Source organism: Hyaena hyaena, unplaced genomic scaffold (genome assembly GCF_003009895.1).
Source record: "Hyaena hyaena isolate Hyena2069 unplaced genomic scaffold, ASM300989v1 scaffold_551, whole genome shotgun sequence".
NCBI lineage: Eukaryota > Metazoa > Chordata > Mammalia > Carnivora > Hyaenidae > Hyaena > Hyaena hyaena.
The window spans coordinates 28,508-100,149 of record NW_024081183.1 but is presented as its reverse complement, the minus strand read 5'-3'; the positions used below and the strand labels follow the sequence as shown (position 1 = coordinate 100,149).

The window sequence follows — 71,642 nt, the reverse complement described above, 5'->3', positions numbered from 1 at the left end:
GAGGGCTGAATTTGAACTTTAGAAGGTTTGAAATCCCAACTCCACCACTTGTTCTGTGACTTCTAGCTTTACCTTTCTGACCCCTAGTTTCCTTTTCTGTAAAATGGGGATAAATGCCCCTGCCCAGGGGGCTGACAGATATTAATGAAGTAGTAGACTTTAAACCCTTTTCTTAAAAAAAATTTTTTTTTACATTTATTTATTTTTGAGAGACAGAGCACAAGTCGGAAAGGGGCAGAGAGAGGAGGAGACACAGAATCTAAAGCAGGCTCCAGGCTCCGAGCTGTCAGCACAGAACCTGATGCGGGGCTTGAACCCACAAACATGAGATCATGCCCTGAGCTGAAGTCAGATGCTTAACCAACTGAGCCACCCAGGCGCCCCTAAACCCTTTTCTTAAGTGTGAAGCCTTATATTATTTAGGGTGGTACCGGGTTCTTACCTTGGTGGTATGATGACCATGCAGGATATCTTAAAACTTCTCTAAGATTTTGTGATGTGATACAACTTTTTTTCTTTCTCCCTCAATTAATGAAAGCAAATGAAGGCTCCTCTTCCCTCCCATAGTCTTTCTAAACTTGCCCTACGTGCAGAAGGGGAGAATTGAATAACAGCTGTTCCTGATAGAACACTGCCTATGTCAAAGCACTCTGCCCCCTCTTTCATGTTACACCACGACCAACTGTGCGCCAGGGCTATGAAAGAGGAAACTGAGGTTCTTTTTTGTTCCCTTAATAAATAGTTATTCATTTTTGAGAGCTACAGTGTAAACAAGGGAGGGGCGAGGCAGAGCTGGGGGGGCGGGGGGGACAGAGGACCCGAAGCAGGCTCTGTGCTGATGGCAGCCAGTGTGATAACAGGGCTCGAACTCATGAACCATGAGACCATGACCTGAGCCAAAGTCAGACATTCAACCGACCGAGCCATCCTGAGGTTCTAAGAGCAAAACAAAACAGCCCAAAGTTACTCAGTTACTCGGCCAGGAAGTCTGTGCGTTGTGATCTAAGCTCGCTTTTGCCCATCTCCACAGCCAGAGGTCTCAGCCACTACATCATAAGGACAGCTGGTTTTGTTAGCATGGCGTGTGTGGAGGAGGTAAGCATGGAATTCCATCACTTAACTGCTTGTTGGAATTGTCTCTCCGTGAGGCCATTGCGCCTGCCACTTATTGGGACGGAGTGGAGCAAATGTTCCGTGACCAGTCACTCGGCCGCATTTGTGGGCTGGGGGGGGGCGGGGGGAGGGTTAGTCTTGCCCCAAAGAGGCCCCTTCTGGGACTGTGAAGGGCAAACAGTTGCTGTTCAGAAAGGCCGTATCATGGTAGAAGAAGGCCACTTTGCCTCGGCTAATCCTTTACAGCTGAGAGCTGGCTGCTATTGCCCGCCTGCTCTCCCTCTCTCCTTTGGAGCCTGAGTAGAGTCCAAAAATTCCTATAAATTCCTCACATTTACAAAGTGACCCTCAACACAAGTACGCAGCCTCTGCCACATAGTACTGGAGCCCAGGGCGGTTTCTTGCTCAAGGTCACATAACAAAATCAGAATCCCAAACCCAATCTCCTGTCAGGTAAACTTTCCACTCAACCCCCACTGCCTCTAAACTACAGAACCTAGTTTGTATGTAGCAGTGTGATAAACATAGACTTGCATTGTCGGGACTCTTTTCTTAAAACTTCACTTTTTGTCTCTTTCAGTTCTTGTCACTCTGCTCCCAGTATATTCATCCTTCTTTTTTGATGCCATTTGTCAAGAGACTAATTTGTAGGATTTCTCTCCCTTTCCTAGGCCTTGAAAGAATTCATGGGCCCACTATAAAACAGCAGGGACCCCTAGGTCCAGGTACTAATGCTTGCTGTTTTACATATCTTAATTCTCACAATAACTGGGAGAACAGGGTGGCGTCAGTTCCATTTCACAGATGAACAAACTGAAGGTTCAAGACATTGAAATCATTTGTCTGAGCCCACACAGCTAGCGCCAGCTGCCTGACTCCAAACTTCAGCTCTTTTGAGTCTAACTCTGCTGAGAAAGGAGTGGGAATAAAGCCATCTCCTGGGGGGAAGGGAGGGTGTTTCTGGAATGTGAAGTATTTTAAGCTCCTTCCTAGCTCATTTCTACAGACTCCTACCTCTATCTTTGTCTGAAAATAGCTGGGAGTTTATTCCTGGATTTTGGAGAACAATTTCTACAAATTAGGTTTGCCTCTGAATAGCATACCTAAGGGACTCTGCACATAGACCATAAGGGGCAGCTGAGAAGCCGCACTTAGTATGAAAAAGAAAGGCCATCTTCTGTGTTAGACAATAAAAAGGCTAAAGTGTGTGCTAATTCCTGCCTCTGTTGACAGGGAATATTCTGGGGGGAATGAGACGGGCTGAACTATCTTAGATGTGCTGAATTTGCCTAAGGTGCTCCCAGAGTTAGGATATTCCAGAATATTCACTTTCGAAGGAGAAGGAGAGGAGGGGGATGGCTTTGTTGATCTAGAAGGTGATAGGAGGGAGTGAGAAAGAGACTTCTTTCTAAGGAGAAGATAACCCGTTGGCAGATGATTGATGAGTGGGTGACCAGGCAGGGGTGAATGGGAGGTGTCTAAATGTGTCAGCTAAAGTTCCGTTGGGGTGTGAGCATTTCTACTTTAAGCCCAGTGGGCAGCTCTTATTAATATCTTTATTTGGAACTGCTGCCAAAGGGATCAACTGTATTAATGTTACCTATTCTTTGGGCCAGGAAATGTAAATTCGTTCTTAAAGTCTGTAATCAGGTGAGTTATTAAATAATTACACTCTGTGCCAGGGGCCTAGTAGGTGCCTAGGAAGTGTCGGATTGCCTTTAAACTTGTGGGAAGCAGTACGTTTAAGTGGTATTCCCCACCCAACAGATCTTAGTTTCAAGTCTGGCTCTGCATTTTCCAGCTGCACCCTTGCTATCACCTTGGGCAAATCATTCCCTTCTCTCAGCCCCAGTTTCCTCCTCTGTGAAACAGGTATAAATAATAGCACCCACTTCATTGAGTTGTTGTGACCAATAGTAAGTGCTCAGTAAATGATAAGCGTTATTCAAACCATTTAGCAAGCCACATCTAGAATGCAGATTAGTCATATTTCAAAAGTGATAGAAGAGATTCGTACATGATACCTCAAGAGGCAATAAGTCATCAAGGAAAGAGTAGCCAGGGTTTGGGGAGACTGAGCTAGGCAAAGGAGAAACGGCAGGCACAGGTCTGAGCTTCTGTTTGGTCCACAGCATCCCATGACCCATGGCAGACGGGAGCTGTCAGCCTCTGATGCAGTTGCACATATGGGCCCTCCATTTGTCCTTACTGGGCACTGACTGTGGTGCCTTCAAACTGAGCAGGAGTCGATGGACTCCATTTAGACAGTTAAACCCTCAAATGCCTATTTTGCTCAGGCAGTGACTCTCAAACTGGAGTCTGTGTTAAGAATCCACCCATCCCACCTGATGCAGTAGGTCAGACCAGGAATCTACACTGCTGACCAACAAGCAGGAAGGTAGAATCCTGAAGTCACACTTAGAAGAATGTTGGAATAAGGAGTTGGAGCCAGATCCTATGGAAATTTAAAGAAAAAAAATCACTGAAGGTGGTATATAGATGGCATAGTATAATGGTTTAAGAACAGGGATTTGGAGTCACTACCTGTGTGATGTTGGGCAACTCACTTAATCTCCCTGAGTCCTAGAAGTTTCCTTCTTCTCTAAAATGTATATAACATTAATATCTATCTCATAGGACTGTGGTCAAGATTAAACAAGTTATTATATGTACAACGCTGAGGATAGTGTCTGAGGATAGTGTCTGAACAATGATATATGAAGCTATGGTTCCTGGGGGAAGTTTATGAGCGTGCAAACACCGTCACAAAATAAGGCAGTGTGTGTCTCAGTCAAGGGCTACAAGTCTCAGAAGGGGAAGAGAGCACTTTGGAGTCATCAGGAAAGTTCTCGTTGGGGATACGGTGACTATAACTGGAACCAGAAGTCCCAGAAGCATTTGGCTAAGTGATGAAGAGGAAGGTGTTCTAGGCCGAGGGACTAGTTCTGGGGAAGAGGGGATTGTGGGAAGGCTGTATGGAATCTGGGGAATGGGGAACAATCTGGTCTGATGTGCTGGCTGGGCAGTCTCATTCTTACCAAACAAGAGGGGTTGCACTGGATTTCTAAGAGGATGCTTCCAATAGCAAACATCCTCCGTGATTCTTTCAAATAGGGAAGTCAGGGAAAGAAACTGATTGTGGTTTCATGAGATTTGAGGTGATGGAGTCATACAAGATAGAGCACCCAACAGGAAGTTGAGGATGTGATACTAAAGCTTCAGGAAGGGGTTTGAAATGAAGGTACAGATTTGAGACTCAGGATATAAAGATGATGAAGGCCCAACATGTCAAGCCTTGAGAAAGAGAAGGGGCCAGAGACACAGAGGAGAGGGCTTGCAAGAGCCATGAGATTAGGATTGGAAAGAACCTCTTACAGCTCTGTATGTTTTTCCTTTTTGCACTTCCCCCATTCTGATTTTGCAGCCTTCAGGGATCTGCTGTGGGTGTGCAGGCCCTCTTAGAGAGCTGAGAAGACTGGAAGCGAGCCCCTTTGGAGAACATTCTGGTGTGCCCTGGAGAGAAAACCCTGTAACTCAACCTCAGCTGGAACATAAACCATATGACATGGTGAACTCTACTCTCCTGTGAGGGGAACCTGAATTGTTTTGAGCAAATCTGGGCTCCCCAATCTGAATCAGCCAGTCGCTAATGGAAACAGCAACTAATGGAAAATATTGTGATTACTCAGGCCCTGTACTGTGTTTTGTCCCTCACCAAATACACATCTGTCCAGAACCCAAGAATCTGACCTGAAATAGGCTATTTGCAGATGTCATCAAGTTGAGATGATGCCATACTGGATTGAGGTGGGGTCTAATCCAATGACTGGGGTCCTAGGGAGGGAAAAACTTGGACAAACACACATGCAGAGAAGATGGTCATGGGGAGGCAGCGGCAGGATTGGAGTCATGCTGCTACAAACCAAAGAATGTCAGCAACCACTAGAATCTAGAAGAGGCAAAGAAGGATTCTTCCCTAGAGGGAAGCTTGGGAAGATGGCCCTGATGACACCTTGATTTTGGGCTTTTGGGGTCCAGAACTGTGAGAGAATAAATTTCTGTTTGTTTAAGCAACACAGTTTGGGGGGCGCCCGGATGGCTCAGTCAGTTGAGCATTCAACTTTGGCTCAGGTCATTATCTCACGGTTCGTGGGTTCAAGCCCCTCATCGGGCTCTGTGCTGACAGCTAGCTCAGAACCTGGAGCCTGCTTCAGATTCTGTGTGTGTCTCTCTCTCTGATCCTCCCCTGCTCACGCTGTCTCCCTCCCTCTCTCTCTCTTTCTCAGAAATAAATAAAACATTAAAAAAAAAAGAAAAAAAAAGTGACACTGTTTGGGTAATTTGTTATGGCAGCCCTAGGAAACTGACACAGGCACCAAATTTATCATGAAACAATCCCACAGGAAATATTTTTTTTAATTTTTTAATACTAATTAGTATGGCTGCACATCAAAAGAAACAACCCACAAAACTAATAGGCAACCAACGGAATGGGAAAAGATAGTTGCAAATGACATATCAGATAAAGGGTTAATATCCAAAATCTATAAGGAACTCACCAAACTCCACACCCAAAAAACAAACAACACAGTGAAGAAATGGGCAGAAGATATGAACAGACACTTCTCCAAAGAGGACATCCAGATGGCCAACAGACACATGAAACGATGCTCAGCATCCCTCCTCATCAGGGAAATACAAATCAAAACCACACTGAGATACCACCTCACGCCAGTCAGAGTGGCTAAAATGAGCAAATCAGAGAACTCTAGATGCTGGCGAGGATGTGGAGAAACGGGCACCCTCCTACACTGTTGGTGGGAATGCAAACTGGTGCAGCCCCTCTGGAAAACAGTGTGGAGGTTCCTCAGGAAAACAACAATAGAACTCCCCTATGACCCAGCAATAGCACTGCTAGGAATTTACCCAAGGGATACAGGAGTGCTGATGCATAGGGGCACATGTACCCCAATGTTCATAGCAGCACTCTCCACAATAGCTAAAACATGGAAAGAGCCTAAGTGTTCATCAACGGACGAATGGCTCAAGAAGATGTGGTTTATCTATACCATGGAATACTACATGGCAATGAGAAACAATGAAATCTGGCCATTGTGTAGCAACATGGATGGACCTTGAGGGTGTTATGCTGAGCGAAATAAGTCAGGCAGAGAAGGACAAATATCATATATTTGCACGTATAGGAGGATTAGGAGGAACTTAACTGAGGACCATGGGGGAGAAGAAGGGGGGAAATGGTGGGGGAAAGGGAGAGAGGCAAACCATGAGAGACTCTTGAATGCTGAGAAACAAACTGAGGACTGATGGATGTGGGGGGGAGGGGGGAGATGGGCATGGAGGAGGGCACTTGTGGGGATGAGCACTGGGTGTTATATGGAAACCAATTTGATAATAAACTATTTGTAAAAAAAAAAAATACTAATTAGTATGGGGGTCAGGCTGCAAGGGCTCCTTGGGTTGTATAAAAAGCTAGTGTTTTCTTTTTTTTTTTTTATTTTAACATTAATTCATTTTTGAGAGACGGAGAGAGACATAGCATAGGTGAGGAGGGGCGGAGAGAGAGACACAGCCTGAGCGGGGTTCAAACTCACGGGCCGCAAGATGATGACCTTAGCCGAAGTCAGAGGTTCAACCGACTGAGCCACCCAAGCGCCCCTAAAAGCTAGTGTTTTCAACTTGACTTTCTTCTCTTACCTTGGAAACAGATGTTTCAGGCCTCCCATGGCATGTTCCTCCTTCTGTCCCATCACAGCATCCCTAGATTTCTATGTTGAACATTTGAACTTTCTAGATGCTTCACTTCAAATGGCTTCACCTTTAGTCTTCTCCCTATGCTTCTTATTTGTTCTAAAAAAAAATGTTTTTAAGGGGCGCCTGAGTGGGTCAGTCAATTAAGCACCAACTTTGGTTCAGGTCATGATCTCACGGTCTGTGAGTTTGAGCCCTGCATCAGACTCTGTGCTGACAGCTCAGAGCCTGGAGCCTGCTTTGGATTCTGTGTCTCAATCTCTCTCTGACTCTCCCCCACACATTCTCTCTCTCTCTCTCTCAAAAATAAACATTAAAAAAATTTTTTTTAATGTTTTTAAGAAGGGCTTTTAAAAAATTTATTTTCATTTATTTTGAGAGAGAAATAGAGAGTGAGCAGGGAAGAGGAGGAGGAGACAGGAAGAGACAGAATCCCAAGCAGGCTTCACATTGTCAGCATGGAGCCTGATGTGGGGCTCAAACTCATGAACTGGGAGATCATGACCTGAGCTGAAGTCAAGAGTCAGATGTTTAACTGACTGAGCCACCCAGGAGCCCTTCTAAAATTTTTTTCAAAATAAATTATTTAAAATATACAAAGGGCAGGAAATAATATGATGAACACTAATGAGTTACCACCCAGATGTCCCCTCTACCTCTCTGCACTTCTCCCATTCTCCTTTTTTGCCTCTCATGCCTATCCCACCCCACACTCTCGATTTCCTAAAGAAGGTGAGGCAGGTTCATAGGTTGCCCAGCCTGACTATACATGGGTCCGACAGACGCTGTACAACACGTACATGCTGAGATAATGATTAGGTGGCTGGTTGTGGACTTTCAGAAGAGGAGGCAAAGAATTATTACCTTCCAAGTAATTTGAGTATCTCTAGTTCCTTATTCTTAAATATTACATGTGTTTTTCTGGACTGAACCTATCCGAGCATTATTGCCTTTTCAACCAGAAATTCTTTATCCCTAATAATCTGTAAGCAGTGGGGTATGTTGGAAACGGGCTTCTGCCTCCCCCACCTCTGGTTATACACATATACCTTAAATGAAAGACCCTCTTACCTCTTGAGTTATCTTTCAGAATAGATGGAACTACTTTCCATCTGGCCTCACCGAAGGCAGAGAGGGGGTCAGGGCTAATACCTGGGCATGACTACAAATAGCTTTCTTGACCTCTCTTGTACCTTTTGTCTCTTTATTACTCTGCAAAGCTTCCCATTAGAAGATTATATGTGTGTGTGTGTGTGTGTGTATATATATATATATGTATATATATATAAAATATTTAGAAATTCTTATTAACTCTTGGTCATAGACTTCAATTTCCTAATTTCCCCCTGAACTTTAACTCTCCAGTTACGATTTCAAGTTACAGATATCTTGAAGGAACTATTCTTAATGTAATTTAGAGTTCAGAAGATCATTGGGGAGACAAATAGAGGTACAAATGGAATAGCCTAAAGGCATTTAAAAAATATGTTCCTATTCTCTTTTGGTAGGACTGATAAAATTAAAACAAATTGAATTGGTATGATGTTTTTCTCACTTCTCCTGATTTGTTTTGAACCATGGGCTCCATTCTGATTTAGGAGTCTTTCCTGCTCAGCACTTCAGTGATAATTCTCCCCATGGTCTATAGGATCCCTGTTCTCTTTGTTTCTATAGCAACAGTCCCGTGTTGCTTGGCTAGAAGCAATTTTCTGCTGCTGTGGTGAAGCCCCATTTTTTCATTCCTTTCTCCTCAGTTGTCTTGGTAACCAGCCTCTCCCTCTTTGGGTCTCTCAGTGGTAAATTCCACTTCCCTCTTTTTTCTCTCTCTAGTAACAGTCACCTGGTCATGACTTGGACAGTGCTTTCCCATCTGTGAGTGAGCACACTCTGTCATGGTCAGATTGTTGTCATGAAATTAGCCTCTCCTTTGCTTTATTTGCAGCATTTCTCCTGCCTGCCATCTTTCTAGTGGTTGTCATGGTAACCGTACCCTCTGAAAGTCTCCAGGCAAAGGCTCTACAGTTAACAACCATCATGTGAGAGTGTCTGCCAATATATGGCCACACATCTTGATTTTAAAACCAGCCCCAGGCGGGTACCACAAATTGGAAAGAACAGGCTTTTGATCAAAGCAGACTGGACAGAGAAAAAGAGGAATAAGGGACCCTGGGTTCTGATGTTCTCCAAACAATATGTGTGGCTACAAGGTTTAGGCTGGGTCTGCAAGAGTACCCATTATGCCAGCAGTGATCCAAGTGATTGAGAAATGTATTGGCAGTTATTCCAGGCAGGCCTATCATACGATCTAAATTTCCATGGGTAATTCCTCTGGCCCAAGGGATCCTAGTGATATGACCTGAGAGCTAGGCAGAGCCAAGTAATAATCTCATCGAGAAAAAAATTAACCCTTAAATTGGCTAACAAGGGATTAGTAAAATAGATATTTAGGTATTTTTACACAGTACTGAGAATTTCTCTGCCCTTGGGCTTCTGCTCTTACCTCTTTAGTGTAGCAGATGGGGTGTTACAATTAAAATAACACCAAGTGTTCAGCAATAGTTGTTATGTGTGAGGGTATTGTGGTACACACTTTTTGGATATAACTCCATTTTATCCTTATGACAATCCTGAGAGGTATTTAATGATAAGAAGACTGAGGCTAAGGGGCGCCTGGGTGGCTCAGTTGGTTAAGCATCCGACTCTTGATTTTGACCTGGGTCATGATCTCACGATTTGTGAGTTTGAGTCTTGCGTCAGGCTCTGTGCTGACAGTGCAGAACCTGCTTGGGATTCTGTCTGTCTGTCTCTCTCTCTACCCCACCCCTGCTCATGTATGCTCTCTCTCTAAAAATAAATAAATAAACAAATATAACTGGCACCCGGGTGGCTCAGTCAGTTAAGGGTTCGATCTCACAGATCTGTGAGTTTGAGCCCCACATCGGGCTCTGTGCTGAGAGTGTGGAGCCTGCTGGGGATCCTGTCTCCCTCTCTCTTTGCCCCTTCCCTGCTCTCTGTCTCTCAAAAATAAATAAATAAACTTTAAGAAAGAAATAAACAGGGACGCCTGGGTGGCTCAGTCGGTTAAGCAGCCGACTTCAGCTCCGATCTCACAGTTCATGGGTTTGGGCTCTGCGACAGGCTCTGTGCTGACAGCTCAGAGCCTGGAGCCTGCTTCGGATTCTGTGTCTCCGTCTCTCTGATCCTCCCCCACTCATACTCTGCCTCTCTCTCTCAAAAAATAAATAAACATTAAAAAAATTTTTTTAAATAGAAATAAACATTAAAAAAAGAAAGTGAGGCTAAGAGGCAAAGTGAGGTCATGCAGCAGCTGGTAAGTAGCAGAGTTGGGATTTCAACCCAGGTCTATCACAAAGCCCTTTCTTAAAGGTTGTGGTTCTTGAATTTCGGTCTTCTGGTCTCCACTTTTTTTTTTTAAATGTTTATTCATTTTTGAGAGAGAGAGAGAGAGAGCGCGCGAGCAGGGGAGGGTCAGAGAGAAGGAAAGAGAGAATCTGAAGCAGGCTCCAGGCTCCCAGCTGTTAGCACAGACAGCCCTAACATGGGGCCTGAACCCATGAACCGCGAGATCATGACCTGAGCTGAAGTCAGACACTGAATACCCAGGCACCCCTGGTCCTCACTTTCATCTGAGGGTTACAACTCCTTTATCCCTTCTGCCTTCCTTATTCTTCCTCTTCACATTTTGTGGTTTACTTGCTTTTCTCTGTTCTCAATCCATCTTTTGCATCCTTTTGCCAAAGAGATGGAAAATTTTGTCCTTCCTTCTGTGTCTGGGTTTGTTTTGTGGGATAAAAACATTTAGAGCAGCTGCCCTTGCCTGAGAACTAGGCAGATCTGATCCTGGAAAACACCACACTTCTAGTTCAGTGGCTCCAGCACTAGAGAGGCAAACCATTCTCTTCTCCATTTAACACTGCCTGTTTCACATCAGGCACTGTGCTAGGCACTGGAGATATTAGCAGGGACCTAGACCTAGGCAGAATCTGTTCCTTGCCTTTTTTGGAACTAACAGCCTGGAATGGAAGTCAGACAATATTCAGGAGTCAGTATATCATTTTATATTGTAATTAGCGGCATAAAGAAAAGATCTAGGTGCCGTGAAAGAAACAAATAACAGGGATAGATTTGAGATAGGATTGCCATCTCCCATTTAAGAGAGGAGATAGTTTAAACAAATCGTTTTAATAAATTGATTATCGGCTGCTAAAAAAACAAAAAGGAGAGAGGCGAGAGTTGAGGCTCTGGTACCAGCTATTTGAGGGCAGTCAGGTCGAGAGCCTCTCAAGCCTGGAAGCCCCGGTCCCGCCGCTCCCACCTCTCCACTCATCCTCCTAACCCGAGAGGGGTCGGGGAGGTCCTAGGTCTGCGCAGGCGCACTAGCGGTTGCCATGGGGACAGCTGCTCCCGCACAAGCGCAGATATCTTCAAGATGGCGGCGGTGGCGGCTGCCCGAGCAGTGTCTGTGGGCTCCGGGCTCCGGGGTCTGCAACGAACACTGCCTCTTGTAGTGATTCTTGGGGCGACGGGCACCGGCAAATCCACTCTGGCGTTGCAGCTAGGCCAACGGCTCGGTGGCGAAATCGTCAGCGCTGACTCCATGCAGGTATGACAGTGCGGCCGGCCACGGGCCTGGGAACCCCAGAGGCCGCGTGAGGGCCTCTGGCCGAGTGGATACCCTGTCGCATGGGTGTAGTGGGTGAACCGGGGGCTGGTGGGGCCGAGTGGGCAGATGCAGGGAACCCGTAAGTACTAGATGCCCACCCACCGTGTGCTTGCCGTAGTGCCTGGCGATTGATTGGCTTTCCTCATCTCATTTACTTCTCACGACGTTGCTGTGGGTAGGTACTGTCATCTCCATTTGCGCATGAAAAAATTCACCCAGGGAGATGAAACGGCTCTCCCTGTGTCACACAGCGAATAAGTGGAGGAGGTAGCATTTGAACCTAGAAGCTTGACAGGCGTCCAGTAAATATCTTTTGAATGAAAATTCTTGCAGAGCCTTTGCTACCTAAGAGTATTCAGCGACACCGGTATACGTTGATTATTCTCTCTGAGTGCCCCCTGAGGGTATGGAACAGGGTGGATATTCATCGAGACCTGGATTCTAGTTCCAGATCTGCCCTCGGCCACGTGAGCTTGATGTATCTGTAAAGTGGAAAAAAATGCCACCTGCTCACAGGGCTGTGGTGCTTAATAATTGAGGTTATGAATTTTAGAATGAAGAGCAAGGTCGTCAAGAAGGCCAGGGCCTTGCACTTGGTAAATGTTTAAGTTGAGGTTAGAGGTTTTTAAGCTACTGGCTGATGGGAGTCGGGAGGCTTTGTTCTCGTCCCTGAGTTGGAGGAAAGCCCAGAAGGAGTGTAGTACCACACAGCACCTGGGTGCATTTGGGCTCGGGTTGAGAGTGGGTGACATTTTGGGTAAATCTGTGATGGAGGAATTACCAACGCTGTGTATCGAAGATAATTTTCAATTAATGAGTTTCAGAGTAAATGAGGTGCTTGACTGTGAAGTTGCCTGGCACTGAGTCTAGCCCCTCAGTGACGGGTACTCAGCAAGGAAGGGCAGTACTTCCCAGAGTCTGCACCCTATAAACGCCTGGGCATGGTTTCTTTTGGAGTGACTTGGCCATCAACACACATGAATGATTAGGATAATTCAACAAATATTTGTTTGCGGCCTCTACTCTGTGTCAGCTTTAAGAGACAGACTTTACCTCAAATCCCAGCCCTGCCTTTTCTAAGATATGTGACTTCAGCCTGAACTCTTTTTGTGCCTTTGTTTCTTCTGTAAAATAGGGAGAAGAATGTCAATAACGTAACGCAACTGTGATGATTAACGTGATAAAGTAAAGCATTTAATGCAGTGTACGAGGGGAGCGCTAAAAATACCATAGGTGCTCTTTTCCGCAAGGCTCTTTTAGAGAGAGAAAACCGTAATCCCTCTCCTCAAAGAGTTTTAGTCCGGCTAAACATGAAACAAAGCAGAATTAGTGTTTGAACTGTGATATTAATGGTGCTTTGCAAGGTGGATGGGGCAGGGCGGAGAGAGACTGCAAGTGCTAGATTTTATACCTAACCCTACAATTTCTGAGAAGGGAGAAATCAGTGAAAGCTGGCGTGGCTAGTCATGGAAAGCTCTCTTTTAAGGGACTTAAAAGGTGAAGTTTGGAGAGATACGAAAGAAGAAAAGGCGGGGCGCCTGGGTGGCTCAGTTGTTTAAGCGTCCGACTTCGGCTCAGGTCATGATCTCACGGTGGTTCGTGGGTTCGAGCCCTGCGTCAGGCTCTGTGCTGACTGCCAGCTCAGAACCTGGAGCCTGTTTTGGATTCTGTGTGTGTGTCTCTCTCTCTGACCCTCCCCTGCTCACTGTCTCTCTCTGAGAGTCGCTGTCTCTCTCTCTCTCAGAAATAAACAAAACATTAAAAAAAAAAAAGAAAAGAAAAGGCATGTCAAAGGAGAGAACATGAAGGAAGATTCAGAAAGTGAAATGGGCACGTGTGCCTGGAGGATGGTGAAAGGCAGTTCATTGGGTGTTGCAGCTACCGTGGAATGGGGCGGGAGCCACAGGATGAAGGAAGACAGTGTGTAAGGAGCATTCATTTGTCAATAGTGTGCATGATGAGTTGGATTTGGGGGTGGGTGTAGGGAATGCAGGGGAAAAGAAAGATGTAATCATGTTAAAGTGAGTTGGTTACTGATTGCTGAAAGAATAACGCACACCGGGTGATTCGGGATTCAGGTCTGTGGGCCTGGGAGAGCATGGTGAGCAGGGCAGGAGGTCAGGAAGATTTGGCAGGGCACAGCAGGTGTGGCAACGGGACATCCAAGGGGGAAGTATCTTGGGTGGGGGGAGAGCGCAACAGGTATGATCCATGTCAGGACTCTTGCACTTACTGCCTCTGCCTGGTGGAACTTCTCTGTCTGTTGAACCCTGTGGCTTGCTTATTTTACTCAGATGTTGCCTTATGAGGCCTTTGCTGATCCTCCTATTTATTTGTTTGTTTATTTAATTTTTTAACGTTTATTTATTTTTGAGACAGAGAGAGACAGAGTGTGAGCTGGGGAGGGGCAGAGAGAGAGGGAGATACAGAATCCGAAACAGGCTCCAGGCTCTGAGCTGGCTGTCAGCACAGAGCCCGACGCGGAGCTCGAACCCATGAACCGTGAGATCATGACCTGAGCCGAAGTCGGACGCTTAACCTGCTGAACCACCCAGGCGCCCCATGATCCTCCTATTTAAAATAACACACCACATGGGGCACCTGGGTGACTCAGTCCGTTAAGCATCTGACTTCTGCTCAGGTCGTGATCTCACGGTTTGTGGGTTCGAGCCCCACGTCGGGCTCTGTGCTGACAGCTAGCTCAGAGCCTGGAGGCTGCTTTGGAGTCTGTGTCTCCCTCTCTCTGACCCTCCCCTGCTCATGCTGTCTCTCTCTCAGAAATAAATAAAACATTAAAATAAATAAATAAATAAAATAAAATAACACACCACTGCTCCTTGTTCCCTCTCTTTCCCATACATCACACATAGCCATGCCAGGGAAGTGTTCTCAGGAAGTCATCTTAGTTTTACATTTATTTAAAATAATTTTTAAATAATGTTTGTTTATTTTTGAGAGAGAGAGAGAAAGAATGCCTGCTGGGGAGGGGCAGAGAGAGAGGGAGACAGAATCTGAAGCAAGCTCCAGCTCTCAGCACAGAGCATGATGTGGGGCTCAAACTCACAAACTACAAGTTATCATGACCTGAGCTGAAGTCAGATGCTTAACTGACTGAGCCATCCAGGTGCCCCTTAATTTTACATTTATTTTTAAGTAAGTTAGTGACTTCTGGCAATGAGTGTATGTATATAGCTCTTTAATAGCTCTTACCCATTTCTCAGAAATGTTTCTTTTTTTTTTAATGTTTTATTTATTTTGAAAGAGAGAGAGAGACAGCGTGAGCAGGGGAGGGTCACAGAGAGGGAGACACAGAATCTGAAACAGGCTCCAGGCTCTGAGCTAGCTGTCAGCACAGAGCCGGATGCGGGGCTCGAACCCACAAACCATGAGATCATGACCTGAGCCGAAGTCGGACGCTTAACCAACTGAGCCACCCAGGCACCCAGGTGCCCCAAGAAATGTTTATTTCTGAACAAGAACAAGGTTGAGGTCTTGTTGACCGTAAAATAAGTCATGTCTGTGGGGCAACGTGCCTCATATCGTGCTGATGATATAGTGGACCCTTTTTTTTTAAACATTTTTTTTAAAGTTTATTTATTTTTGAGAGACACAGATCATGAGTGAGGAAGGGGCAGAGAGAGGGGGAGACACAGAACCCAAAGCAGGGTCCAGGCTCTGAGCTGTCAGCACAGAGCCTGATGCGGGGCTCGAACTCACAAACTGCAAGATCATGACCTGAGACAGTCAGAAGCTTAACCGACTGAGCCTCCTAGGCACCCCTATAGTGGACCCTTAATATTTGGTGAAATATTTGTTGGTTTGCCTTATTAAAACGGCACATCCTGATCCATTCACCTTTTTCCTGTGGTTCTGTAGATAACTAGAATATGGGAATTAAATTTCTTCTGTCCTAAGGATGCCACAGGATTATTTAATGTATGAAAACACTTTGAAGATTATTGAGCCTCCTGAACTGGCTGTAGGTTGTGTTTAGTTTTGATTATACCATGGATATTTGTAACATTTCCTCTTGATTCCCATTGGAAAACTTTGACCTTTAATTTTACTTTTCAGTCCAAATAATTATATAAAGTATCTCTGCCCCATTTATGTGGTTATACGCAGTTCTTCACTTCTACTTTTGCTTCCCATGCCCCTGTTACTTGCTTCACTGTTTTTTTTTTTTTTTATTTAAAAAAATTTTTTTTAACACGTATTCATTTTAGAGAGAGTGCAAGCAGGGAGGGGCAGAGAGAGGGGGAGACACAGAATCTGAAGCAGGTTCCAGGCTCAGAGCTGTCAGCACAGAGCTCGATGTGGGGCTCAAACTCATGAACTGCAAGATCATGACCCAAGCTGAAGTCAGAAACTTAACCGCTTAACCGACAGAGTCACCCAGGTGCCCTTTCACTTGTTTTTTATCCAGTGGAGGGAGATGGTGCTTTTTAGCGACTTGAGGTTGACTCAGAATTTTTAGTAAGCATGTGAACAAAATGACATTTAAAAAAAGAATTGAAGTATAGCTGACTTGCAATGCTACATTAGTTTCAGGTGTACAAAATGATATTCTTTTTTTTTTAATATTTTTATTTATTTCTAGGAGAGAGAGACAGCGTGAGCAGGGGAGGGTCAGAAAGAGAGGGAGATACAGACTCTGAAATAGGCTCCAGGCTCTGAGCTGGCAGTCAGCACAGAGCCCAACGTGGGGCTCGAACCCACGAACCCCGAGATCATGACCTAGCAAAAGTCGGATGCTTAACCAACTAAGCCACCCAGGCGCCCCCAAAATGATATTCTTAATGTCAGATTACCAGCTCCTTGAAAGAGCATTTTCAATTTCAAATAAATACACAGGCAGGATGATAGTAATAACTTAAATTTGCATAGCAAATTTGTTTATAAAATACTTACATATGCTTTTTATTCTACCTTACCTTGTAAGGTAGAAATCATTGTCATTTCACAGGTGAAGACAACAGGTCTTACAGTAAGATCTGACAGTAAGTAGCAAACCTGGTGTTGAACACAGGTGTTTACTTTCCATGCCCACTGCCTTATCCGCACAAAGCCATCCCCTTTAGATGAGGCAGGAGCTGTGGTGTTCAGTCATTAGAGTATTTCTTAACTTGTATGCCACTCATCTTTCACAGGAGTGTGCTACATTTTGATCAGGATATAAAATGTATTTCAGTATTCATGTTGTGAATCATAGTATGAATTCATAGTGATGTCTGTCAAACGGAGTGTTGGCCACATGAGGCATTGCCTATGGGGATAAAACTTGCTGCAACTAAGAGATTTAATATAATGTCAATAATTTGATAGAGAATGTTTACTAAAACAAAGGGGAAACTTGGCCTTGGGGAGAGCCTAGACGGAGCAGTAAACTTTGTTGTACAGCCACAGACCAAAGGATGACCAAATGGAAAGTGTGATCTTTAGAGAGTTCTTTCAAGCTTCCAAGATGATCTTTTAAATAATAAATATTTGCTTTTGGAATGATGTCCAGAATTTTGTATATCATAAGTATACTTGTAATTCAAAAAGGATTGTAAAACACTGTGTTAAATCTTAAACTGTCTTGCACCTCATACTTGTTTTGTCATCCTTTTGTCCTGCCTTAACCGTAGGGTGGTCCCAGGGCAGTTGGGGCAGTTCCCATCCAGGGAAAGTGATTGTTTTTTTGTGAACATTGAATAAGTATATTGAGGTAGCTTCTTCAAGGGAAAACCACGATGGAATGTTAAGGGTAGTATATCTAGGGTGATAGATAATATTGTTCTGGAGCCCTGTGGATAATGACTTGCTTCTGTAGCCATGTCGCATCTGAAGGTCCTGCGTGGCTTCTTGCTTCCCATTCTCCTGCACTAGATTTGTTGCGTGGGAAGTCAGAAACTCTCTGAGGGACTACTTGCTCAGAGACTCCTGCTGGGCTCCACTTTGGATTTCTCCCTGGCAGGTGTGATTATAGGGAGAAACAACATTTATGCTTAATTTCCTGAGTTTTCCAAATGCCGGTTTCACATATTATAGAAACATAAATGTTGTTAGTCAACAGTGAGAGCCTAAATTTAAGGAGGGTCAGGTAATACAATGCCTGTTTTCCAGGATGGAAAAACTGAGGCACAGACGATTAAAGAGCACACCAGAGATCACACCTGGGAATTGGATCTGGGTCTTCTGACTCCTGTGGAGTGTCTAATATATTGCAGGAAGATGATACTGAAGATCTTCTTTTCAGTCTGAGTCTTTTTCTTGGCATGTAAATTCAAGGTACAATGCATCGCCTTCAGTGACTGGATGAAACATTGTACTGAGAAACATGAAGGCACTTGCCAAAAGATGTACAATGACTGCCTGGAAATACAGACTGCCAACTATATGCCACGAGATAAATAAACAAAGTGTTCTATTTGGGTTTATAGAGAGGAAGTATCCCTAATGCTGTAGTTCTTCAAGTCCTGCGGAGAAGCAGCAGTCATACATAGGCGCACTGTTCCCTTTGTGTTTGTCTAAACCTACAAGAGGAGAAGCAAATGATTTTTGGCAGCCTGACTTGTGAGCAGCCCATGTGTCATCTAATAGATGTGGAGTCTGGGTTCTTTTTGTCTGCTTTGGGACATGATTTAGGAGCAGTATTTTTTTTTTTTTTTTAACCAAAGGACTGTTTGTCTGATAGTGCTCAAGGGAGATCTGGGATGCATGGGGGAGGGATATAAAAGGAGAGGAGGGAGTGAATCACAGAGGCTTAGTAGGACACGGAATAAAAGCCACAAAAACCTGTTAACCAGGAGAGGTGGGGGCTGTCTGGAGGCTGTTTGCCACAACTGAACAGAGGCGCATCCTTTAAAAAAAAAAGACTGAGCCTGGGGGCGCCTGGGTGGCTCAGCTGGTTGAGCGTCAGACTCTTGATTTCAGCTCAGGTCATGATCTCATGGTTTGTGGGATCAAGGCCCATGGAGGGCTCACTGCTGAGCGGGCTTGGGACTCTCTCTCTCCTTCTCCCTCAGCCCCTCCCCCACTCATGCACTCTTTGTCTCTCAAAATAAATAAACATTAAAAAAAAAAAAAAAAAAGAGGGGCGCCTGGGTGGCTTAGTCGGTTAAGCGTCCGACTTTCGCTTAGGTCATGATCTCGTGGTTCGTGGGTTCGAGCCCCGCATCAGGCTCTGTGCTCACTGCCAGCACAGAGCCTGGAGCATGTTTAAAAGACTGAGGCTGACAAGAAGCTAAGAAGGAAATCTCAAAATTTTTGACTCCTCCAAAAAATCTATGAGTTTCTAGATCCCTCGATTCACCTCCATTGTGACTGAATTTAGTTTTCCTTTGGCTACAGTATTCAGCTTGGGTGGGTTGTTCATATACTGTATATTCACTTTTTTGCAGCAATGAGAAGAATTCTGGAATCAGACCTTCGATGTTATGTCACTACTGGCCAAATGAGAACTCATGGGAGAGCACAAATGGGCCTTGCAGGTTCAGATTTGTGAGGATGAGGTGCTGCCCTGATGCTTCAGTGCCTGGGGCAGGGTGTTGAAATAGCTCTTCTTCAAATGGAATATATGTTCCAGGGGTAAAAGTTACTTGGGGTATGTAGGAATTCACATATATAATTTGTATAATGTACTTGTATTTGGCTTAACTAAATTGGTTTTGGTTTCTTGTGTAGTTTGAATTCTTTAGATAAATTTGAATCAGACTGGGGCCCTTTTTGCCTCCTTGCTTACCTTTGGGGCCCTGGTTCAGAGCTAGAGGTTCACCACTGCTGCTTCCTTATTGTGGCATCCAGAGTTCAAGCTCACACCATTACAGCATGAATAATCTTCATAATAATAGCAGCAACACAGAAAGCAACAATAGTATATATGCCAGGTACCATTCTAAAAGTTTGACATGTATTATCTCATTTAGTCTCATCACAGCCTTATGAGGTAGGCAGTATCATTATCTCACCCCTCCAGAAAATTACTTTCTTGAGCCCTATCTCTGTGCCATTCTATGTTTTCTCCTCCATGTCTTCTGACTTATTTATCCATTCATCCTGCATCCCATTCTTTTCCCCTGTACCCACTGTATACATTTTATCAGGCAGCCGAGGAAGACTGTTCCTGACAAAAGAACAGCATGAGCAAAGTAAAGGAAGAATAAAAGTGTATGGTACATTTTCAAGGAATGACTACGAATTATCTGGCATAGAGGATACTTGAGGAACAGTAGTAGGAGGTAAAACTAAAAGTATAGGACCCTGTGAACAAATTGTAGAGGCCCTTGAAAGGAATGCCAGGAGGCGTGGGGTTTTAAATTCACAAGTGATAGTGAATCTGTTACATAGGTTTACTCTGATGACTGGGGTGGAGAGTGGGTTAGAGAGGGATAAACAGCTTAGGATTCGGTTACAATAGCCTGGGTGAGGGGCTGGAGTTGGTCTTTGGCTGGGAAGTAGAGGTAACCATTTTGACATTTTAGAGACAGAATCAATAGGAGTTGGGTTTTGGGGGGAAAAAGTCCAAATAACAGGAAAGTACAAAGGAAATATCACTATAGTCTTAGCATTAGAAGGTAAAACATTTTAACCGTGCTGGTGCATATCCTTTCAGACATTTGTGTATTTATGCACACGTGCTTATGTGTCTCCCCACCCCCACCCCCCCACCCCCGATTTTACACTGGTAAAATACACATAAAATCTACTGCCTTAACCTTTTTTTTTTTTTTAAGTAAAAAAACTCTACAGCCAACATTGGGCTCGAACTCCGGACCCTGAGATCAAAAGTCATATTCTCCACCAACTGACCCAGCCAGAACCTCCATCTTAACCATTTTTAAGTGTACAGCTTAGTGGCATTAAGTAATGCATGAATCTGTGTGACCATTATCACACCATGTATCTCCGTCACACCATGTATCTCCGTAACTCTTTTTGTCTTGTAAAACTGAAACTCTGTACTCTTAAACAGTACCTCCCCATTCCTCTTTCCTCTCAGCCCTTGGTAACCACCGTTCCACCTTCTATGTCTGTGATTTTCACTGCTCTCAGGTACCTTATATAAATGGAATCATACAATATTTGTCTCTTTTGTGACTTTCACTTAGCATAACGTCTTCAGGGTTCATTTATGTGTGTGTGTTTCTACGTATATTGACTCATACATTTGCTGTTCTTCTGTGTCCTGCTCTACCCCCAGTCTTAGCAGTGTGTTATGGATAACTTTATGTGTTAATGTCATGCAGCTGTGCATCATTGGTCTCAGCCTGGGGTCAGTTTTCCCCCTGGGGGACATTTGCAATTTCTGGAGACATTTTTGGTTGTAACAGCTGGGGAGGTTGGTTCCTGACATATACTGGGTAGAGACCAGGAGTGCTGCCAGACATCCTACTATGCATAAAACAGCTCCTCACAACAAAGATTTATTCTGCCCCAAATCGTTGTGTATTGTTCCGAGGTGAGGAAACCCTGTTCTACTTTATTGTTGTCTGTGACATTTTGAAGTAATTACAGATTTATACAAGGGTTTCATAGATAGTAGAGAGAGTTCGTGTATACCCTTCACCCATCTTCTCCTAAAATTAACATCTTACATCATCATGGTACATTTGCCAACACTTAGAAATTGATGTTGGTACAATACTGTTCATTGGTTCTCACTAGTTTTTATACTATCGGCCTTATCCTCTTTAGGATCCCTTCTAGGATCCCACATTGCATTTAGTTAGCTCCTGTCTCTTTAGGCTCCTCCAATCTGTGACAGTTTCCAGTCTATGACTTTGATACTTTTGAAGGGTCCTCATCAGCTATTTTGTAGAATGTTTCTCAATTTGGGTTTTTCATGATTACACTGGCATTACAGATTTTGGGAGAACATACCTTTCTCATTATGTCATATTAGGGTATGATGTCAACATGACTTATTTCTGGTGCTGTTAACATTAACCTTGATTGTTTGGTTTGGGTTGTATCTGCCAGATTTCTCCCACTGTAAAGCCCCTCTCAATACTCTGTTTGTTAGAAATGACTTGCTAAGTCTAGCCCACATTGAAAGGGAGGGGATTTAAGCTCTACCTCCTGAAGGGAGGATTATCCAAGAATGTGTGGGCATATGTTAAAAGCCCCACAATAATTAATTATTTTAGGGGAGATACTTTGAGACGATTCAGATGTCCTATTTTTCCCTAAAGTTTCACTCACTAATTTTAGGATTTATCAGTGGATCATTCCTGCTGCAGTTACTATGATAATTTCCTTCATTCCTTCTACTTTTGTGAATTGTAATTTTTCTGGAATGATTTGTCCTTTCTCCCTATTTATTTACATCATTTACTTATATCAGTATGGATATTTATTTTATTCTTTGGGTTATAATCCAATACTGTGTTACTTATTTTGTTGCTCAGATTATTTAACTTTGGTTATTGAATGTTCTTTCACACTGACTCTGTGTCCTTCGGCATGCCTCCAGGTTTGTTTGCTTAGCACTTCCTTTCTGGCACTACAAGATGCTCCCAGCTTATACTTGTCTTGCCCAAGCTCTAGAATCAGCCATTTCCCCAAGGAGCCCTGCTTCCTTTTATTGGTGAATAGTTTTGTTCTGTTTTGTTTGTTTGTTTGTTTGTTTGTTTTAGTGAATGGTATTTAGAAACCAAAATCTGGGGCTCCTGGCTGGCTCAGTTGGTTAGCCGTCCAACTTCGGCTCAGGTCATGATCTCACAGTTCGTGAGTTCAAGCCTTGAATCAGGCTCTGTGCTGACAGCTCAGAGCCTGGAATTTGCTTCTGAGTCTGTGTGTGTGTGTGTGTGTGTGTGTGTGTCTCTCTGCCCCTCTCCTGCTTTCTCTCTCTCTCTCTTAATAAATAAACATTAAAAAAATTTTGTTGCTACTGGATATCATTGTTTCTTGTCCCTTCAATGGAAGAAGCTAGGAAACATGCTATGTACACTAATCCACGTACACACAAATATCTATGTTTATATCTATGTTATATACTATATACATTATATCTATACATATGAAACTAGACAAGGTTTACACAGATATCTCTGACTTGACTCTGGCACCACAGGATTCATCCCAATGTTCTCTTTGCTTATTAGTGACTTCTTTCTCAGAAAGTAAGAAATTTGGCTTCTTGGGCACCTGGGTGGCTCAGTCGGTTAGGCGTCCAACTTTGACTCAGGTCATGATCTCGCGGTTCATGGGTTCGAGCCCTGTGTTGGGCTCTGTGCTGACAGCTAGCTCAGAGCCTGGAGCCTGTTTCGGTTTCTGTCTCCCTCTCTCTCTGACCCTCCCCTGCTCATGCTGTTTCTCTCTCTCTCAGAAATAAATAAAACATTAAAAATTAAAAAGAAAAGAAATTTGGCTTCTCATTGGCTACAATATATTTATTTATGCAACCTATAAAGTAGTTTCAGTAGTTACTTATGTGAGAAACAAATTTACCAATCAGGTATAATGTTTGTGTACAGTTCTTTTTGTTCATTTTAGCCTTTGGTATCTAGACATAGCAATATTATATACACAGTTATTTAGGTAAGCTCCCTTTTCCCCCCTCCACTGCCCTTCAATGAGGTAATGAGGTTACATTTGTAACACAGGTAGATTCGTTACAGTCTGCATTCTATCCTGGGTTCCCCAGAAATTCTGGGCATTTAAAAAAAATTGCATACAGTAAAGTACATTCTTTGTTGAGTACTGTTTTGTGGGTTTTGGCAAATGCAGAGGCAGGTATCCACCCTGACAGTACTGTACTAAACAGTTCCATCACTCTAAAAATTGCCTTGCATGGCCTCTTCATAGTCAGCTTTTCTACGTACCCCATCTTTCAACAACCACTGCTCTCTGTTTTCCATCCCCATGTTTTTGCCTTTCCCAGAATGTAACTTACATGGAATCCTACAGTATGCAGCCTTTGGGGGCTGACTTTTTCACTTAGCAAAGTACCTTTTAAATTCTTCCAAGTCCATTATTCTTTATTGCTAAATGTCATTCCATTGTATGGATGTACCATAGTATGTCCATTCACCTAGGAGAGGACATCTGGGCTTCCAGTTTTAGCACTTACAAAGAAACCTATTCTAAACATTCGTGTGCCGATGGTTTAACTTTATAGGAAACTCTTAAAGGATTTTCCAAAATGGCTGTGCCATTTTGCATTCCTACTAGCAGTGAATGAGAATTTCTGTTCCTCTGAATCTGTATTCTCTCCAGGATTTGGTATTGTCTTTTTTTTTTTTTTCTTTTAGCAATTCTAATAGGTATGTACTGGTATCTCAGGGTGGTCAATTTACATTTCCCTAAAGGCTAATGATGTTGAGCATCTTTTCATATGCTTATTTGCCATCTGTGTATCTTTGAAGTGTTTGTCAGATCTTTTGGGGGATGTGTTTGTCTTATTCTTGACTTTAAAAAATTTTTTTAATAAAAATAATTTTTAATAAAAATATCTGTTTATATCTATGTTATATACTATATATTATATCTATATATATGAAAATAAACATGGTTTACACAGATTCTTAAATTTCTTTTAAGGTTTATTTATTTTTGAGAGTGAGAGAGAGACAGAGACAGAATGTGAGTGGGAGAGGGGCAGAGAGATAGGGAGATACAGAATCCGAAGCAGGCTCCAGGCTCTGAGCTGTCAGCACAGAGGCCGATGCGGGGCTCGAACCCACGGACTGTGAGATCATGACCTGAGCTGAAGTCGGACGCTTAACCAACTGAGCTACCCAGGCATCCCTGTCACCATTTTTTAAAAAGAAGTTTTATTTAAAGAAAAAATTTTATAGTTTTACATTTTACATGTAGGTCTGTGAGCTGTTCCGAATAATTTTTTGTTTAAGGTGTGATATTATGGACATCCAGTTGTGCCAGCACTGATTTTGAAAGGCTATCCTTTCTCCACTATTTTGCCTTTGTACTTCTGTCAAGGGCTGTGTTCTGTTCCATTCATCTATGTGTCTCTTCTTTTGCCAATATTGCACTGTCTTGATTACTGTGGCTTTATAATAAGTCTTGAACTTGGACAGCGTAAGCCCGCCAGCTTTCTACTTTGTTGTTTTTAGTATATGTGCTGCCGAAGCGAGCATTCTACTTTGTTGTTTTTAGTCTCTGGGTAGTCTATTTTTTTTTTTTAAGTTTATTTATTTATTTTTAGAGGGAGACGGGGAGAGAAAATCCCAGACAGCTCACGCTGTCAGCATGGAGCCTGATGCGGGACTTGATCCCATAAACCATGAGATCATGACCTGAGCCGAAACCAAGAGTCAGATGCTTAACTGACTGAGCCACTTAGGCATCCCATCTATGTAGTCTGTTTCATAGGTGTATCATATAGATGACAATTTGTCCCATCTGTTGATGGGCATTAGTGCCTTAGGCTATTATGAATAGTACTTCTGTGAACATGTATATATACATGTATTTGTTTGATTATCTGTTCTTAGTTATTTTGGGTAATACCTAGGAGTAGAATTCATATGGCCATTCTATGTCTGACTTTTAGAGGAATTGCCAAACTGTTTTACACAATGGCTGTACTATTTTACATTCCCACCAGCAATGTGTAAGCATACCAGTTTCTCTACCTCTTCTCCAATACTTGTTGTTTTCCTTTTAAAAAATTATTTTTAATTTTTATTATTTTTTAAAGTTTATTTATTTTGAGAAAGACAGGGCACAAGCGGGGGAGAGGCAGAGAGACAGAGAATCCCAAGCAGCCTCTGCGCTCCATGCTGAGCCCAACATGGGACTCAGTCTCATGACAGTGACATCATGACCTGAGCTGAAATCAAGAGTTGGACGCTCAAACGACTGAGCCATCCAGGCACCCTTTTCCTTTTTAATAAAATTTTCCTTAGTAAAAAAAATTATAACCATCTTAGTGGTGGTGAGAGTGGTATCGCTTTATAGGTTTGATTTATATTTTCCTAGTGGCCATTTGTATATCTTCTTTGGAAAAATCTATTTATGTCTTGTGTTTAGTTTTAATTTGGGTTGGTTGTCTTTTTGTTGTTGGTTGGCACATGTTACATTTTGATACATACTGTCAGACTACTTTGAAGAAAGTTTGTACCAGTGGTATGTCTGTTTTTGTTCACCCTTGCAATTCTGTGTATTACCTGTCTTTTCATTGTTGTAGTTTGGTAACAAGAGATGAATTTCATTTTGATTTCATTTCTTAGGTTAATTTTCTTTTCAAGGGTGGGTTGGTCATTTGCATATTTCTTTTTTTAATTTCCTGCTCATACCTGTTATGCCCACTTCTATATAATGGTTTTCATTTTTGTGTTTATTGATTTGTAAGAGCTTTTTGTGTATTGTAAATTTTAATCCTTTATGCAATCTCATGTATTGGAAGTATTTTTTCATTTGTCTTTTGACTTGTGTGGTTTTTTTGGTCATATAAATGTTTTAAGTTTGTATATTCTTGTACTTTTTATGAGTACATGTTAGTTTTAACATTCTTTTAAAAAGAGAATGTTATAGGGACACGTGGCTAGTTCAGTTGGACTCTTGCTCTCTGGGTCATGAGTTCAAGCCCCACATTGGGCATAGAGCCTACATTATTATTTTTTTAAATACTTTTAAAAAATTAATATTTATTTATTTTTGAGAGAGAGAGAGAGAGACAGGCAGAGAGGCAGAGTGTGAGCCGGGGTGGGGCAGAGAGAGAGGGAGACACAGAATGTGAAGCAGGCTCCAGGCTCTGAGCTGTCAGCACAGAGCCCTATGCGGGGCTGGAACTCACCGAGCTGTGAGATGGTGACCTGAGTTGAAGCTGGATACTTAACTGATTGAGCCACCCAGGTGCCCCGAATCTACTTAAAAAAAAAGAGAGAGAATATTGTAATAGATATATAACTTACTGAACTGTTGGAACTTAACAGATGTGACTAAAAAGTATTGTTGATCCTCTGGTATAAATGAAGGTAGACTCGGGACCTCCTTGCCCGCACCGTGCCTGTTGCCCTTACCTTGCAGTCCCCTGCATGCATAATTACAGACGGAATATGGGATTTGACATTGTCCAGGTTGGTGCTTTTGGTTAGCTACCTGGCTACCCAGTTTCCTTACTTTCCTTTTTTTAGTTTACATCTTATTAGTGCATGATAACTTGTAACTGGGGTTCTCACTCCCAGGTGCACATTGTAAGCACCTGGAGAGCATTAAAAAACATTGATGCTCGAGCTTACAGTATTCAGTAAGTGTGTATTGATTGGAATTAGATTTAGATGATTTGCCTATTAGGCAAATATCCCAATTTATAGTCTGTCTTTACTCTGATGTCTTCATTTAGCCTTTTTAGCCTAGTAGGCAGTTTTATTTACTGAGAAAACTGGATTTTAGTCTCAGCTTTGCCACCGACTTGCTGTATTTATAACCTGGGACAAGATACTGCCCTCTCTGGGCTTTAGTTTCCTCTTTGGCTATATTGGGGGTGGGGGTAGGGGGGAGGACTGATTAGGTTAGATCAGGGGTGGGCAGACTTTCTGTTAAGGTCCAGATAGTAAATACTTTAGGCTTTGTGGGTCATACAGTGTCTGTCACAGTGTCTATTTTTTGTTTTTTATTTTGAGAGAGAGAGTGGGTGTGCTTCTGTGTGGGAGGGACAGAGAGAGAGAGAGATAAAGAGAGAGGGAAAGACAGAGAGAATCTCAAGCAGGCTTCATGCTGTCAGCACAGCCCCAAACCCCAGCTTGATCCCACGAACCCCAAGATCATGACCTGAGCCGAAATCGAGTTGGAAATTTAACCAGCTGAGCCATACAGGCTCCCCTGTCTGTCACAGTGTCTAAAGCTCCTTTTAGCTCTGGTATTTTATGGTTCTCTTCTTTCAAGCCCTAGCCAAGGGTCTCACCTCGAAGAACCAAGGAAAATCTTGTTTAACCACCACCAATTAAATATAGATAGTACCAAGCACTTCTGTAGTGCTTACCATTTGCCTGCCATTATTCTAAATATTTCATCTATATTAACTCTAATCTTCAGAATAACCTAGTGAGGAGTGTAGGTGCTATTATTCCCATTTTATAGATTAGGACACTTGAGGCAAAAAAAAAAAAAGATACTTAAATATCCTGCGAAATGAAGTTGGGTAGTAGAGTCAGAATTTGAACCCTTGCTTCTGGCTCCATCATACACTGTTGGCTTTCCCTAACCTAGATGTAGATCTCCAAATAATATATATATAAAATATATAATAATAATATATATCCCAGGTATCTTAAAATAAAATCTCACTGAAACCGTCAAAAGTGGGCCAGTCTGGAGGCCATAAAAATGGCCATAAGAAGAGCTTTATTATTAATTTTATTTTGTCAAAAGAGCCCTTTTGTTTCTGTCCCAACATTATAGTCACATGGCATTGTCTTTGTGTGTATTTTCAGCTTTCTATCATATTTACTCTTCAGAACTTTGAAGGGGTTCAGTGCATGGAAGCTGTCTTCTCAGTTTCTGGAATTTAATTTCACCTTAGTAGGAATTCATTACTTCAAGCAAGCAAACACACCAGAGTCAAATGGGGATAAAAACTCTCCTGGTGAGAGGCAGCAGAAACAGCTTGTGTTATAGGCGGAGCATCTAGGCTTTAGTCGTGTCTCTATTGCCAGCCAGTTACATATGCAGGGGAGATCCTTGAGCCTCCATATTCTCATGTATAAAATTTCAGCTGATTGGACCGGGTGGGTGATCTCGGAATTTCCTTATGTCCCTGCTTTGCCAGGGCTTGCAGGTGGATTGTAAGGAGCCGCTGCAGAGGCTCTCCATTGCAGTTTCTCATGCTGTGTGACTTTAAAGTATGTGCCAATTCTACATTCTCTGCCCTGATCTGCCTGCATTTATTTATTTACTTATTTAAAAATTTATTTATTTATTGAGAGAGAGAATGAGTGGGGGAGGGCAGAGTGAGTGAGAGCGAGAGCGAGAGCGAGAGCGAGAGCGAGAGAGAGAGAGAGAGAGAGAGAGAATCCCAAGCAGGCTCCTCACTGTCAGCACAGAGCCCGATGTGGGGCTTGAACTCAGGAACCACGAGATCATGACCTGAGCTGAAATCAAGAGTTGGTTACTCAACCTACTGAAGCCACCCAGGTGCCTCTGTCTGCGTTTATTTGATGTAAAAATGTTTCACATTCTTTTTATCAGTTAGGAAGATCAGTTAGGAAGGTGCTTTAGAAGAATGCATGGTGTACTTATTATGTATGCACTTCTCAGTTTGAGAAGCATGGCCTTGTATTATGATTCTAGTTTCTTTTCCCTTAGAGACAGTCATGGGAGGACTAGAAGCCTTGATCTGCACTACAAATCCAAGCCACTCCTCTCCCCAGACTGAACACATCAGGTACCGGTTCTCCTGCTTTCTGAGCATCTTCGTCTGACTGATTTAGTCAGGTTGTCTGCAGTTGAACTTCTGCCAGGCGCTAAAAGGAGTAGTTAATTGCCTGCCATGAGGTTCCTGCATTAATTCATTCTTTCTTAATGAAGCATAAAAATTTTAAAAGTTATCTTTTATTTAGAAAGAAAAGTTAAGGGGCACCTAGGTGGTTCATTCGGTTAAGCGTCCGACTTCGGCTCGGGTCATGATCTCACGGTTCGTGGGTTTGAGCCCTGTGTCGGGCTCTGTGCTGACAGCCAGCTCAGAGCCTGGAGCCTGCTTCAGATTCTGTGTCTCCCTCTCTCTCTGACCCTCCCCTGCTCACACCGTCTCTCTCTCTCTCTCTCTCTCAGAAGTAAATAAAAACATTAAAAAAATTTTTTAAAAAAAGGAAAATCAACTTTTGATGAATGCCAATATCCTTTAAAAAATAATTTTTCCAAACAATCCTTTTTCCTTTTACCCTCCTCTGCCAAAACTCTTTTTTCTGAAGTTTGGTTTATTAGAAGGGGATATTAGAAATGAGAAACCTCAGGTTCCAGGAGAGAAAGCTGACTCTCCAAAGTCATAGAGCTGATTTGTATAGAACAGAGATTAGCCACATGGTGGGAAAAGAACACCATGAAATCAGAAGACATGGTTCAAAGTTTGCCTCTGCCACTAACTAGCTGTGTGACTTTGGGCAGGTTACCTAACATGTCTGTTTTCATTTATTTGTTGATAAAATGGAAGCAAACATAACCTTCATAGGGTGTGAAATTTTTAACATAGAATTTAGCACTCTGTAATTCAGCCACAGAGTATTCATTGAGTATACTCCATGTATTGTTAGGTACTATGCTAGGTGTTGGGACTAGAGATTAAATACCCAGTCCCTTCCCTTGGAACTTGTAGTCTGATGGGGGAGATAGAACTCACTGTACATGGCTTTAAAATATTTCTGTGATAGAAGTAAATGCAGGGGACTGTGGAGGCACGGAGGACAGCACACATGGGGTAGAACTGAGGAGTGATCTCAAGGCAGGCTTTCCTCAGGAGGTGATGCGGAAGAGTTCGGGGCTGGGTGAGATCAGATTTTCATTTTAGAAAGCTCCCCAGCTGCATTGTGGACTAAGTTGGAGGGGTTACACTGTAAAGGTAGGTAGATCATTGAGGAAGCTAATGGAATGAAGTCTAGTTGGGAAATCATGAAGCCTTCAGTTGGTGTAATGGCTGTGGGAAAGCTGGTGATGGTAAGCTTTGAGATCATTTTAGGAACTAGTATGGATAAAAGTTGAGACGCACTGGAAATAGGGGGAGAGAAACGGATACAGAGAGACTAGGATCACCTCATGGTTTTTGGTTTGATTATTTCGTGGTTCACTCAAGTATGGCTAGGAAGATAAGGAGTTCAGTTTTGGATATATCAGGTTACAGATGTCAGGGGTGATGGTGCTGATGCTGATAATGATGATAGCTAACACTTACTGACTGCTTTCTATAAGGCAGGCCCTATTCCATATGCTTTGCCTGTATTAATTATTTCATTCTTACCATAACCCTTTGAGATTAAATATTATCCTCATGTTATAAATAAGAAATCTGTGGAGCATCTAGGTGGCTCAGTCTATTAAGCGTCTGACTACAGCACAGGTTCTCACAGCTCATGGGTTCGAGCCCTGCCTTGGGCTCTGTGCTGACAGCTCAGAGCCTGGAGCCTGCTTCGGGTTCTGTGTCTCCCTCACTCTCTGCCCCCCCCCCCCCCATGTCTCCCTCTCTCTCAAAAATTAATAAACATTTAACAAACTTAATAAAAAATAAGACTAAATAAATATGAAATCTGAGGCACAGAGGGGCTCCTGTGTGGCTCAGTTGGTTAAGCATTTGACTCGGTGTTGTCTTAGGGCAGGACATCACAGTTTCGTGGGTTCGAGCCCCGCATCAGGCTCTGTGCTGACAGTGCAGAGTCGGCTTGGGATTCTCTCTCTCCCTCTTTCTCTGCCCCTCCCTCACTTGCACTGTCTCTGTCTCTCTCAAAATAAATAAACTTAAAAAAAAGAAGAAATCTGAGGCACAGAGAGGTTACATAGCTAGTAAGTAGTGGGGCTAGGACTTAAAATCCAGGCAACTTGACTCCAGAGTCCTTACTGTTAACAACTTCACTGTATTATATTCTTCTCATTGATGATGAAAATGTCCACTAGGCAGTTAGATATACAGGTCTAGCATTATGAGAGAGAACTAGATTGCAGATGTGCGTTTTGGGAGTTAGCACAAAAATGGTTATAGAAGCCATGTCAGACAGTTCATAGTATAGAAATGACAGGTATGTCCCATAAAGATAGCCATTTCTCAATATTGTTACCATGACAGATATTGCTGATAGATCAGTGATTGGCTTCATTCAGTAGGGAAACTGAGGAAGGGCCAGTGAGATAGGAAGGAAAGTGGGAGAGATTGCTGCCATTGAATGATCTCCAAAGGAAAGAGACTAGTCATATTAGATTGTTGCTTTTTCCATTACTTGTGTTGAAAGTTTATAGAAAGGTGTTATATTTGGCAGTCAGGGTTTCGTAGTGATCTCAGAGAGTGTGATGTGCATGGAGCAGTGGGGGACATTCAGCAGAGAAGGTAGGTAGTGGTTGTATTGATCCATAATCCGAGATTGTGGTCTGCAAGGCAGATGTAATTCATAGAGGCAGGAAAGTGATTGAAGGACTTCAGGATCTAATTTGAAAAAAAATTTTTTTCTTTAACATTTATTTACTTTTGAAAGACAGAGACAGAGTGAGCATGATAACCCTGAAGGTTTGGAGCCTAATATAAGTAGGATCTTCAGCTGTATATTTATAGGTTTTGGGGAGTTTTCTCCAAGGTGAAATTTTTTTGGACCAGGGTTTCTCGACTTCAGGACTGTTGACATTTTGGGTCGGGCTAATTGGTTGTTGTGTGTGTGTGTGAGGAGGTAAGGAGGTGTCCTTGTGTTATAGGATGTTTAGCAGCATCCCTGACCTCTGTCCACTAGATACCACCCCCTGCAGTTATGATAGCCAAAAATGTTTACAGACATTGCCAAATGTCCCCTGGTGGACACATCCACTTCTGGTTGATAACGCGGCTGTAGATTCTGCTGGTTTTCCTCTAGGCCTCTGTTGTAAATTTCACTCACTTTCGTTAGTGCCTCTGGGCACTTTAGCTCTGTTGGTTTGGAGAGTTCAGGTTATTTCAGTTTTGTGGCCTTTTCCCAAAACGTTTCAGTCTAGAAATAAACTCTCAATAGGGGTGAGACAAAGGCATATTACTTTGTAGTATCCAGTGAAATACCTAGAACATTAAATGTTTAGTGGTTATGATATTTAAAGAAGATGGTACAGCCACACTTTAATGTCTCTCAGAAACTTTAAATAACTTATGTCTTTCTAGTACAGTTATTTGTCTCTCTGTTTCTGCTAGCCTGTGCTCCTTGAGGACAGGGACCCTTTCTCAATCTTCTCTGCATGCCTAACGTCTTGCAGATTACCAGGCACATAGTAGACTGTCAGTAAATGTTTGCAGAGATAAGTCAGTTATGTTGATAGTTGGCTAAATAGGTTAAACCTGGGATTTTTCAGAATCTTTCAGTTATCAGACCTCACAAAGAGACCAGAGTCTCTTTAGCATTGACAGAATCTGATTTGCGCAGAGAGAAGCACTTTATCCAGTCATTTCTGTGTACACAGATCACAGGTATCTTCTGGGAGAGTAGGAGATGGAACAGAGTGACATGCTGCCTTTAACAGGGAACACTGACCCTTTAAACACGTCTTAGTTCCCAGGGCTGACTCTTCTATAGGTGAAGTCACACTGAGACTATACTTGAAGCTGGAAAATAGGTGAAATGTAAGGCAATCAGCTACAAACCCAACTTACCCTGGTAGAATGATATTTTGTGGGCAGGTAAACCCAGGTGTGGCATTTGCAATATAAGTATCTGTATGGACCAAATGTGACTTTCACAAAATTGATTGGTTTCTAAATTTGTTTAGATATTTATCCTTCATGAAATGTGTAAAATGTTGCTGTGTTTTTGCTTTTTGGCTGGATGATATGATTTTAATTGATAAGCAATATATGTCATAAAATGCATCATTCATTTGACACCTGCCTGGCTCAGTTAGTGGAGCATGTGACTCTTAATCTTGGGGTTATGTGTTCAAGCCCCCTACTGGGTGTAGAGATTACTTAAAAAGAAAATCTTAAATGCATAATTTATAAGTATACAGTTCAGTAATTATCAAAAAGTGAAAATACCTGTGAAGGGGCAAGTGGGTGGTTCAGTCGATTACATGTCTGACTCTTGGTTTCAGCTCAGGTCATAATCTCACAGTTTGTGAGTTCGAGCCCTGTGTTGGGCTCTGCGTTGACAATGGGAAGCCTGTTTAGGATTTCTCTCTCTCTCTCTCTCTCAAAAAAATGAAGAAACATACGAAAAAATTTTAGAAGAGCAAATACCTGTGTAACCACAACTCAGTTCAAGAAATAGAACATTACCAGTCCTCTCAATAGTTTTGAAATTTATGATATGATCCAGCAATTCCACTTCTGGGTATTTATTTATTTATTTTAAAAAATTTTTAATGTTTTATTTATTTCTGAGAGAGAGAGAGAATGTGAGCAGGGGAGGGTCAGAGAGAGAGGGAGATACAGAATCCGAAACAGGCTGCAGGCTCTGAGCTGGCTGTCAGCACAGAGCCCGGCGCGGGGCTCAAACCCACGAACTGTGAGATCATGACCCGAGCCGAAGTCGTACACTTAACCGACTGAGCCACCCACACGCCCCTCTGGGTATATATTTAAAGGAATTGAAAAATTCAACAAATTTTTGAAAATTTAATTTCATTGCAGGTATTCACTATTTTCTCATTGTACTGAAAGTCTGTCATCTGAGTCTTTCTTTGTTATTGCGGTAAAATACACATGACATAAAATTTACCGTTTTACCATGCAGTAAGCACATGCATATTGTTCTGCAGCTTTCATCACCCTCCATCTCCACTGAAATTCTGTACCCATTTTTTTAATTTAAAAAATGTTTTTTTTTTTTAATATTTTTATTTATTTCTAGGAGAGAGAGAGAGAGACAGTGTGAGCAGGGGAGGGTCAGAGAGAGAGGGAGTCACAGACTGAAACAGGCTCCAGGCTTTGAGCTGGCAGTCAGCACACAGCCCGATGCGGGGCCCGAACCCACAAACCGTGAGATCATGACCTAAGCGAAAGTCGGACGCTTAACCGACTAAGCCACCCAGGCGCCCCTAAAAAATGTTTTTAACATTTATTTTTGAGACAGAGACAGAGCATTAGTGGGGGAGGGTCAGAGAGAGAGGGAGACACAGAGGCTGAATTAGGCTCCAGGCTCTGAGCTGTTAGCACAGAGCCTGAAGCAAAGCTTGAACCCATGAACCCTGAGATCATGACCTGAGCTGAAGTTGGACCCTTAACTGACTGAGCCACACAGATGCCCCTGTGCCTGTTTTATACAGACCCTTCATTCTTCTCTGCCCCAGCCCCTGGCAACCATCATTCTACTTTTTGTCTCTGAATTTTGACTACCTTAGTTACATCATATAAGTAGACTCATAGAATATTTGGCTTTTTGTTACTGAGTTATTTTACTTATAATGTCTTTAAGGTTGATCCATGTTACAGTATGTGTCAGAATTTCCTTCCTTTTTAATACTGAATAAAAATGGAATAACATTTTATCCATTCATTCATGATGGACAGTTGGGTTGCTTCTACCTTTTGGCTTCAGTAAATGATGCTGCTACTATAAACATGGGTGTATAAATATCTGTTCAACTCCCTGCTCTCAGTTCTTTGGGGTATATACCCAGAGTTGCTGGATCACATGGTAATTCTGTTTTTTTATGTGTTGTTTTTAAGATTTTATTTTTAAGTAATCTACACTCACTGTGGGGCTTGAACTCACAACCTTGAGATCAAGTGTCACGTGCTCTACAGACTGAGTCAGCCAGTGTCCCTCTATTTTTTATGTTTTGATGAATGACTATACTGTTTTCCATCCGTAGCTGTGTCATTTTACATTCCCACCAGTACTACACAGGGGTTCTAATATCTCTGCATCGTCACCAACATTTGTTATTTTTTGTTTTTTGATAATAAACATTTCTGTGTATGAACTACATCCACACTTTTTTATAGAAACTTTTTGTTATGGAAGTTTTCCAACATATAAAAAAATAGAGTGAATACCAGTCGAACTGTTGTATATCTCTCACCTCACCTCAGTAAGTTAGGAACACTTGGCCAATCCTGTTTCGTTTAGTCCATCCCTCTTCCACCATTATTGGAATGCAGATTCCAGTCATCATATACTTTCTTTTCTTTTTTTTTTTTTTGTCCTATGGTTAAAAGCAGAAAATAAACATAAAATCTTAATGGTATGAATGTTACTGCAAATTTTACTTGCATCGTTGTACTGCCTTTCATTTAGTGATCATAATTCTTTTTTTTTTTTCCCTAAAGAATCTCTACCCAGTGTAGGCTTGGACTCACGACCCTGATAACAAGAGTCAGATGCTCTACTGACTAGTTGACTGAGCCAGCCAGGCACCCCAGTGATCATAATTCTTGTGTCATTATTAACAAGTGTCTTTTCAGCGTTGTTCTTGCTCTCATGCAGTGCAGCTATAGATGTACTTTACATATGCCCTTCATCTACCCTTGCCTTCAAATTTATTCAGGGGTAAAATGAAAAAAATACACAGTAGCTGTGATCACAAGTTGCACAGTCATTTGTAAGCTCAACTTTACAGCACATCTCTAACTGTCAAAAGAGGTCATAATAGAATGGAAGAGTGAAGCAACATCATTATAGATATAACCTTGAATCAGCTCTCATTTCTTTAAATATATACATATATATTTCCATTCATAAGGACTTTAGTATACTGTATACCTCAAAGTTAAAAAAACTCCTTTTTTTAAAGTTTATTTTTAAACATGTGGGGGAGGGGGAGAAAGAGGAGGAAATAGAAAATCCCAAGCCGGGTCTGTTTTGTCAGCGCAGAGCCTGATATGTGGCTCAAACCCACAAACTGTGAGATTATGACCTGAGTCGAAACCAAGAGTTGGACACTTAACCGACTGAGCCACCCAGGTGCCCCAGAGAATCTTTTTAAAAAACACAAAACAAAAAAAAACCAAAACCATAAAGCCATATGATACCTAAACATTAACAATCCTTTTATCATCAGATACCTATTTAGTACCACCCACCTTTATGCCCAGTTTATTTTAATCCAGTGGTATGGGAAACAAAAAGTTGACAAATCACTCAATGAGGACAATTCACATTGGTGAACAAGATGTAGTACTTTTGTATGAATTATAGTTTTTAGTTTGTTAACTCTGTGAGCAAGAAGTCTGCTTTCCTTAAACCATTAATACTTCTTTCTGATATTTGTTGGCATTTGCATATACCATAAGTAGTATAGGATACTTCCTTTAATAAATAAGGTGAGCCTCATTCTGGGGTTACCTCCTCTTTGATTTATATTGATGTGTTTATTTGTTTAAACTTACTATTTTAAGGAGTTCTAGAAGATACACTTAAAAGACAAGACTCAAAATGACAATTTATCAGGTGTCTAGATGGCTCAGTCAGTTGAGTGACTGACTCTTGATTTTGGCTCAGGTCATGATCCCAGGGTTGTGGGACTGAGTCCCGTGTCAGGCTCTGTGCTGAGCGTGAAACCGCTTGAAGATTCTCTCTCTCTCCCTCTGTTCCTCTCCCCTCTCGTGCTCGGTTTGTCTCTTAAAAAAAAAGAAAAGAAAGAAAATGTATCTACAAATTTATCTATATATTAGATGGAACATGCTGGTAGAAATGTTTACATTTTGGCTTTTTTGGAAGTAGGGGATGGTAATTTTGCATTTGCAGCTGTAATTTCTTAACGTTAATCTCAGTGTTAAAAACGAGAATCCACTTACAGGTTCAGAAATCTTCTACTGGCAAAATCAAGTTGTTGCTATTTAAGTTCTTTGACACTGATTGGGTCATTTGGAATGCAACAGAGCCAGCTAAAGTTTGTGGAAAAAGAGGGAGAGGAACACACAGTTATTAACTCCTTTTCTCCTTTAGTTTACTTCACTTGTGCAGAAGACTGCATTGTACAGTATATCCTGCAGCACTTTATAACATCAGAAGGAAGTCTTGTTCAAAATACACAGAAAGAATACCCTATGATTTAAGATTCCATCAATATACAGGTGTAAGAATGCAAGTCTCTTGTCAGGCACAGATTAAATGAGTTCAAGGCAAAGCTGATTCTTTCCTCATGGCTCTTTATATTTCTTAAGTGAGTTATTTTACTAATTAACAATTTTGTTTTACTTGAAAATAGTTTCTGTCCTTGTTGGGTTAAAAAAAAAAATCTCACTAGCTGAGAGCACGGAGGCTTCAGAGTGATAAATAATGACACTAAACTTATTTCCCATTATCCTTATGTTGTGATAGTAATGGTTATAATATAGGTGGTAATGTAATGACCCTTTATAGTATATGCAGTGTGTTCGGCAAAAACTAAGTGCTTTACATGTATTAACTCACTTAATCCACACAACAACCCCATGAGATAGACATTATTATCCTCATTTTACTGATGAGGGATTGAGGCACAGAGAAGTTAGTAACTGACTACTCCACTGGTAGAAATAACTGGTAAGTGGCAGAGCTAGGAATTGACCTGAGGCAGCCTGGCGCCAGCGTCCTTCCTCCTAACCATTATACTGTGCTGTGCTTAATCGACACCCATGTAAGTAAAGGGAAATGTGAGATAAAAAATGCTTTTAACATCTTTGTGGGCTCTATGGAACTTATTATTTGTTCATTCAATGCTCCCTGTAGAATCCGTGATTACAGAGAGAACATTTAATCTCAAAGCATTCATCCCTGTTTTCAAACTGGTATTTTCAGATCTGCTCTCCATCTGAGACCTTGCATTTAAAAAAAGTACATTTGAACTTTTTAGTTGAATTGGCAGATCAAGAGCTTACAGACAGGATATTGCCTTTGAGTATTTAGACTGTATATGCTGACCCCCTGAAGCAGTAATTTGGTTAGATCACAATGTTTCCACTAGAGTGTAGCAGTATTAGGGGTTCTGACTTCAAAGTGTGTATGTGTGTGTTTTATATGTATCTCTGTAAATAGGCCACTTCTCCACAAATGGAGCCAATGCTATACAAAGTCTAAAAATGTTTTAAAGCATTTTAATCCAAGAAATATCTAAGCATTTGAAGTAGAACTATGAGCAATGCAAAATGTTACCTTTCTGGAGACTTGTGATACGTAAAATAAATAAAACAACCTGCCCATTTTTAAATGCTTAAAGTTCAGGCCTAAAGAACGTCCAGTTAGTTAATCTTGCAGAATTAGTTCTCACTTGAGTACTGATTTACATACATTTTTCATCTTTAAGTCTAAGCTAATAGCCACTATTTGATAAGAAAGCCAGTGTTGTGTTTTCTCCTGTCTTGGTTTCGTGGGTCTGCGGTGCTCTGAACACATATGCTTAGAACACGTCTATTCTGGGGCTTTGCGTCAACCACGTGTTTGGCTAGAGGGAGGTACAGATCACCATTCCTATCTATCAAATCTGCCTTTTATGGAAGCAGGTGACTCTCATGCTGATTTTCTTTCCCTTAGGTTTATGAAGGCTTAGACATCATCACCAACAAGGTTTCTGCCCAAGAGCAGAGAATGTGCCAGCACCACATGATCAGCTTCGTGGATCCTCTTGTGACAAATTATACCGTTGTGGACTTCAGGAACAAGGCAACTGCTCTGATATCCTTGGGAAAGACAGCAGCTAGGCTTCGGGGTGCAAGGCAGCCCAAGCCAATAAAGAAGTTTTCTTTTCAGTGGCAGTTTCTTCTAAACAGGGGCACCCGAGCCCTAACAGCCCATAGGTAGCGTCCCCACCATGGGGAATCTGTGGGAACTACATGGATTGAAAGATACAGTGCCCTTGCTGCTCAGACCTTTGTTTTCAGACTCCAGCATTTAGCGTTCCTTAGGCATTTATTGGAAATGCTGAATTTGGGCCTCACTCCAGACCTACTGAATCAGAATCTGCATTTAACAAGAGTCCCAGGTGATTCATATGCATGTTAAAATTCGAGAAGCTGTTATAGTGGAGAGAATACTCATTTAGGAACCAGAAAATTTGTCTGCTAATCCCAGAACTGTGTCTCTGGGCCAAGTGGATTTTATTTGGTAGAGCATTTACCCCACTGAGCTTCAGTTCCCCACCCTTTAAATGAAGATACAAAATCAATTTATAAATATAATAGGGTTACAGTTAGAATTTAATAGGGATTGTTGGGTGAGGGAGGACTGCGAAACACCAATAATTTTTTTTCTTAAAACAATTTTTTTTCCTGTGATCAGTGATTTTTTACCTTTTTAATTTTAATTCCAGGATAGTTAACAGATAGTGTTCTATTAGTTTCAATACCAATAAATTTTTGAAAAGATTAGTATAAGGGAGACTGCTTTTGAATTGTAATTGTCCAGACTGCCTTTAATATTTGGAGTGCCAGCTGGGGCACCTGGCAGGCCCAGCCAGTAGGGCATGAGACTCTCAATCTCGAGGGCGACTAGTTCAATCAAGCCATACCTTGGGCATAGAGATTACTTTAAAAAAATATATTGGGACTGCTAGATATTAAAACATAATGACAATTAATAATAATTATAATAGCATGGAACTTACACTAGAGAAATTTATGGCACAGAATAGAGAAAACTCAGAATACAAATTCAAATAGATGTGTGTATTTAACTTATGATCAAGGTGGCATTTCAGAACAGTGGAGAAGTAAAGCAGTAGTTAATAATTATTTCTGGTACATGGGGTGCCTGGGTGACTTAGCTGATTAGGTGTCTGACTTTGGCTTAGGTCACAATCTCACAGTTCTTGAGTTGGAGCCCTGCGTCAGGCCCTCTGCTGTGCAGATCCTCTGTCCCCCTCTCTCTCTGGCCTTCCCCTGCTTGCACACATGCACCCTGTCTCTCAAAAATAAACATTAAAAAAATAATTGTTCCTAGGACAGCTAATTGTTTTGGGAAAAGGTAAAATCACAACCTCATTTTATATGACATAAATTATAGATGGATTTCAGAGTTAAATATGTGTATTCTTAATGGAACTTTAAAAGAAGTGGGAAAATATATAATTGAGCAGTTGTGTAATTTTAGACTAGGGAAGGACTTTGTAGACATATAGTCTTTTAAAAAAAAGGTTTTTTAAATGGATTTTTTAAAAAGTATTTATTTTGAGAGAGAGAGAGAGAGTGAGTGAAAGCTGGGGAGGAGGAGAGAGAGAATCCCAAGCAGGCACTGACAGTGCAGAGCCTGTTGTGGGGCTCAAAATTGAGATCATGACCTGAGCCGAGGTCGACTGCTTCACCAACCGAGCCACCAAGGTGCCACTGATGGATTTTTTAACTCAGTTTTTTCCTTTGTCGTGTTAAAATACACACAAAATTTACCACTTAGCCACATTCTTTAAGTTTAGTTTTTGAGAGAGAACGAGAACACAGACGCACATGAGTGGGGGAGGGGCAGAGAGGGAGAGAGAGACAGAATCCCAAGCAGGCTCCACACTGTGAGCATGGAGCCAGTGTGGGGCTCAAACTACTGAACTGTGAGATCATCATGACCCAAGTCGAAACCAAGAGCTGGGTACTTAACTGACTGAGCCACCCAGGTGCCCCTACCTATTTTCAAGTGTAAGTTCAGTGGTGTTGAATATGTTCAGTCAGTGGTGCAGCAATCACTACCCATCTCCATAACAATTCTTTTTTTTAGAAGTGTATTTACTTTTGAGACAGAGAAATAGAGCGTGAGCGCGCACGCGCGGAGCAGGGGAGGGGCAGAGAGGGAGGGAGACACAAAAGAGCCCAACGTAGGGCTCAAACTCATGAACTGCAAGATCGGGACCTGAGCTGAAGTCGGATGCTCAACCGACTGAGCCACCCAGGCACCCCTCTTTATTTTATTTTATTTTTTTAAAGGAAAATAGTTAGCTTTGAGTATTTTATAAGGATTTGTGTTGGCAAGAATGTAGAGCAACGCAAACTCCTAGACATCTCCCCTAGAGTACCTTGCCTCGAGCATACCAGGAGACAGGTGGTAGATCTCATTCATAACAGCATTGCTCTTAACAGCAAAAACACAAACACCTAAATTCTTACCTACAGAAGAATGTATAAAATTTCCTTTTTCATGTCAGTTAAATACTTTTTCAGCAGTGAAAATGAATAAATTGGAGCTTCACGCAGCAACCAGTATGGAAGAATCTCAGAAACAGTGTAAAATGTGAGAAATTATAGAAGGATGCATACACATTCATACCATTTATTGTAAAAGTTAAAAAGCTGAGCTAATCAGTATATTGTCTGGGAGGGGGTACATATACAGGAATAATGGAAAGGAATACTGTAAAGAAAATTGAGGTTTTGATAACCAAAAAACCAAAACAATTTAGGATAGTGAGTGTCAGGTTTCACCAGAGAGAGGGGAAGCAGGGGGCTGATGGGAATGAATACACGAGAAGCTTCAAAAGAATTGATAATATTCCCTTTCTTACATTGGGTTCATGCATGTATGTTTATTATTAGGTTTCTTAACTTACATGTTCTTTTGTATGTATAGAATATCTTATAATAAAAAAAAAAGGAAAATTATCCCACTATAAACAAAAGTAAACATTACAAGCCAGAGGAAAAATATTTGTAACTTAGGAAAGGCAAATGATTAATATCCTTATATAAAAAACTTTTTTATAAGTTTATTTACTTATTTTGAGAGAGTATGTGTGTGAGCAGGGGAAGGGCAGAGAGAGGGAGGGAGAGAGAATCCCAAGCAGGTTCTGCACTGTCAGCACAGAGCCCAGTGTGTGAGATCATGACCTGAGCCCAAGAGTTGGACACTCAACCGACTGAGCCCCCCAGACACCCCTATAAAGAACTCCTATGAATCAATATGAAAAATACTTAATGAGCCTTAGTAGTAATTCACAAAGAAAGAAACATAAGTAATGGTAAGCATGAAAAAGGGTTTACCCTTGCTGTAAGGCCATGCAAATCAAAATAACGAAATCATATTTTTTTGCCTATCAAATAGGCAGAGATTAAAATGCAGATAATATTCTTGCCCTGCCTGCTTTACGAGGCAGTTGTATCAGATGAGATGATGTATATGAAAGCCCTTGGCAAATTAAAACATATCAGCAAATGTCCGTTGTTGTTTTAAGACAGTTTGGTGGCTCAAAAGGAACTGATAGAAAATGGAGTTTTCAAAGGGCAGCAAGGGATATTTATTTTTTGAGAGAGGGAGAGACTGGAGCACAAGTGGGGGAGGAGCAGAGAGAGAGACACACACACAGAATCCAAAGCAGGCTCCAGGCTCTGAGCTGTCAGCACGGAGCCCGACACAGGGCTCGAACTCAGAAACCATGGCATTAGGACCTGAGCCCAAGTCGGATGCCCAACCGACTGAGCCACCCAGGTGCCCCCTTAGTTAGCTTTCTTGATTGGGCAGTTGAAGATACTAGATACTGAGCCCCAGAGAGAAGAAGGGTTTTGTTCAGAATCACAGTTGTTTCATGGCTTGGGCAAACAAGTTGAACCTTTTCCCACCAAATATCACCTATCCCATCTCCTTCCCTCTTTTCCACTCTCTCTTTTTGGCATCTCACCATTTATCCTTCCCTTTTTGCTTTCCTTGCTCCCTTTCCCTTTTTTAATCATAGCATATATTTGAATTTTTATTACAATTACTATGTAACTCCCTATGCTTAAAGGGTTTGGAATATAGAATTCCTCTTTTTAAAAAACAAATAGACAATGTTTCTTCTTTATGATCCTTGATTGGTAATAGCTTTCTTCCCACCCCACCCCAGCCTCTTTGGGGTTAGTGGACTACTGATAGAAAAGAGTTCATCCGTCTCTGTGCCCACAGACAGCCTGGCAAGGGGAAGAAGTGTGTAAATGAGTCTTTGTCTAGGTTGAAAGTCTCTTTATCAATTATCCTAAGAAGCAAAGCCCTTCATAAAGCAGATAATTATCTGTTCAACAGAGATTCTAAAGAAGAATTCAAAGCAGCAGGAATATAAAAACAATAGAGGCTCAAGTAAATTCAGTGCTTACTCAGTTGAAAGCAAATATTTCAGGCATTGTGGTAGGGTCTTGTCACATTTAGTGCTCTGAAGAATTCTGGAGAGTTTTACAGGTGAGAAAACTAAGTAACTTGCCAGAGAGTTGGAGCTGGTCATTGAAATCTATTTATCTTTGGAACCCATGCTTTTCAGTTTATCTGGCGGAGTCTCAAGTGACTGAAATGTGCACCGCTACCACATAATGGTGGGGACTGACTGAGTCCAAGAACCATGGCTTAGAGAAACCAGCTTGTATTTTTGCCTTAGAAGGCAAAGTCACACGACGGGCGTCACCTTGGTGGCTTCCTGAGCAGCTGACACTTGGTTCTCTGAGAGCCCTTGGGCTTGTGCTCATTAAACTGATTTGGAATACCAAGCAAGCTTTGAATTTTAGCAGCAAGGCCTAGAAATGTCTAGAACTGGAAGGAATTACCATCATGCATTTGTCTCTGGTTTACACAAGACCTCCAGAACTAATAGGGAGTGTTTTTTGAGACTCCTGGGAAACAGTGAAGACTGATACCAATTCATCTTGGTTTCCACCCTTTCCCCTCTGTTCTCCAGACAAATAAATGAGTGTGGTTTCTTCCTAATACCCTCCTTCTCAGGTGAGTCAGGATGCTCTTCTTGATATTAAATATTGTGATACTTTTCTTAACGTTCACATTGAAGATATATTTGCCCGAGACAAAATTCCTATTGTCGTGGGAGGAACCAATTACTACATTGAGTCTCTGCTCTGGAAAGTTCTTGTCAATACTAAGGTATGTTTAGTTCACTTGTAAGTCACTGAGGAGATGGGTTCCTCTTTCTTGGTAGCTAATTTTAGTAGGAGGAAGGTTGACTTTTGCCTATTTCTTCTACTCAGCCACTGTAACTTTCTTACTTAATATTCTGAAGCAAGTGCAACCTCCATATGTGAAGTGTGCTCCTCCAGGGTGGCCTGAGGGTAAGGGCTGTGTGTGGGAAAAAATGCTTCTCTGTGGATTAATTAGCATCTCTGTGTAAGTTAACAGTTCATCAGTCTGATTCAGCATTTCTTGGCTGTAACAATCTGTATGTCAGAGAGAGGTCAAACACTAACCTTTCTTATGGAGATGCTATTGCATAGGGTGAGACTTTGCAAACTGTTATGTGCAGGCAGTTCTGCTCCAGTCTGGTCATTTGCTGAGAAGACTAGACTCATGGATATGTTCATACAGATATGTTAGCTCTGGTTCCTGTTTGTACATCTGACAAGGAAGCAGGTACCCGCATACTTCCCTAGGCAGTAAGTCCTCCTTTGTTTGCTATGGCCTCACAACACACCACAGTGTATTCTGTTATATGGTCTTTGTCTTACTATATGCCAAGACCTTTTGATTTCTCTCTCTTCTGTATTCTTAGCTCCTAGCAAAGTGCCTGACACATACACTGTCTCAACGTTTGTTGAACTGTTGAATTAAATTTACTTGTAGACCTTCTTTTAATAGCCCCAGGAGATGGACACTGAGAAAGTGACTGACCGGAAAGTAGAGCTTGAAAAGGAAGATGGCCATGCACTCCACAAACGCCTAAGCCAGGTGGACCCAGAAATGGCTGCCAAGCTGCACCCACATGACAAGCGCAAAGTGGCCAGGTAAGAAAGCCTGGGCCCGCCGACTTTGAGTCCCTCTGAAGTTGAGTAAATCATTCCGTGTGCCTGGTAACGAGAGAGGTTGGTAATAGGAGTTAGGGGGGATTGGTGTGTTCTAGCTCACAGTTCGAGAGGCCCCCAGTCACTGCTTCAATCCCCCTCCTTCAATAAATAATTGCATCCAACTTTGTTGTTAATTTAAGATGTATAGTACAGTAGAGTTTTCCCTAGGGCCTAAGTAGTTGTGCTTCGTTTTCTATTTGATCTTGGCTTGTATAGCAGTTTTCATATAAATTTTTTCTGGCATGCAATTGGTGTACATTGTGATTTGAGTTTCATAATTGATTGCGCAATGCCGAGTTCTGCCCCAGCAGCTTCCCCAGTGGGAGGTGGATTTTATAAACTATCTCATGGATCAGCTCACCTTTACATATGGAGATTTTCTTGAAGGGAAGAGAGAAGTGGTGAATAAACTCACAAGGTCATGTTTTCTTAGGATGTTTTGAAATTGCAGCCTCGTGTGTTAGGTTTTTGTTTTTGTTTTTTTTTTTTTGCAGTGTTGGGAGTGATAATCTGACAGAGTAGAGGATATAATGAGGGACCTACTATATGGATGGTTGGTTATACAGACTAAATATTATAGCAACATCTGGTATTGATAGGGTTTATTTTTTGTTAATGTTTTTTTATTTAATTTGAGAGAGCATGCACGCAGGGGAGAGGCAGAGAGGGAGAGAAAGAGCGAGAATCCCAAGCAGGCTTTGCACTGACAGCGTAGAGCCCAACATGGGGCTCGATCCCACAAACTGAGATCATGAGCTGAGCCAAAATCAAGAGTCAGATGCTTAACTGGCTGAGCCACCTGGGCACCCCTAGATCAGTGTTTCTTCATCCTTTTTTCATTATTTCCCACCACCCCCAACACATCCAGAACTTTTTAAGAAATTTTTTTCTAATTGTGCCTCCCTGCCCTCCATGAAATTTAATACTGAGAATAATATTTCTTCAGGTATGGTTACCTTGGAGCGTCACACATCATTGTAATACCTAAGGTTTTTTGCCCCCTTGATAATGCACATTCTAGATAAATGAAGTTTATACTTTCAGTATCCAAACATTTTATTTTAAAGCATTTTAATTGAACTCTTTCAAAAGGTTTTGGAATATGGAAACATGATGAGCATTCATTTTTATATTATTTTATGACATAATCCTAGAGCTTGATCTTTATTATCTTCTCCTTTTATTAATCAGTTCTTTCTTATCACATCTCCTCATTTTGCTACTTTTATTTTTAATTTTTTAATGTTTTATTTCTTTTTGATAGAACACGGTGGGGTGGGGGAAGAGAGAGAGGGAGACACAGAATCTGAAGCAGACTCCAGGCTCTGAGCTAGCTGTCAGCACAGAGCCCAGCCCAGTGCAGGGCTCGAACCCACAGACCATGAGATCATGACCTGAGCTGAAGTCGGTTGCCCAACTGACTGAACCACCCAGGCGCCCCTCATTTTGCTACTTCTAAACTAGTAATGAGTTGAGAATTGTGTCTTCGTAAGAGTCAATAGGTTCTAAGCAAGAGCTCTAGAGTCTCTTCTTTAGAGAGGACATAGAGACTTTTTCATTTCTCTTTTAGTTTGAGACTAAATCTAACCTCCAGATAAGTGAGATTACCTATTACTACATATTTTCCCTCATAGGTCCTCTTTGAATGACCAGTGTACAGAGAGACAAGGGGTCTCTACCCTTGTGTTAGGATTTCAGGAAGTAGAATTGGGTCAGGAAGGGAAGGATCACTTTCAAGCTGATAAGTTGCAATCATCCAGAGTGGCATAGATTTGAGAGTTAAATTACCTAGTGCTGCCTAACATAATAGATACGGACGGGGTAGATGGTAGCTTGAGAATAAGTGTGTGAGTTCTTTCTTCAGTGATCTTTGGGCTGGTAGAGTACTAAAGTAGTCAGAAGTGTTCTTCATTAACTTGAGACATATTTAAAAAGAAAGTTGGTGAGCTGGATATACAACATACTTTTGTAGTGTGGGAAAGGCATCCCAGCGAGACTGGACTTGTTGGCTTGTAACAGTCTCCCAAATAAGCTCTTTTACTGCTTACCTGAGGGTGAGTGAGTCCCATTCTATTTGTGTAGAAGAAGCCTGTTGTTTTTGAACCTAAATGATTTCAGAAAAGTTAATTTAGTATGTTTAGAAGAATAGTATTGTTCTTACTTTATCCTGTTTTCTTTAGTATTATTTCCTTTTTTTAAAATATATTTTTAATGTTTATTTTTTGAGAGCGAGAGAGAGAGAGAGAGAGAGACTGAGCTGGGGAGGGGCAGAAAGAGGGAGACAGAATCCGAAGCAGGTTCCAGGCTCTGAGCTGTCAGCAAAGAGCCTGATGTGGGGCTCAGACTCATCAATCACAAGATCATGACCTGAGCCAAAGTCGGACGCTTAACCGACTGAGCCACCCAGGTGCCCCAGGATTGTTTTCTGAGTAGCTGTAGGATTGGAGTAACCCCAGACCTTGATGGCTTTGGGAGCTGATGCAGTAAAAATGTTCTGTAATTGCCTCTTTCCTTGTTTCACTTGAGAATCAGGATTTGCTAATAGTTTTTATGGGTGTGCCCCTCCCCCCCCCTTTTAAATGACTTAGGAGCTTGCAAGTGTTTGAAGAAACAGGAATCTCTCATAGTGAATTTCTTCATCGTCAACATGCAGAGGAAGGTGGTGGTCCCCTTGGAGGCCCTCTGAAGTTCCCTAACCTTTGCATCCTCTGGCTTCATGCTGACCAGACAGGTAAAAGCCCTTTGATGACTTAGAGTCCATCTGAGATAGACCTTATTATATTACTGTATATATAAAATGCTTAGAACCATGAGTGGCTCATAATAAGCACTAAACAAGTGTTAGCTATTAATTTAATTACCATTATTCATTGACTTAATGAGGCACTTTGTTCCCGTCCCCTGGGTGTCTGTCTGGAATGGGAAGAAGGGTAGCTCTGTCACTGGGATAAGATAGTGAGGCTGGATGGGATGAGGTGGTGGCATGAGCACAGACTGCCATCCAGGGAAGGCCTGCAGGGAAAGAGAAGGAAGTCTCTGTAGAAGGAGGTCTGACTCCCTGGATTGGCCAGATGGAGGCTGCATCACTGATTATTCTAGAAGCAGCCCACCTGACAAATGGGTGTGATAGTCAGTTAGCTAGCCTGATATGGGGTTTCTTTTGTCTTGTTTTCTTTTGCTAAAGTATGATAATGCCCTGTGATAGCACTAACTTCATCCAGCTAACATTCAGTGAGCATTCAGTGAAGTGTCAAGTACACTGCAGAGTACTTGGATTTCAGAGATGAATATGAGACGGTGCCTGTTTTTAGGAGCTCCCAGTCCAGTGGGGTGCAAACGAGATAGATACTACCTTGTGATAAGTGCTGTGAAGCCACAGAGAAGGGGTGATGAGCACTCTATTGGGGGCAACCAGGGACCCATTTTTAAAGGTAACCTTTGAGCTAGGTCCGTATGTGAACAGTAGAGTGTAGTGATGAAGAGCACGGTCTCTGAGCCAGACTGGATGCACATTCTGCTCACCATCTTCTGGCTGTGTGAATTTTAAAGCAAGTTGGTTTATCTTCCTGGGCCTCAATTTTTTCTTCTGCAAAGTAGAAATAATGATAATAAAATAATAGTAATAATACATACAAAGTGCCCAGAATGTGCCTAACACGTGATAAGTCCTTAACAAATACAAACTTTTTAGGAAGATAGGAAAAAAGGTTACTGTTACTGCAGGCGGAGAAGTAGTAATGGTAGATAACGTAGCACATGATAGAAATGGTGAAAATTCGTTGTTAAATTAATCTCAGGTGCAAGTTTATAGAAAAGGATAATTTTTAATGGATTCTTTTGTAAATAAAAACGTGTACTGCAGTTTAGCATAAAATAATGGAATCTGATTCATAATGAAACTATTTGACCTTCACATCTGAATGAATATGACCCCTTGCCCCTTTGTCTGGCTCAGGAGTTCACAATGTACCTAGAATAGGTTTGGATTAAAGTTTTTATTCCTATCCAGGGTATCATCTGAAAGTTTATAAATGTGAAATAACACAAAGTTAGAGTAACAAATATAATGGAAAAAAGTAAGAAGAGTAAACCAGGGGGTCTCAAGTCTGCCTCCAACGTAAACAATGAATGAATACACATTCCTTAATAAAATATTTGTCTTTTCCTAACAGCTATAATTGTATGCTTTCTCTTTATATAATAAGCCATGTGCTTCATTCTGGATGTTTTTATTGAAGTGGAGAGTCTTAAGTATGACAAAAATAATATGAATTATTCTATAACCTTTGGAGTCTGAACCCTTTCTTCCACTTGAACAAATGTTCTTCTTCATGGCAGCCTGTCCATTCATCTTGTAAATGTATAGTGGGCACCTACAATGGGCTTGCTGGTTGATGGGCTAATTTGATTGAAGTTCTAGATGAACGCTTGGATAAGAGGGTGGATGACATGCTCGCTGCTGGGCTCTTGGATGAACTAAGAGATTTTCACAGGCGCTATAATCAGAAGAAAGTTGCAGAAAATAGGTGAGGATTTGGCTATTACTTTGACCTACTTTCCATCCCTTGCTCATGGGCAAAAGATCATAAATGTAATACGGTTTGGGATCTGCTTGTTTTTTATTAGCCTTTGTCCTTGGCATTGACAAGGTTTGTTGGAAGGAGGTTCGGTGTACTTGTTAACAGTTGCACTTTCTAATCTGTCAGACATTTTAGGGAGTTAGTTTTCAAGGGAATTAACTAGGGAGTTGGTGTGGGCAGGGGTGGGGGTGGAGGAAGGTGTTTAGAGAAGCAGAATCTCAGTTTCTCATCTATGAGATGAAATGGTTAGATCTTCTCCAAGGCCCCTGCTAGCTATCAGATGCAGTGGCTCATGTTCCCAGCCAGGACTATCAACATGGTATCTTCCAATCCATTGGCTTCAATGCTCTCCTGTTCCCAGCCAGGACTATCAACATGGTATCTTCCAATCCATTGGCTTCAAGGAATTCCATGAGTACCTGGTCACTGAGGGAAAATGCACACCAGAGACCAGTAACCAGCTCCTAAAGAAAGGTGTGAATTCCTCCATTTAATCTAGCTTTGGACATCCCTGGGTGCCACGGTATCCCGCTGGTATGGTCTGAGAAAGAGCTGAGGCCAGAAGAGTCCCAAATGGCCTTCAGCTCAGAATTGACATTTTTGTCTACCAGGTGTATTCCAGTGTGCTGCTGTGGTTAATTTTGTCTTCTTCTGGGCCGGGAGGGCTTGCCTTTCGTCTGGGTGAGAACTTAAGAGGTTCTTAGATCTACCTTGTCTTTCAGGTATTGAGTCTTTGAAACAAGTGACCAAGAGATATGCCCGGAAGCAAAACCGATGGGTTAAAAACCGCTTTTTGAGCAGTAAGTCTCATGTTTTTCCTTATCCCCTAGGTCTGTTTCTGATAGGTGTCCTCACCTCACCCAGAAAAGGAACTTTAGTTTCTGGACCTGTTCTAAGACTTGGGGAACTGATCTGGGGGAGGGCCTACTGCATAAATGACTGTGTAGGGATACTTTTTGGTAATGTCTCAGAAAACATTACAGGGTTGCTCAGGGTTGATTTTAGCTTCAAATTTAGTACTTGAAGTGCAGTCAACTTTCTATAGGGCAACTCTCGTAATTAAAATGGTTCTGGGGTGCCTGGCTGTCTCAGAAGAGCATGAGACTCTTGATCTCGGGGTCATGAGTTTGGGCCCTGTGTTGGATGTAGAGATAAAGAAATAAATAAGAAATAAGAAATAAATAAACTTTAAACAAACAAAAAAAAGAAAAACAGTTCTTGGGCCAGATGAGCAGTATAAAGAGCCAGATTGTCACCAGCTCTCCCTGCATCGCCTTCATACTCAGTTACGGGCTGCTTTAGAATGCTGCAGCCTGAGCTTCAGTTGAGCAGCACTTTTAAGGAGCAGGGAAGGAAATTCTTGTTTATTTGACCCTATTCTGTGTCCTTGACACTGAATTTGGTGCTATACATATATTACTGAGCCTGCGGGATAGCTGCTGTTCTTTTATTTTTACAGATAAGGAAATGGAGGCTTTGAGAAGTTAAATATCTTGCCAAAAACCTGCCAGCTGAATAAGCAGTAGAGTTCTGAATGCAGGTTTGACCCCCCCCCCGTACTTCATAGCACTCTTTTTGTTTCCTGTAGCTATAACTTTTTTTTAATGTTTTATTTTATTTCTGAGAGAGAGAGAGACAGCATGAACACAGGAGGGTCAGAGAGAGAGGGAGACACAGAATCTGAAACAGGCTCCAGGCTCTGAGCTGTCAGCACAGAGCCTGACACAGGGCTCGAACCCACGAACCGTGAGATCATGACCTGAGCTGAAGTCGGACGCTTAACTGACTGAGCCACCCAGGCGCCCCTCCTGTAGCTATAACTTTAGCTAGACAGCATTGGTATTGGGCCTCAGGTATGAAATGGTGTGGTTATGAGCTAAACAGAGATTAATTTAAAAGAGATTCAATCCAAGTGAAACACCAACTTTATCTTAGAGGCACTTTTTAAATATGCTTCTGAATCATCCCATTTACCTTTTGCCTTTAGACTTCTGCTTTCAGTCATAGATGACCGCTGAGGCCCCCACTCTGCTCCTCAGTGTCTGTGAACATAAGCACCTGGGTCCATGTTGTTGCCCACCCATTACTACAGTTCTTTCTCCGGATCTTGCCCTCTGCCAGACCTCTCTAGCATAGCCGTGGCACCGTCCGGCTCTGCACACTGCCTTCTCCTTACCCTGCTTTCTCTGCATGTCCTTTTAGGTAGGAGAATTCTTTGCTTCAGCTGAAATTGAAATTGAATTGAATCAACTGAAATTCACTACTACAGATTTCCAGTGCAGCTTCCTTCTCCCCAGGGCTAACAATTAGTCTGTAACAAAAGATGTTTTTTATAATGATTTGAAACTTCCTTCTTTGGTAAAGCCACAGTAACTCCCCCATCTCTGAGTCCAGAGGGATCGACGGCCCAGAGCACCATCTGCCCATTCCTCATCCATGTGTGTGCCGGCACAGCCCTGGTGCTAGAGTGAAAGGCACAGCTGCCTTGTAAACCAGGAGCTGTGTGTGATTGGCCGGGACTGGTCGGCTGGGATAGGGTTCTGGCAGGAAGCCAGAGGGACTTCCCCGCCCCAACTTGGCCTTGGACCCAAGCCAGAAATAGCAGCTGGGAGCCGAGAACTTGTTGAAAGGTGCTTAGACAGGGCACAGAAGCCCAACAAAGGACTCAGAGGGGAAGGGAAAATATAGAGTGGCCTGGAAACAGGTGCAGAGCTTAGCCAAGGCCAGGTGTGCTGTGGATGCTGCCTGCACCCTCCTGGTCTCACCTTTCCGCGTGGCGGCAGGTGCGGCCCAGGCCATTTTATGAAGAATCTTATTTGTGGTTAGCACAATCCAAAGGCCAGCACCTGCCAGCCGTTGGCATCCTAAGGACTTTGATGTTTTTGTCCATGGGGAGATGCTCTTTGCCTTTAGGCAACTGACTTAACCTAGCTGTGGAAGGCAATTTAGTGTGTCCAGAGACAGGGGAGGCTACCAGCAGAAACTAAACCTGGTGGCTCCAATGGATGAAATGCCTGTCTCTGTACCCTAGGCTGTCTCCAGTCTCTTCTCCGTTCAGAAGTGTTTACCTAAGGGTGTTTCTTGAATACGCCTGTAGATCTGTTTCCTAAAAGAAAGGGGCTCAACTAGTTCCATTTCAAGGCTTTCTAGTTGTCAGATTTAGTGGCTCACTGGCTGATAACTCTTCTGTTCCCAGTCCCTGATTATCAGTATGGGGTCAATGAGTTTCATGAATGCCAGACTGCTGAGGGAATATATACAAACCTGAACCTAGTGTGCTCCTAGAGAGCTTTGAACCTGCTTGCCACAGAGCAACATCACTGTAAGATGATAGGGAACTTAGAACAGGCATTTACTTGAAGCTGTTAGTTTATTTACTCCTGTGATGTGCTATCTTTATACCACTAGAGCTATTACTTCACTCTGTTTTTCTCACTGATCTGAAAGACCCTGTCTCTGGAAGTCTGGATTATACAGCTAGACTTGTTGGCTATGTAGATCAGTGAACCTTCTAGGTCATTTTCGAATTGCATGTAGTTGTTTGTTCATATTTCTGGTTAGAATGTATGGCATGGTCAGAATGTTTATTTCTTTGTCCCCATATATTTCCCTTGAGGATTCCTGGAGTCCTGGGAGCAGAATTGATTGGGTGTTGGAGGCTGACCTCTCACATCTTCTCTTTGTCATCATTAGGACCTGGTCCCAATGTCCCCCCAGTATATGGCTTAGAAGTATCTGATGTCTCGAAGTGGGAGGAATCTGTTCTTGAACGTGCTCTTGAAATCGTGCAGAGTTTCATCCAGGTGATTATTAATCACAGTACTGCCTTTTGTCTGGCTTTCGGAGGGCTTTCCTCAGCTGGCACCTTTGTTGGTATGTCAGGGAACCAAGCTTTCTCTTCGTGGAATAGAGCAGAAGGGCTGGCTGCTTTTAGATCCCTGGAGGCTGTGTTTCTGCTTTCACATTTAGAAAGGTTGTTGCTAAAATCTGTCCGTCATCCACCTGCTGTCTGGAATGAGGAAAAGGAATCTTGGGAAAATCCCACTCCCCTTAATATCAGAGAATAACATCCAAATCTCTCTGATTGAACTGCTTCCTTTCCATCTCCCTCTTTCCCCCACCCCTGTTCTTTCAGGGCCACAAGCCTGTGGCTGCTCCAGTAAAGATGCCATGCAGTGAAACGGAGAACAAGAGGAGTTATCACATGTGTGACCTCTGTGATCGGATCATCATTGGGGACCGTGAATGGGCAGGTAGAGTCTGGGGACGGGCGTGGAGAAATCTGTTAAGGGTGGTTCATAGTGACTTCATGCAGTTTAAGGTCTTTGGTAGGCTGAATGCTGGGCTCTGCTTATGAATAAAGGGATGGCCAGATTCCTCTACGAGCCTAAGTACTCAAATTTCATGGAGACTTTCCTATATTGGAGAGTTATGTGTGTGTTCTGAATTTTCAAGGAAGGTTGTGTGCCCTCCAACTTCAGCTAGAGTAGATATTTTATACTGAGAGGTCTGCAGTTAACTTCCCAGAGCTCCTTTGACTTTCCTGATGCTACCTTCTAGGAGTTTCTGGGTCCTTCATGTTTAGACCTCAGTGTGGGTGAGGTACGAGCGTAAGGGAACTGGCCAACTCACCCAGGAGACCCAGACCAGAGCCAGCTGGGGAGGCCGGGGGGGGGGTGCGTGCCGTGGCTCCTCCTCAGTACACTCTTGGCAAGTGGCGTCTCTTTGATGACTGTTAGGGTATTGTATAGAAGTCGTGGTGATGCTTGGGACTGTGAGACAGTGTTGAGTGGTGGCAGCTGACTGTCCCACACGGATAAAGATAGTGATCAGTGATCCAGGGGTGCTGTCTTCTTTCAAGGTACTCACACCAACCAGCCGTGGCCCTTCCCTAAGGCTCTCTTTCCTTCTGAGAGCCTGGGTCCGCCTCCGCCGCAGTAATACCCACACTCCCCCTGTCCGATTCCTCTAGTCCTCAGTCAGAGCCCACAAAGGGCCAGGACCTCTAAGCCTTGAGCTCACACTGCAGTTGGAAACTCGTTTAAGGCTCACTCCTCTGGAGCACAGTAGGGCTTGTGGTGTACCCAGTGGCTGGAATCCTTCTGTTCCAAGTACTGCCTTGCATGGGATTCTCATAGAAATGACGTTTTCTCCCCATTCCAACCAATAGAATGATTAGTTCTATTAACTGGTAGCATTGGCAAAATGAACGCCATTGTCAGAGACTGGGGATGGCTGTGATTTGCTCAAGCAGCAGAAGAAGCCTCAATTGTCGTTGGTTTATAATGATGAAAGGGGAAGAGAAAGAGAGCATCTGATTGTTTTCTCTAAAGGAAACTTAGTGGTTCGATTTGTCGAATGTCCTTCAGGGATAGCCTTAAAGAAGCAACATTTGTGAGCCTTTGTGAGCTTAGCTTGTGTGAGCCCTTCTATAGCGCCATCTGTCAAGTCAGTGCTCCCATCTCCTGCTGCCGTGGAGAGCCAGGCCAGAAGCCCTTTTTTCTTTTTCTTTTTTTTTGCCTTAGGCTCTAGCTGGAGAATAAAGCTGACTTTTTCCCCCAAGTAAACTTTTCTTTGACTTCTAACCTCTTCCTTACTTTTTCTTTTTTTGCTTCAAAACCTTACTTAAAATGTTTTTAATATATATCAAAGAGCGTTTAATCTAGTCATGTATCTCTTTAGATGCTTCCAAATAAGATTTTCTTGAAAAAGAATAAATAAAAAGACGCTGGGATGAGTTAGTCAGAGGGTGGGAACAGTCTTTGGGGTGAGAGGTCAGGAATTGGTATCAGGCAGCAGTGGCCTCCCAGCTTTACGGCTTCTGTGTGCTCTCACAAGGGCTCCTCAGGGAAGAATGCTTCCCGTTATCTCTCGGGAGCATTGTGTGCTTGGAGAATGCGAGGCTTGCGAGTTAGTCATTCGAATGGCTTATCTGGCCCACGCATGGGGATGTCAGACCAGGAGGGCCAACCTGTGTGAGCAGGGGAGTGGAAAGGACAGCTCTGGGTGCTATGGGGCTGATGTGGGGCAGAGAATCTGCCCTGCACTGAGGACAAGGATTTGGATTTGTCACTTTTAGCTGAGTGAGTGGAAAGGTAATTTATCTGTAACAGGAAGCCCCATGCTGGAAAAGTGAGTCTAGAGCCCTGCCTCTGGAAAATTGGGTCTCTTTTTGAACTATAGATGAGCTGAAGAAAATACCTGCTGTGTGTCCTTGGACAAAACATAAGGCCTCGGTGAACTTTAGTTTGTATCAAGCGAGCTGAATAATACCATCCTGCACAACTGCTGTGAGGATTAGTGATGTAAATAAAGCACCCAGCGGGGTCTGCTTGATACCAGGTAGCTTGCTGGCCATGTAACTCATTCTTCCCTTAAAAATGCTAAACAGCTATACCGCACATGTGTTGATCCTGTTATTATTAAAGAAAGGGATTGTATAGTTAATTTTTATGCTTCTAGGATTGATTCTAGAAAGTTCTAATGAGAGGGGCACCTGGGTGGCTCAGTTGGTTAAGTGTCCGACTTTGACTTGGATCATGATCTCGTGGTTCACAAGTTGGAGCCCTGCGCTGGGCTCTGTGCTGACAGCTCGGAGCCTGGAGCTGCTTCGGATTCTGTGTCTCCCTCTCTCTCTGCCCCTCCCCCACTCGTGCTTGGTCTCTCTGTCTTTCAAAAATAAATAGATGTTAAAAAATTTTTTTTGCTGCTATTGTTTTTCTTTTGTCTCAGCACATATAAAATCCAAAGCCCACTTGCACCAGCTGAAGAAAAGAAGAAGATTGGACTCAGGTGCTGTTGCTACCATAGAAAATCAGAGTGTTTCTCCAGACTGTGACAAAGAGCTTAAGGAGAAAGGATCCCCAGAGCAGAATATGAAAGAGGTGAAATCCAGTGTTTAAAAGACATGTCCCAGAGCCTTTGCACAGGTGGAGACCCAGTTCAGGAGGGAGGGTTAGGTCTCTGTCCCCGTCTGGGCTGAAGAGTGCTATGTAGAAAGCCCCCACCATTTTTTTCCTTCTGTGATGTGGTTTTAAAGTCTCACATTCTCTGTCATGGAAACAGCAGGTCTTGTTAGCTCCTTGTTTGGCTGATGTGTCTGGTAATGATGATTTGGGAAGGGATTTTCCCCCCTTTTAACCTTAAAGGTTCTATTTTTAAAAGAGGTACAGATTGCACTTTTTTATACTTGAGGATCTTTCTGGTAATGAGTACTGAGTTCCCCTATATCCCTTTAAAAAGAAGTTTTTATGTCCCTGACTCTGGCTAAAAATATCTTCCTTCCAGATACTTTTATAGATGACTGAAGTCTTGTGAGCCACAGATCAGGAGTTCTGGATTTGAGTGAATGGCAAGAACGGACCAGCCCCAGTGAGATGATTGAGTGACCTCAGCCAGTTCTTGGAATTCCACAGACAAGGAGAGAAAGGAGGTGGTCGTGACGTGGTGCTTGAAAACGTTTGTTGTGCTCCTCCTGTCTAATAATTACTATCACTGCTGTCTTTCTATTGAGTTAGGAGTCTATATATTTTTTTTAAAGTTAAATAAAGAAAAAGTTCCCAAGAGTCTCTGTAGTGCTTAAAAAAATGTAAATTCCACATCTAGTGTATACACAGTGGGCTCTGTTACCCACATGACCGCTTTTTCTGTCTCAACATTCTTCATATGATCATGCTGTCTATTCATTATTTAGCAAATATTTATTGAGCACTTACCATATTCCTGGAAGACCTCTGGAGAGGGTCTTTTATTGAAGATTTGTGATTTCCAGCAATGTTGAGTGTATGTATGTATTTAGCATAAAATGAAGCATTTTTATGTTTATAGTTCAGCAACATTGATTTTGTTCACTATGCTATACAACAGTCACCTCTCTTTGCAGAACTTTTTCATCACCCCAAACAAGGCATATCTACTTATTTTTTAATTAAAAAAATTTTTTTAAATGTTTTACCTATTTCTGAGAGAGAGAGACAGTGTGACACAGAATCTGAAACAGCCTCCAGGCTCTGAGCTAGCTGTCAGCACAGAGCCCGACGCGGGGCTCGAACCCACGAACTGTGAGATCATGACCTGAGCTGAAGTCGGACCCTTAACCAGCTGAGTCACCCAGGCGCCCCTATTTTTAAATTTTTTTACATTATTTATTTTTGAGAAAGACAGAACATGAGCAGGGAGGGTCAGAGAGAAGGAGACACAGAATCTGAAGCAGGCTCCAGGCTCTGAGCAAGCATTCAGCACAGAGCCCAACGCAGGGCTCGAACCCATGAACCGCGAGACCATGACCTGAGCTGAAGTCAGACTCTCAACCGACTGAGTTGCCATCCAGGTGCCCCAAGGCATATCTATTAAGCAATAACTCCACTCAAGTAATATTTTATTTGTTCAGAATTACTATGTGTAAGGCTAGAGGGAATACAGAAATAGAATGAGGTGTCGATCTTGCTTTCAGGAAGCTTTGTTCATACTGTACAAGCAGCCAGTCTAGGGCAGAGAATATCTAACAGCCAAAAGAGGTGTGTGGAATTGCACTTAGGAGGGGAAGGGATTGTGTAAGAAGGAGCATTTCTGCTGGACCTTAAAAATCAGTTCTTGGGGCACCTTTGTGGCTCAGTCGGTTAAGTGTACAACTCGTAATCTCTGCTCAGGTCATGATCTCACAGTTTGTGAGTTTTGAGTCCAGTGTCCGGCTCTGCACTGACAGTGTGGAACCTGCTTGGGATTCTCTCTTTCCCTCTCTCTGCCCCGCTCTCCCTCCCCCCCTTTCTCTCTCAAAATAAATAAATAAACTTAAAAAAAGTGAAAGCAATTCTTAGTTAGCCATGCCTACGAAGAGAAGGTAAAAACTTCTGAACTTGATTGACCGTTTTAAACACTGCTGAACTCCATAGCCTCACCTGCTTTTTTCCCCTTCTAACATTTTTTTAAAGTTTTACTTTTTCACTAAATTTGCTTATGTAGCCCTAAAATTAAAATGACATAAAAAGACATTCATTGAGAAATCTTGGTCCCACATCTATCCCCTTCTCCCCCAATACATAATTAATATTTGTTTCTTTTATCTCTCTCAAGTTTTTTTAATGAAAAAAAGAATAAACACAAATATACATTCTTTTCTTCCCCCCTTACCCAAAAAGATAGGATTTAGCACATACTGTCTTCATCTGTCACCTTACCTGTTGGCAATATCTCCGTTGATTTCTCCTGCCACTGCTATCAGGTCTCTTGTTTTAGGCCTTAACCACCGACCCTAGAGTTCCCCAGTCAACCCCAGCAGGGTTCACTGACCTTGTATCCTGAACTTCATTCAGATGCCAGCATTAGGCCCAAACCAGCCTCTGAGGAATTTTTTTTTTTTTTTACTACTTTATTTTTGAGAGCAAGAGAGACATATGAGCTGCGGAGGGACAGAAAAAAGGAGACCCAGAATCCGAAGCAGCTTCCAGGCTCTGAGCTGTCAGCACAGAGCCCAACGGCGAGGCTCAAACTCAGGAGCAGTAAAACTATGACCTGAGCTGAAGTCGGATACCAAACAGACTGAGCCACCTAGACGCCCCTGCCTCTGAGGAATTCTTCAGGTATGGCCAGCCCGTTCCTTGAGCCAGCAGATACCCTAGAACTTACTATGTGCATGGTGCTTTGCTAGACTCCAAGGTACAGAGGTGATCCAGGTCCACGCTGATTAAATACTTACAGAATTAGAGAGCTGTTGCAAAGAGAGGACACTTGCTATAAGAGCAAGTAACCCAAGAGCCTCTGGCCACCCTGGTCATGCTGTGTGGGAGTGGGTGCATGTGTTGGGGGAAGGCATGTGCTGGGGCACGTGGGAGACACAGCATGGCAGGAGGGCGGGAGTCTACCCATGCCTGCGGAAACGGTACCACGTGACTCGGAAAGCTGGGCTTGTCCCCGTGACTTCAGCGGCTTCTCTTCTCCCTCCTTTTTTTTTTTTTTTTAATTTCTGCGAGAGACAGAATGAGCAGGGGAAGGTCAGAGAAAGGGAGACACAGAATCTGAAGCAGTCTCCAGGCTCTGAGCTGTCAGCACAGAGCCCGACGCGGGGCTCGAACCCACGAACCACGAGATCATGACCTGAGCCTAAGTCGGACGCTTAGCCGACTGAACCACCCAGGCGCCCCGAGCTTTACCCATTTTTAACGGCTTTGAATTTCAATAGTTTTTTATAATCCAAGAAATTATCTTTGTATCCACCGCGTAGGTTTTGTTTTGTTTTGTTTTGTTTTTAATGTTAAGTGTTTTTGATTGAGAGCATGAGCAGGGGAGGGGCAGAGACGGAGACACAGAATCTGAAGAGGTTCCAGACGGTCAGCACAGAGCCGGATGCGGGGCTCGAACTCAGGAGCCATGAGATAATGACCTGATCTGAAGTTGTCTGCTCGACTGACTGAGCCACCAAGGTGCCCCACCCCATGTTCTTCTTTACATTAAATAAACAATAGTATACTTTTCCCAATCGGTTTATTATTAGCTACTTAAGGAGCTAACAAGGCAGGAAGTCACATGTCTCCACTGGAAGGAGGCGATGAATACTTGACTGTGGGTCAAGCAGGACCAAACTATATGCATTCTCTTCTCACACAGCCCGGGGGGAGAGGGAGGGGGTGGTGAGGGGAGTGGAGGATGCTATTTCTCACCGGAAGCAGCTCAGCACAGGAGTACAGCTAGCAGCCCCCAGAGCTGGAATCTAGGCGAGGACTGCCGACTTCACAGCCCTGTTAAGCTAGCTGTTTTTAGGAGGAGCCTTAGTCTCTGAAATGCTCTTCACTCAAGTCGCTAAATATATTTTAAAGCTTTAAAAAAAGTTTTAATGCAGAAGCAGGAAAAACTAGTTTTAATCATCCTACCTCACAAAGCCTTTAATCCTTCCATCTGAAGTACCTGGAGGAACACATTGCAATCTCTATGGCAATTGGAAATCAGGAATTTCTTGAAAGAAAACATCCAAGTGCCTAATACTGATGAAGTACCTACGACGACATTTAAGCCACATTTAAGGCACTGACAGTGTGCTTACTGCCCCTATTAGAAACTATCAATCCAGCCAGATGGAATTCCTTCCCCATCAGCGGAGAGCTTAGACCGGGTGCCCTGGTCTGAAGCACTGCACCCAGGTAGATTTCCCCTTGTCTGCCTGCTGCCTTCTGAATGACTTTGCTGTTAAGTGTAGGGAAGGAGAATGGTTCTTCCTAGTGATTGTCCTAAGTGTAGAGATGAAAGGGTCCTTAGCCACCTTCTTGTGCAGATGGGGACACTGAGGCCCCAAACATGTTCCATTGTCACAGCGGGTTGTGGCAAAGCCAGGACAGACTTCAGCCTCCCTCTCCTCTCTCACTACTACTAAGTCACATTCCAGATCCATCTGAGAGCTGGAAAGGACTGTGGAAACTCGCCCTGGGCTATTTGTTCAGCCTGCAGGGAGGATGGGGAGTGCCATTTTGTACCATCTGGCCTCAGCTGATCCGCCGACAGCGGAGCCCTTTAGTCCAGGTGCTCAGAGTCCCCAGTCCACACAGTGCTATCTAAGTGGCTTTGCTAATTAATTCCAACACTCAGCAAGCTATTAGGTCCATATACCTCTGTCGGCAAATTTTTTTTCCTAGTTTTATTGAGATAAAATTGACATATAAAGTAAAAGTCTTGAGGCTTTACACTTCTTATAGTTCAGGCAATGCTGATTTTAAGTGGTAGGAGATACTCTGAAAAGAGAGCTGGATTCTTAGTCTTTAAAGTATTTTGCTTGATGGGGGTGCCTGGGTGGCTCAGTCGCTTAAGCGTCTGACTTGATTCAGGTCATGATCTTGCAGTTTGTGAGTTCGAGCCCTGCATCCAGCTCTGAGCTGACAGCTCTGAGCCTGGAGCCTGCTTCGGTTTCTGTGTCTCCCTCTCTCTCTGCCCCTCCCCTGCTCGCACTCTGTCTTTCTGTCCTCAAAAATAAACATTAAATTTTTTTTTTAAATATCTTGCTTGATTTTCAGGACTAAGCAGGAAAACAGTTCATCTATAGGTACATTGTTTGATCCTTTGTAACCCTCAGTAACTATTTGTATTCTTAGCCTCATTTCCTACAAAGAGGATTTTTCTTGGGTGCCTGGGTGGCTCAGTCGGTTAAGTGTCCGGCTTCGGCTCAGGTCATGATCTCACGGTTCATGGGTTCGAGCCCCGCATCGGGCTCTGTGCTGACAGCTAGCTCAGAGCCTGGAGCCTGTCTTCAGATTCTGTGTCTCCCTCTCTGACCCTCCCCTGCTCACGCTGTCTCTCTCAGAAATAAACATTTAAAAATTTTTTTAAATAAAAAGGATTTTTCTGCTTAAAACATAGTAAAACATTAAAAAACAACAAAACACTAGAAAGCAAACTTTTTATGAATATAATAAGTAACCTGTCTATATTCCCAACATCTAAAAAGTCAAATACCGGTTGAATTAATCACATGAAAGGATAAAAGCTAAGTGGTTGTCTACATAAATGATCCGATTTAATCCTTAAATAGCCTTTAACCAGGATGAAGAAATCTGGAAATAGTAGCCACAGGAAAGAATTTCATCATTTGATTATCACCTGCTTGGGCAGTTAGGGCCCTTTTCTAAAAAGATGGCCAACTGGTCACTTGTGAAACTATTGTGAAAACGTACAAAGGAAGCTGCATGGTTTTATTAGTTAGGATAAAAGGCTAAGCTGCTGTAACAAAGAGACTCGACAGTGCAGTGGTTTAAAGAACAAAGAAGTTTGTTTCTTTTTCACATAAACAACTCTCACATAACATTTCTGAAGCACGCCATCCAGGTCAGTGGGTCAGCTGTGCTCCCAGCAGTCATTCAAGGACGCGGGTTCCTTATATCATGTTGCTTTTCCATCCTCTGGGGGGACATTGTCATTACCTGCGTGATTGAAACTGGGTCATTGCTGGTTCCAGGGAGTGAGGAGGGGAAAAAAGAGCATAGAGGAGACACCCGAAACCCCAAAGCCTAGACCCTGCAGCGGCACGCAGACCTCACACTTTTCGTTGGCAAGAGCTTGGTCATAGGGCTGTCCACGCTTCCTGCAAAGGGGGCTGAAAAATGCGGTCAAGCTGCATGCCAAGAAGAAACTGGAGAGCAGATTTTGGTGGCAACTTGCAGTCTCCACTAAATACAAACTTGTTACCGTGGAAAGAGCACCGGACTCCAGGCTGGTGTAACTAATTAGCTCTGGTGTCTTTGCTGGGGGCAAATCTCTCTATTTCCCCATCTGTGAGATCAATGAGCTGTATGAGCTGACTGCTGAACTATTTCGAAAAAAGTAAAGCTTGACAAAAATCTCGGCTGGTGAGATTTTTAAAGACAGGTTAAAAGAAAATGTAGGGAAAGAGACTGAATAAGCCGCATGGGCCAATGGCCAACACTCAAGATGGCGGGGAGGAATGATATGTATGTTGGCGGCGTTATGAAATAAGTGAACTAAGGGCTGTCAGTACCTCTAGACTTCTTTTTATGTGGAAAAAAAGAAACTGCTACTTGTACTTGCAGCTGAACACTTTCCTATCTAATATATTGCCTCTGAGACCTTTGGAAAATGGCTCAAGCAGCCTGGGTTTCCTTATAAAATGGAGTCAGACTGGAAAAGTCAGACTGGAAAAGTCAGTCTGGAAAGTCAGACTTTCGCTTAGGTCATGATCTCGCGGTTCATGGGTTCGAGCTCCGCGTCGGGCTCTGTGCTGACTGCCAGCTCAGAGCCTGGAGCCTGTTTCAGAGTCTGTGTCTCCCTCTCTCTCTGACCCACCCCTGTTCACGCTGTCTCTCTCTCTCCTAGAAATAAATAAAAATTAAAAAAATAAATAAATAAAATGGAGTTATTAGCTCCATTCCAGGAGACATCGTGGGGATTAAATGAGATCCTTTTGAAAACAGCATAGTTCTTGCCATTTACTGGGCAACACAGTGCCCAGTAAATGGTAATTATGAATTGGATTTATTTGCTTCATTGTGGAAAAATTGTTAATACTATTCAAGTGTTGGTTTACGGTATAGTTTGGTTCTCAGAAGTTGTCAGGGTCAAGCTCTGACTTGAAACTGATGAGTTCTGTGGTCCTCAATGTTAATGGCCAAAAACAGTGCCTCAGGCATTATCTGCCACCCAAACAGCAATTAGTGGTTGTTATTGTTTGCTTGGGTTTTTTGTTGTTGTTGTTGTTGTTGTTTAAAAAAATTGCTTTAAGTAAACTCTACAGCCAGTGTGGGGCTTGAACTTATGACCTCGAGATCAAGAGTCAAACACTGTACGAACTGATCCAGCCAGGTGCCCCTACTGTTTTTTAATGCATATGATTTCTTCATGGTTTACCTCATTTCCTTAAACTGTGTTCATCTGAAATGCCCTTTCTGCTGCTTTTGAATTGCCGCTGAACACTTTCCTGTCTAATATATTGTCTCTGTGACCTTGGGAAAATGAGCTCCTATACATCCGTGAAGGCCCAAAGCTGATATCCTCTTCTCAGACAAAGCTTCGTTGGCACTTACAAGGAGGTTTAGTTTCTCCCAACTATGTGTTCTCATAGCAAGGTTTTGTTGTTGTTTAGTAATCTCTGGCCAATGTGGGCCTCAAACTCATGACCCCAAGATCAAGAGTCTCCTGCACCACCAACTGAGCCGGCCAGGCGCCCCTCCCTAGCAGTTATATGTAACATCAGGACGCACTTAGATAGCAGCATGTGCCAGACAGGCTTTAAGAACTTTACATATAACTCATTCAGCCCTCGCAACAGCTCTGTGAGGGAACATGGTCAGTGTCGTTATGAGCCCTATTTTGCAATTGAGGAAACTAAATGAAAGAATCAAGTGCTTTTCCTGAGGGCAAGCTGGGGTTTGAAACTAGGTGGGTGGCTCCAAAGTCTATATTCTTCCCCACCATATTCTTTCTTTTTTTCTTTCTTTCTTTCTTTTTATTTCTTAAGTTTATTTATTTTTGAGAGAGAGGATGAGTGGGGGAGGGGCAGGGTAAGAGGGGAGAGAGAGAATCCCAAGCAGGCTCCACGCTAACATGCGGGGCTGGAACCCATGAACCGTGAGATCATGACCTGAGCCTCAATCAAGAGTGGGACGCTTCACCGGAGGCCACCGAGGCCTCTATACTCACCATATTCTTCTACCGCCTTTCTCTGCTACAGCACATCTCACCTGTAACTATCTCTGGCTCCCACTGGAGAGTAAATTCTGTCAAGATGTCAGTCCTATTTTGAGACAAATGTAGGACATAGGTTGGGCTCCCAGGAGACACTGAGGCTAGTTCCCGCAAGCCATGACTGTCTAATCATCAACGTGGCTGCTTTTCATTGCGTTCCTGCTATGTGTCAGGCCTTGTATGTTAAGCACGTGCGTACCTTATCATGATTGCTTAAAACAAATGGACAAGCGGGGTGCCTGGGTGGCTCAGTCAGCTGAGCGCCCAGCTCTTGATTTTGGCTCAGGTCATGATCTCACGATTCATGGGATTGAGTCCCGCATCAGGCACTGTGCTGACAGCACGGAGCCTGCTTGGGATTCTCTGTCTCCTTCTCCCTGTGCCCTCCCCTGCATGTGCCCTCTCTCTCTCAATAAATAAATAAACATTATGCAAATTTTAATAAAATACATAAATAAACAGTAATGCACAAGGTAATTTATTATCCCCATTTTATAAGCAAGCATATATATTCATAGTGCTCCCTGGTGGCTGGCACAGAACGGACACACAGATACCTGCTGAGTACAAGAAAGAAAGCTGTGTGAAGGCAGGGGTTTTGTCTGTTCTTAAGTGCCTTATCCCTGGCACTTACAAGGGGGCCTGCTGCTGACATGCACTCACTAAACATTTGTTGAACTAGGATTTGAAGCCAGTTTGGGCTGAATCCAAACCCGTGCTCTGCCCATTGCACTACTTCTCTAAGGGCATTCCTTTAGGGCTACTTATTTATTTTAAGGTTTTATTATTGGGGCGCCTGGGTGGTTCAGTTGGTTAAGCCTCTGACTCCAGCTCAGGTCATGATCTCACAGTTCATGAGTTCGAGCCCCGTGTCAGGCTCTGTGCTGACAGCTCAGAGCCTGGAGCCTGCTTTGGATTCAGTGTCTCCCTCTCTCTCTCTGCCCCTCCCCTGTTTGTACTCTCTCTCTCTCTCAAAAATAAACAGTAAAATAAATTAAAAAATAAAAGATTTCATTATTTCAAAAAAATAATCTCTACACCTAATATGAGGCTTGAATTCACAACCCTGAGATCAAGAGTCACATGCTCCACTGACTCAGCCACCCACGCACTCCTAGGGCTTTTTTTAAATTTATTTATTTTTTATTTCATAGTTTCTTGTCCTAGGGCTTTTTAAACATATAAATTATTTATATCCCAACTACTTATAAGAAGGAATCAAGAAGAAAAAGCAAAAAACATTGCCGAAGAATTAACACTTCTACTATGATGCTTATTTTAGTTAAGACTCATGGTCACAAATGGAATCAGCTAAACTCTGAAGCAAAAAGGTGACTTTATGATAAGATTACTTAGGCCTCTCATCAGATTCAAGATGGAAAAGCCGTAGGCGTTTCCAGTGCCACCTGATCTGATGCTGGAGAGACTCCTCTTTCACTGCACATGGGCTTTCTCCACATGGCGGGAGACCAGGCTGCCAGGGGCACCTAAGCTTTGAGGTTTTACATCAGAGAATGTGCTGACTCTTTCTCTAAGTTCAGAAGTGTCAGGACCTCCTCCACCCGTTGGGATGGCTACTATCAAAACCCAGGAGGGGCGCCTCGGTGGCTCAGTCGGTTAAGCATCCAACTTCAGCTCAGATCATGATCTCACGGTTTGTGGGTTCGAGCCCCGCATCGGGCTCTGTGCTGACAGCAAGCTCAGAATCTGGAGCCTGCTTCAGATTCTGTGTCTCCCTCTTTCTCTGACCCTCCCCAGCTCGTTCGTGCGTGCGCACTCTCTCTCTCTCTCTCTTGCCAGCTCAGAGCCTGGAACCTGTTTCAGATTCTGTATCTCCCTCTCTCTCTGATCCTCTCCTGCTCACGCTGTCTCTCTCTCTCTCTCTCAGAAATAAATAAAAACATTCATGAAAAAAATTAAAAAAACAAACAAAAAAACCCCCCAAAACCCAGGAAGTAACAGGTATTGATGAGGATGTGGAAGTGTTGAAACCATTGTGTCTGGCTGGTGGGACTGTAAAATGGTACAGCTGCTGTGGGAAGCAGTATGGCGGTTCCTCAAGAAATTAAAACTAGAATGGCCTTGTGATCCAGCCATTCCACTTCAGGAGGGATAGCCAGAAGAACTGAAAGCAGAGTCTTTCTTTTTTTAATAATTTTTTTTTTTTTTTTGAGAGAGAGAGTCAGAGTGCGCCAGTGGGGCAGAGGGGCAGAAAGAGAATCTATTTTGTTTGTTTTCTTAATTTATTTATTTTGAGGGCCCCTGGGTGGCTCAGTCGGTTAAGCGTCCAACTTTGGCTCAGGTCAGCATCTCACAGTTCACAGGTTCAAGCCCCACGTCGGGCTTGGTGCTGACAGCTCAGAGCCTGGAGCTGCTTCGGATTCTGTGTCTCCCTCTCTCTCTGCCCCTCCCCCACTCTCACTCTGTCTCTCTCTCTCTTTTAAAAATAAATAAACATTTTTTTAAAAGTCCCAAGAGAGGGCTCCTAGCAGAACTGAATTCTGTTGTTTCTCCCAGATTTAAGCGGGAGAGCCGGTCACCTAAGAACATGGAAACTCACTGTAGAATGATATGACTGATGTGGCGCCTGGTTGGTTCAGTCGGTAGAGCATGTGACTCTTGATCTCAGGGTTGTAATTTTGAGCCCCATGTTGGGTGTACAGGTCACTTAAAATCTCGGGGCGCCTGGGTGGCTCAGTTACGTGCCTGACTTGGTTTCGGCTCAGGTCATGATCTCACAGTTTCGTAGGTTCGAGCCCTGCTTTGGGCTCTGTGCTAACAGTGCAGAGCCTGCCTGGATTCTCTCTCTCTCTCTCTCTCTCTCTCTCTCTCCCTCCCTCTCCCTTTCTCTCTCTCAAAATAAAGAAATAAACTTAAAAAAATAAAATAAAATCTTAAAAAAACAAAAAACTATGTGACTAGAAACAATGGGACTGCGGGAAAAACAGCTTTTAAGAAGGGGGTGGGGGTGGGATTGTCCAGCTGCGACACAGAGCCAGCAAGTGGCATGTGAGGGGACACCCTGAATATAGTCTAGCCCTTAGTGGCACATGCTGACCGCGGAGTACTTCCCACCCTAACGGAAGGCCCTATCTCTGCAAGGCCCCGGCACAGTGCATTCTCAGGTGTGAGGCTAAGCCAGCCTCTGAGTCACCAGACGTGCGGTGATGGACCCTCTGAAGTGAGATTTAAAGAACATCATTTAGCCTATGCCTCCTGCCTGAGCTTCCCGGTTCATATGTGGGGATTGAGGGATAAAGACCTCTGTATAGCTGTTACTGGTGGATTCAGAGGTGCCTCTGTGTCCTACTCAAAGTGCATAATGAGGGAGATTGCATGAAAACCATCCTGACCCGATGGGAGGGCCCACCGGCCCTCCCCAGACTTTGACGGAATCTTCGTATGCTGCTAGAAACTACCTTCTTAATAATGACACTCCTGGCTTTCAGTTGTTTTAAATGTCAGCATGTAAAGGGTGCACGGAATTCAGCGATCACCTGCTTCTATTGTTTCCAAACTTGCTTTGGCCGAGGATCCTCCCCAAACCCCCGCCCTGCCCAAGTAAATCCTTACCCAGACTCCTAATACGTAAGACAGATCGAAGCAGAGTGGCTTGGGGTCTTGCCGGGTCACAGGGACCTCTGGACCCTCTGATTCAAGTCTCTTCCTTTACGGAACACACTTTGAAAGTCACTGATCTAGAGTAGCCATTTTATTTCGCAGGTGGGGAAATCAAGGCCCAGGGAGGTTCAGCGGGTCCCCCACAAGGGCACCAACAGTAGCAGAGCTGACTGGGACCCCGGTCTCCCAGCTTGGGGATTGTGCCCTTTCTCGCATCAGGCTGCTTCTGGCTGTTTTGAAGGAGCACTTCAACAAGGTAGTTACATTTGTCTTCACGATACGTGCACAGTGCTTTCTTCGGGCGGATGAACTGAACCAACAGGAAGGCAAGTCGGGGCCATTGGGAGCCTAATCTAATAAATAAAGAAGAGCTTTAGAATTAGGAACTTCTGTTCATTTATTCGACAGACTTAATGATTGCTTGCGGTTCACCATTCTAGGTGCTAGACACGTATCAGTGATGTATCCATGTAGACACTTCCTGTCTTCAGAGAGTTCGAGTCTTCTGTGCCATTTCCATGGAGGTGATAAATGCTGTTAGAGCAATGTTCAGGAAACACACGCGATTGTACCTGACCCAGTTCAGAGGCCTACGAAGTCTGTCTGAGGACATGGCACCTAAGAAAACACTGGAATAGATCATGGGAGTGAACCAGGTAGGGGAGAGTTAGGGGGGAAAGGCCAGAGAGCTCTGCAGGAACCAGGTCGTAGATGGCCCTGCACACCCTTAACCCCGAGATAACAACATCAGGTGTGTTTACTGGAGAAGTGACTCTGGGGCCATTCGGAGAATGAATTGGCTGGAGGCAGCCAAGAGGCAGGCAGATGGTAAAGTGTAGCAGGTAGAATTTATGGGATTTGACGATTGGTTAAATGTTGGTGGTGAAGGAGGGGAAAGGGTCAGGAATGAGGCTCAGGTTTCTCATCCAAGCAGTTGATTGATGGTGTCCTTTGGCCAAGACGGAGAGCACTGGAGGAAGGGCAGACTGGGCCTCGGGCAGAGGATGAGTTCACTTTGGGACTCATTGAGATTAAAGTGTGTGCGGAGAAGCCTCATGGAAACTGGATATTCAGGTTGAGCCCAGTGAGAATTCTGGGCTGGAGATAGAGGTCTTAGTCATCAGCACTGATGGTATTTGAAGCTGTGGAAGATGAGGTCACTGGGTGGGTAGCGAGAAGAGAAAGGTCTAGAACGGAGCTTGTGGAACACAGACAACTGTGGAAGAGAGCTTGTGTCAGAAACGGAGGCACAGCGAGAGAGCAGGGAGAAACCAGGAGGCTGTGATGGCCAAGGCCAAATGGAAAGCACTTTGAGGGGGGAGTAGTCAGTAGGGAAGAATGTGTAGAGAAGCCATGTCTGATAAGGAATGAGAAACATTCAGTGGATTTTAGTGATGAAGACATTGTCGTAATGTTGGTAAGAGAAGGCTCAGCTGATGGTTGGAAAATGGAAGCCATGTCTCAGTGATTTGAGGAGTAAGTAGGAGGAGAATGGCCATAGTGAGGGTGTTTTCCTCAAGTAACGAACGGAAGGAGGGAGGGTGGCTGCTGCTGGAAGTTTAGGGTTGAAGGAAGTTCTTTTCCTTTATTGCTGAGAGACTTTCCCAGGCTTAAATGCTACTTGGAAGGGAGCAGCAGCTGCAGGTACTAGAAAATGGTTTCCTCCCTTTGCGAAAGATTTGGAGGTGGGGTGCCTGGCTGGCTCAGTCGGTAGAGTGCACGACTTGATCTCGGGGTCGTGAGTTTGAGCCCCGTGTTGGGTCTAGAGGTTACTTAAAAAAATAAGATATTAAGATAAATAAAAGAGAAAGATTTGAAGGAATGTCTTCAATATGACAGAGCAGCCTTCTGGATGCTCTCTACGGGTGGAGGTAGGGTGACCCACTCGGCCAGTGTGTTGGGGACTTTTGTGGTGTTACCACTGCGAGTCCCATGTCCCAGGAGACCCCTCGCTCGGGGAGACCCCTCGCTCCATAAGGATAAATAAGATATATTCTGCGGTTGCAGAGAGTGCGATCTATCATTTCTCTGAAGGTGTAGAGGAGCTACCTACCTTAGAAAAAGACCTCCCACAAGGAACAGAAGAAAATGTAGGCGGTGCCTGATTGATATTTCAGGAAGCTTCAGAGAGAGAGTACATCATTAACTGAGAAAAAGTGAACTTGCAAATGGAGGAATCTGTGATAAGAAAGGATGAGGAAGAGATTAAAAGTGTGGCTCGAAGCGGCTGGATGGCTCAGTGGGTTAAGCATCTGGCTCTTGATTTCAGCTCAGGTCATGATTTTCATGGTTGTTAAATCAGATCCCACATTGAGCTCTGTGCTGACAGCGAGGAGCCTGCTTGGGATTCTCTCTCTCCCTCTCTCCCTGCCCCTTGCCAGTATGTGCCCCCCACCCCCCGCAATAAATAAATTGACATAAAAAACTGCATGGAAGTAACGAATGCCAGATTAACACAATAGGGTTTACTAAATGCAGAAAACAGACTTCAGATGATCACCCAGAACACGGGGGAAATTGATAAAGGTATGAAAATAGAAGACGAGATATGGAGAAGGGAGCAATGAAAGATGAATTTTAAAAATTCAAACTAATGATTAATAATGAATAAAATAAATGAAAACACGTTAGTGCTTATTCTGTGCCAAGCATTCTGTAAGCCCTTTACACGTGTGAACTCACTTACTCCTCAGCACCGTGGGTACTATGATCCTCCCCATTTTGCACACAGGGAGACTGATACACAAGTAAGTTCAACCACTTACAAGTGGTAAGTGCAAGTTTATGCAGGTAGGAGGTGATGGAGCTGGTGAACCCAGGCGGTCCGGCTTCAAGGCCTTTGCTCTGAAGTGCTGAGTCTCATGCCTACAAGGCAGAACATTGAAACCAAATGATTCGGACTGTGTGTGTGCGACGGTGTGTGTATCTTAAATGCGAGGCCCAGTTCTGCTGCTGGGAAAAAGAGCAAGTCAGTGTAGATCCCTGCTCACACAGAGCTTACATTCTAGAGAGAAGAAAATATACCAAAAAGCAAACAGTTAAGAGAATTTCAACAAGTATGAAGTCCTATGAAGCAAATACTGAAAACAAGATAGGGAGTCATGTGTTAAATGTGTGTTGAGGTAGGCGTTACTTCTTCAGGTGGGGTGATCAGGGAAGACCCTCTGAAGAGATGACATCACCTGAGTGCAGAATGTTGTGGTGTTAGCTGTGGAAAAATATGGGACAGAGAGAACAGCAAGTGCAAAGGTCCTGAGGTGGGAGTGAATTTGGCATGTTGGAAGACTTAGCAAGAAGGCCATTGTAGGTATAGCAGAGTGAGTGAGGGGGACATGTGTAAAAGATAGGGAAAGAGCTAGATCAGGTAAGGCCCAATAGGCCAGAATAAGGAATTACTGTAAGGAATTGAAAAGGTTTTTTTGTGGTGGTGGTGGTGGTGGTGATGTTTCAG

The 71,642-nt window shown here is 43.0% G+C and overlaps 1 protein-coding gene across 3 annotated transcripts; it reads left to right on the top strand.

The window, feature by feature from the left end:
- The first annotated feature begins 11,332 nt into the window (after nt 1-11,332).
- On the top strand, nt 11,333-57,224 carry TRIT1 (tRNA isopentenyltransferase 1). Of its 3 annotated transcripts, XM_039255964.1 has the most exons (12): nt 11,333-11,506; nt 38,620-38,760; nt 43,801-43,899; nt 44,608-44,753; nt 47,402-47,544; nt 49,228-49,339; nt 49,755-49,867; nt 50,116-50,193; nt 53,087-53,196; nt 53,529-53,646; nt 56,126-56,277; nt 56,681-57,224. In XM_039255964.1, the coding sequence occupies exons 1-12, from the start codon at nt 11,333-11,335 to the stop codon at nt 56,690-56,692; spliced, it is 1,398 nt and encodes a 465-aa protein (XP_039111895.1). In that variant the 3' UTR covers nt 56,693-57,224. The 3 variants fall into 3 exon arrangements, with proteins under 3 accessions (XP_039111895.1, XP_039111894.1, XP_039111896.1); XM_039255963.1 differs by lacking the exon at nt 56,681-57,224 and having other exon boundaries at nt 56,126-56,295; XM_039255965.1 differs by lacking the exons at nt 53,087-53,196; nt 53,529-53,646.
- The last annotated feature ends 14,418 nt before the right edge of the window (nt 57,225-71,642 follow it).

Bases quoted from the DNA above. Each gene is read 5' to 3' on its own strand.
- TRIT1 (XM_039255963.1), top strand. From the start codon at position 11,333: ATGGCGGCGGTGGCGGCTGCCCGAGCAGTGTCTGTGGGCTCCGGGCTC. The intron at 44,754-47,401 runs GTAAGAAAGCCT...TAAATGACTTAG, and splicing joins GACAAGCGCAAAGTGGCCAG to GAGCTTGCAAGTGTTTGAAG. The intron at 49,340-49,754 runs GTGAGGATTTGG...TCCTGTTCCCAG, and splicing joins AAGAAAGTTGCAGAAAATAG to CCAGGACTATCAACATGGTA.